The 71,080-nt window shown below is 32.6% G+C and overlaps 6 protein-coding genes across 16 annotated transcripts; 3 read left to right on the plus strand and 3 right to left on the minus strand.

Moving 5' to 3' along the window:
• Nucleotides 1-5,960: 5,960 nt before the first annotated feature.
• LOC137829874 (cyclin-T1-5) lies at nucleotides 5,961-12,735 on the plus strand. 7 transcript variants are annotated; one of them, XR_011084107.2, is made up of 9 exons: nucleotides 5,968-6,190; nucleotides 6,768-7,329; nucleotides 7,697-7,778; nucleotides 7,913-8,047; nucleotides 8,335-8,510; nucleotides 8,949-11,775; nucleotides 11,870-11,938; nucleotides 12,024-12,169; nucleotides 12,350-12,735. XR_011084107.2 is itself a non-coding variant. In XM_068636850.1 (7 exons), exons 2-7 carry the CDS (start codon nucleotides 6,773-6,775, stop codon nucleotides 12,379-12,381), a joined length of 1,128 nt encoding a protein of 375 aa, XP_068492951.1. In that variant the 5' UTR covers nucleotides 5,961-6,190; nucleotides 6,768-6,772; the 3' UTR covers nucleotides 12,382-12,735. The 7 variants fall into 7 exon arrangements, 1 of the variants encoding a protein (XP_068492951.1); XR_011084105.2 differs by having other exon boundaries at nucleotides 11,870-11,920; XR_011084104.2 differs by having other exon boundaries at nucleotides 8,949-11,938.
• Nucleotides 12,736-15,120: 2,385 nt separating this feature from the next.
• LACS6 (long-chain acyl-CoA synthetase 6) lies at nucleotides 15,121-23,830 on the plus strand. Of its 4 annotated transcripts, none has more exons than XR_011083998.2 (24): nucleotides 15,121-15,427; nucleotides 16,496-16,556; nucleotides 16,649-16,726; nucleotides 16,871-16,942; nucleotides 17,033-17,114; nucleotides 17,208-17,313; nucleotides 17,411-17,487; nucleotides 17,821-17,865; nucleotides 17,947-18,033; nucleotides 18,275-18,364; nucleotides 18,506-18,585; nucleotides 18,678-18,771; nucleotides 19,254-19,342; nucleotides 19,438-19,526; nucleotides 19,630-19,759; nucleotides 19,867-19,985; nucleotides 20,623-20,746; nucleotides 20,832-20,918; nucleotides 21,303-21,406; nucleotides 21,506-21,591; nucleotides 22,293-22,379; nucleotides 22,474-22,560; nucleotides 22,645-22,831; nucleotides 23,497-23,830. XR_011083998.2 is itself a non-coding variant. In XM_068635672.2 (23 exons), the coding sequence occupies exons 1-23, from the start codon at nucleotides 15,307-15,309 to the stop codon at nucleotides 22,738-22,740; spliced, it is 2,091 nt and encodes a 696-aa protein (XP_068491773.1). In that variant the 5' UTR covers nucleotides 15,121-15,306; the 3' UTR covers nucleotides 22,741-22,983. The 4 variants fall into 4 exon arrangements, 1 of the variants encoding a protein (XP_068491773.1); XR_011083997.2 differs by having other exon boundaries at nucleotides 23,575-23,830; XM_068635672.2 differs by lacking the exon at nucleotides 23,497-23,830 and having other exon boundaries at nucleotides 22,645-22,983.
• A 1,567-nt stretch (nucleotides 23,831-25,397) lies between these two features.
• LOC137828920 (chemocyanin) lies at nucleotides 25,398-27,121 on the minus strand. Its single transcript, XM_068635675.2, has 2 exons — nucleotides 26,803-27,121; nucleotides 25,398-25,930 (listed from the first exon to the last, which is right to left on the minus strand). Exons 1-2 carry the CDS (start codon nucleotides 27,059-27,061, stop codon nucleotides 25,551-25,553), a joined length of 639 nt encoding a protein of 212 aa, XP_068491776.1. The 5' UTR covers nucleotides 27,062-27,121; the 3' UTR covers nucleotides 25,398-25,550.
• Nucleotides 27,122-28,870: 1,749 nt separating this feature from the next.
• On the minus strand, nucleotides 28,871-35,043 carry LOC137828919 (sugar transport protein 13). Its single transcript, XM_068635674.2, has 5 exons — nucleotides 34,706-35,043; nucleotides 34,228-34,553; nucleotides 31,475-31,599; nucleotides 30,257-30,548; nucleotides 28,871-29,802 (listed from the first exon to the last, which is right to left on the minus strand). Exons 1-5 carry the CDS (start codon nucleotides 34,818-34,820, stop codon nucleotides 29,137-29,139), a joined length of 1,524 nt encoding a protein of 507 aa, XP_068491775.1. The 5' UTR covers nucleotides 34,821-35,043; the 3' UTR covers nucleotides 28,871-29,136.
• Nucleotides 35,044-45,414: 10,371 nt separating this feature from the next.
• Nucleotides 45,415-47,357, minus strand: LOC137828272 (sugar transport protein 13). The gene is made up of 5 exons (XM_068634762.2): nucleotides 47,225-47,357; nucleotides 46,806-47,128; nucleotides 46,580-46,704; nucleotides 46,181-46,472; nucleotides 45,415-46,044 (listed from the first exon to the last, which is right to left on the minus strand). The coding sequence occupies exons 1-5, from the start codon at nucleotides 47,355-47,357 to the stop codon at nucleotides 45,415-45,417; spliced, it is 1,503 nt and encodes a 500-aa protein (XP_068490863.1).
• A 14,601-nt stretch (nucleotides 47,358-61,958) lies between these two features.
• Nucleotides 61,959-68,603, plus strand: TIC (time for coffee). Of its 2 annotated transcripts, none has more exons than XM_068635125.2 (12): nucleotides 61,959-62,424; nucleotides 62,540-62,953; nucleotides 63,053-63,192; nucleotides 63,287-63,554; nucleotides 63,634-64,027; nucleotides 64,153-64,213; nucleotides 64,306-64,377; nucleotides 64,452-64,725; nucleotides 64,851-64,917; nucleotides 65,013-65,082; nucleotides 65,169-65,534; nucleotides 65,639-68,603. In XM_068635125.2, exons 1-12 carry the CDS (start codon nucleotides 62,331-62,333, stop codon nucleotides 67,964-67,966), a joined length of 4,548 nt encoding a protein of 1,515 aa, XP_068491226.2. In that variant the 5' UTR covers nucleotides 61,959-62,330; the 3' UTR covers nucleotides 67,967-68,603. The 2 variants fall into 2 exon arrangements, with proteins under 2 accessions (XP_068491226.2, XP_068491227.2); XM_068635126.2 differs by having other exon boundaries at nucleotides 65,016-65,082.
• The last annotated feature ends 2,477 nt before the right edge of the window (nucleotides 68,604-71,080 follow it).

Consider the following 71,080-nt stretch of genomic DNA (forward strand, 5'->3'; position numbering starts at 1 on the left):
CATGAAAATACCTGGAGCATTAGTCACCCCAAATGGCGTAACCAGAAATTCATAGTGAACATACCTTGATCTAAAAGTAGTCTTTTGAACATCTTCCGCTTTCACTGAAATTTGGTGATAACCTGAGCGCATATCTATCTTAGAAAAGACAACTGCCCCATGCAACTGATCCATCAAGTAATCAATTATAGGAAGAGGATATTTATTCTTTATTGTTAACTTGTTTAATTGTCTGTAATCTATGCATAGACGTGACGAACCATCTTTCTTCTTCACTAATAGCACTGGAGCTCCCCATGGAGAAACACTAGGTCGAATGAATTGCTTCTCCAATAAGTCCTCTAGTTGTTTCTTCAATTCAGCTAACTCCGCTGGTGCCATCCGATATGGAAAAATTGACACGGGGCCTGCTCCGGGAATCAAGTCTATTGCAAACTTTATCTCTCTTTTAGGTGGAAGTCCAGGAATCTCATCAGGAAATACATCCATAAACTCCTGAACTACAAACATATTTTTTTTGTACTTTATCAGTAACTATAGAACAAGCCAAGAACATAAAACATTCTGCACCTTCTCGTATCTCTCTCTCAAACTGATGAGCTGAGATAACCTGCATTCCTTATAATTTAGGGAAAATTAACTTCTTCCGACCACAATCTATAAGGATATGATTAGCAGACAACCAATCCATTCCCAATATAACCTCCAAATCTTTTAGAGGTATACAAATCATGTTGATCTTGTATCTCTGCCCATCTATAATTACTGGACACTCAGCACACATGGAAGAAGTTACTATAATACCTTCTGTTGGTGTAGATACCACCAACTCAAATTCTAATTCTCGGACTGACAACTTAAGTTTCTTAGCACAATCAAAAGATATAAGAGAATGGGTTACCCCAGAATCAAACAATACAGATAATTGTGTTCCAAGGATAGAACAAATACCTCTAACAAGGCTATCAGACTGTGAAGCTTCAGCTCCACTAATAGCAAAAACTCTGCCAGCAGCTTTGGGTTTTTTATTACTATTTTGTTGTACTTGTTGCACTCCGCCAGAATTTGGAGCTCCCAATTGGACACGACAGTCTTTTGTTGCATGACCATACCTGTGACATCTATCACATGTCACATTTGACACTGGATGAGGGCAAAATCTAACAACATGTGGCCCACCGCATCGAAAACATCTGAAACTAGGTGGTGATTGAGAATTGAGTCTTCCACTGCTATAAGATTGAGGTTTGAAATAAGGTTTCTTTCTATCTTCATATTTAGGCATGCTTTTAGAAGGTCCTCCGACTTGAGGCTTAGCAAGTCTGCTACTACTTTTCAAACTCTCCACTACTTTTGCTTTATCCACTAGAGCATGGAAATCTCTAATGGACATAGGAATCACCACTTCTTTAAGTTCTTGCTTCAACCCAAACTCAAATTTTCTACATCTCCAAGCCTCAGTCATGGTCTGGGTGTAGAATCTAGCTAGGTGTTTGAACCTAGTAGCATACTCAGTGACTGAAAGATTTCCTTGTTCCAGCTGCATGAATTCGATTTCTTTTGCATACCTGACACTATCAGGAAAATACTCCTCCAGGAATCTTACTTTGAAGTTCTCCCAAGTGGCATCTTCTCTTTTGTCTTCCATCATTTGCTTCATGCTTATCCACCAGAATTCAACTTCTTCAGTTAGTACATAAATGGCATAGGATAACTTTCTCTCTTCAGGACATTGAGTAGCTTCAAAGATTCTTTCTGTGTCTCTCACCCACTGGTCTGCTCCATCTGGATTTACCTTGCCATTAAATTTGGGTGGATTGTGCCTCAGAAAATCCTCCAGACTAAAAGTATGGGGTTGTTGATGAAACTGAGATGTTTCTGCTGCTAATCTAGTTGTTTCTAATTGATGAAGGGCGGCCTGATGTTGTTGTGCCATAGTAGCACTCTGTTGTTGCAAGGCTGTTGCCGTCATCTCTATTGCCCGAGCTAAGTTGGGCATATCTACTGATGGAGGAGGAGTAGGTGGTCTACGTGCCATCTACTAAGCACATAAAGAATTGGATTAGAAATTACTAAAAAATTCCAGCTACATCTTTAAGACAAATTAACTTCAAAGAAATAATCATACGAAATAAGTAAAACCCAATCAAAACTTATCCCTAAAATGTACTCTAGCTACTTAGAATTAAGATAGAAAACAATCTCGATCTAGTCATGAGTGTGCACCCTCACCACTCTATCAAGATTCTTTTTATTCTTAATACTTTCATCTTTATTCATAACAATTAACTTGACTCGAACACAAACAAGATTTCAAGTTTCAAGAAAAATAACTTTGTCAAACATCTTATTAGAAACTTTTAACTAAGTCTTGAGGCTAGACTTAAACAAAAATCTACACGCAAGAGAAACAAAATAAACCCACTACCCTCAGGTTATCCTAAGGATGAACCGCTCTGATACCATTAAATGTAACACCCCATAATTTACATATAACTATTACAATAAAAGTTCTACCAGTTTCTATACAAACTTGGAGTTTTTCAAAACATTCCTAATACATGATTAAGATTTATAGAAATACAAATATTTACATATCCACAACTCAAAATAGGACTCTGGAATCTCTAAAGCTCTCTTGCACTTGTATGGTCATCTGCTCGTGTACATGGTACAGTCATCGCAGTTCAAACACAGCAAGAAAAGCAAGGGTAAGCTAGTGAAAATAGAATTTTATAATATACACAATTAAATCAAAAGAGAAAACCAAATTACATTATCAATTTCTCAAATTATTCAAATTTCTTCAAATCTCAACAATAAACAATCACATAGATCTCACATGGATCTACACATCCAGAATATTCAACAAACAACGTCTTCCGGAAGACCCGTATTAAGTAAGTCCTACCAGAGACTAACATCTGATCCAAAGATTATCAGCGAATCCAACAGAAATGATCAGGGTAAGTTCAATACAACCCAAGCCGTGCATCTCATATGTCACGGTGTGCATGAACTCCCCCATCAGCTTCTCACCACCTGATATCTTAGTCTCTGTGACTTAGATCATCAGTGAAGCTCGGAGATCTCTGTTACCACATAGACATCAATACTTAATACACAACAAACATCAGTCCATACATTATCCCAAATGTATGAATTCAATTCCATACCATTCCGTCATACAATATCATTTCAAAAAGTTATCCACAATATTCAAAAAGTCTATTTGACATAAAAAAATAACACTTTAATATTAAATCATCAAAACCTAATATTTCCACAAATTTAAATAATATATAAACAAACAACCCAATATATATAATACACAACATCCCTGCAAGAAAAAATTGAATATTGGGACCACGTCCCTTCCGCATTCAGATCTTCTATCCTAGGGTGCTATTAAAAATTAAATTTAGCTTCCCTTACCTCAATTGCTTGCTTTCCAAGCAACTTTTAGAATTTTATTCCCCACCATTTGGATAAGCTTCAAGATTTAGGGGCCTAATGCAAATTATCCAAACAGAACAAAAGTTCAGTGTATAATAGAATAAGTTGAGAGGATTAAACTTCTCAACTGACCCCACCAAGATTGATGATTAAATCCTAAGGAAAAACAGAGAACAAAGGATATTTAAAGTAAAAATGAACTTACTCTGTTTAAAAATCTGATCGAGTAAAAATGTTCCTTAACTCCTTAGCTACAGCGTGGTATGATCAGATTCTAAAATAGATGAAGTTTGGGAGAAAAAATTAGGAGAGAGGGAGAGAAGAGAATATGGAGAGAGAGAAAGGAGAAAAATGGTACTGTGGTAGGAAGAATGTTTCTGTTGGTTTAAAAAAAAGGCCCGCTGTTACAAGATCTATCATTATTATTATCAATATCTTTTAGAACTAAGCTAACAAAATATATATATATATATATATATATATATTACAAATAAAATAATATTTAAAATAAACAATATAATATAAAAAGTATTTTCTGCCATGGTTAATGTCTTAGCAAAATATTGAAAATAAGAAAATCTTATCTTACATATAAAAAGTTAAAAATAACATCCAAATTGAAAATCATAAAATATTATTAACCTGACAAATAACTTACAGTAAAATCTATTCTTTTATTAAGATATTAAATATATATTTTTCTTCTAAATAAGAACTTGCAAATTATCATACATACAAATAAAATTTCCATACATAAACTGAAACACGCATTTCAAAATATTATAATGAAGTTTTTATTAAGTCACTAAACCAATTTAATTTCGACAAATTATTTGAAGGGAAAAAATTGTTTTGAGGGGGATTTTATATATATGTTGTTACGATGTAGAGATGATAAAATACTATCTATAATTAATTCATCATATGTTTCATAAGGTTAGAAGGTTTTAGGGTTAGTTAAGAATGTGAGATTGTCTATCTCAAAATCAAGCTAAATATATTATAATATCTAAGGTTTTAGGTTAAATACTTACTTATAATATTTGGTTAATTTCTTTTAATGTAATTATGATATTTGTAAACTTTTTAACTTAGTTTTTATTTTGTTAAAAACAAGTTAATTTGATCTCTTCTAATATAATTATGTTAATGTTGTAAGAGGGTAATGTTATATCATTGAAAATATCTAACATGATATAAGAAGACATTTGAAGTTGTTATTCCCATTGTGAATAACACAATGGAGGTGATGTTGCAACAAAAAGTAGGGTCGACAAAAGAATTTGGTATAAGTGATAGGTACGTTGACAAGGGACAAAACACAATTGTGAAAAATGGTAAGGCACACATGCTTGATGTATGACTTTGTTGTGCATGTTTATCGCTATCAAAGAGGACAAGTGAGTGTCCACATTGCTAACCTATGTAAATGGGACACTGATAAAGGAGACAAGGTTGAAGGATTCGACACGACGTTTCAGTGGGAACCTGCAAGTCATTTGAATAATGTCGAGAGTTATTATAGTTTGTTAGACTTCTTCCCACTCTAATGTTTTCAACACCATCTTTTTGCTTGAGCAAGATGTAACTGACGATTGAAAATACATATTTCTTGTTGTAACATGTATAATATTTTTATGTCATATTGAGGTTTTTCATGATTGTTGCATAAAAAAAGAAGAATGCACTATGCACATGTAGAGAAAAAAAATGTGTGCTTTTTATTATTTTGTATTTAGGTTTCTTATCTCTAAAGAGAGATACCCAAGTAGTGTATACATATGGAAAAAATAAGAAAATAAACACAAAACAAAGTATAATAGAAAACATATTGTTCATCATCTGATGCTCATAAGATGTTTCATGCTTATGGAATATCTAATGCACACGAAATTGCACATAAATCATCTCGTTTGATAAAAAAAATAATAAAAGATGAAGAAAAACATCGTGAAATAGTTAAATGTCATTAAATTTATACAATATTTTTTATTAGTATCTGTTATTACTAATATAATTAAAGATGAATCATTAGAATGATTAAAGTAATACACTTTATCTTATTTACTTTTTAATTCATGTCACATTCAAAATATGATATACTAATAGCACCTATTATTATATTGCTTACATAAAAATAACAATCACAAGAGAAAAGATCAAATGCATAGAAGACATAACAATAACCCAATCACGATTGTTTTACAAAAACTCAAGGGAAGATGAGAAAATAATATAACAAAGGTGATAATAACAACCAAAGTGGAGAGAAAAAAATATAAAGATTTATAAAGAAGTTAAAAAAACCACAAATATTTAAACACTTTACTACAAGTATATATAGTCTATATAGAAACTATCACTTTACATTGATTCAATTGGTAATTAGTTAATTTTGAGAGGATTGATCCCTAAATTTTTCTTAGTCATAGAAAATTAGAATTTCACAAAATTTTAATATTAATCTAATATAAATTTAAATATACCAATATTTGGCAAGAACCAAAAAGTGTGTGTATGACCAAAGAAACATGGATCGGGCTGGGTTACCAACAAACCTGACCCAACTTTTAAAGTGTAGATGATGATGCTTGCCGTTTTAGATAATTCTTCCTTGCTTTTTCAACTTCAAATACAAGCTACCTCTCCTCTCAACACCTCTTTTCAAAACCCTAATTTCTCTTTTCGTTCCACTCTCGTTTCACAAGATCGCCTTCGCTGCTTTTCCCTTCAGGTGTGCCTCTCAATTCTGTTCTTTCTGCCAGCCGATCATTTTGTTTCGCTTTCTGATTCTTCAATTTCGACATCCACGTTCCACCTGATCTGCCTGATGGATTTTTGGCTTCGAATTATGTGTTTTTCGTTTTCTGTGGCATCGGATATTTTAAATCGTAATTTGTGTTCTTTTTGCGCTTGTTCTGGGAAGATAAACTGGAATTTCATCTCTTGCTCTCCGCATGTCTTGATTGTCACAATTATCTCTATCGGGATTATAAAAATCCTTTGATGGATCGTTTATTGATTGATATCAAATAATGTTTCGTTGCAAAAAAATAATTGAGTTTCATGGCTGAAGCTTTTAAATTTAAAGGTTTTTTTTTATCTTTCCTTTTTACAATTGAGCATTAATTGTTGGCGGGTGTGTGATCAGATTGGAGTTTTATCGTAACGTGCGATCAATATCCTGATAAAATAACAAATGATCTGTTGAGGTTGTTTTCATTAACATTATTGTGATGACTGATGAGGCGAGGTTACGAGTGGATTTAATGGTATGTTTTTTTTATAGCTTATTTGATTTGATTTCGCAGGAATTATGTCTTTTGTGCGGAATTATCAAGCAGAAGATCGTAGTTTACATAGTGGTTACTGGTCCACCTATGATGAAAACAACTTTGGCCGCAACAATAGAAAAAGAAGCAGGAACAATTATCACCCCAGGAGTTTTAATATTCACAACGATAACCAGACGAAATTTGGAGACCATGGTTGTGCCTTCAATTTTTCCTTGGCCGATCATGCCAATTATCTTAGGTATGATGTTGTTCCATCATCTTTGAAAAGGAGGAAATATTCAGCCCCTATATGGCAAGAAAGCCATAAATACTATGTTCCACCCATGGTCCATGATAATATCCCTTCGTCCTGTAATTTTCAAGCTCCTCCTACAAGATCCGATGGTGATGCCTCCACATCAGCTGTCTTCAAGTACTGCTGCTCTATTTTTGAAGATGATAAGCCTGTCTTCATGTCAAGGGATGAGATTGATAGATACTCTCCATCTAGAAAAGACGGTATTGATGTGCATCATGAGACACACTTGCGTTACTCCTACTGTGCCTTCCTTCAGAATCTCGGAATGCGTCTTGAGCTGTAAGAGTCAAATTACTCGTAGCCCACACATATTTGTCATTATTGTGACGTACAAAAACATTTAATTATAACCATTAGATTGAAATGAGAAGTCAGATCGCTTGTTTAATTACAGTTATTGGTGAGGCTTTTAAAAGTTCACCTGATATCTGCAGTTATATAATCAATCTGAATAGTTAATTTTAATCTAATGGTTATAATTAAATGTCATCATCTCACAATGACTACGAGTTCTTACCTAATATGTTCTGTATATATTGAAAAAAAAAACATTGCTATGGACATTCATGTAAGATTTTAGTTTGTGGATTTAATTTAATTCATTGATATTTGACCAGCATAAAATATTGTCATGTTCATTTTGCAGGCCCCAAACCATCATTGGGACATCTATGGTTCTGTGCCACCGTTTTTTTGTTCGTCGGTCTCATGCTTGCCATGACAGATTTGTGAGTTTTTTATTTGACCTCTAGTAGCTCTAAATACATGTTTTACTTTTCTTATATGTTACTTGTAATTTGTTCCTTCAAGTTGCATCTCTGTGGCCAAGCTGATTTTCTATTAACATTAATCTGTGCTGCAGTTGATTGCTACTGCTGCTCTTTTTCTTGCTGCAAAGTCAGAGGAAGCTCCACGCCCTTTGAATAACGTATTGAGAGCGTCAAGTGAAATTCTAAATAAGCAAAATTTTGCTTTGTTTTCCTACCGGTTACCTGTTGTGAGTATAGTTCAAACTACCTGAAATATCTTATTTTTATTTTTACCTGTGGGAGACACGCAAACCAAATAATAGCCTAGCATCTATTAACTTGTATGTGGATATGCCTGATAATCATTAAAGTATCCATGTTTGCTGATTCACTATAAAGTAAATTTTTGACAGGTATCAATTCAAATGTGTCAAAATTTCTTGGATAAATCCAATTTTCCTTTTAGTTGAATATTAGTTGAAACTTTTATTGTAATTTTCATTTGTATGTTAACTTGATTTGAGTTGTTTCACAGGATTGGTTTGAACAGTATCGGGAACGGGTGTTCGAGGCTGAACAGTTGATACTTACGACTCTAAATTTTGAACTCAATGTGCAACATCCCTATGCATCTCTCACGTCTGTTCTTAACAAATTAGGTCTATCAAAGACTGTTTTGGTGAATCTGGCATTAAACTTGGTCAGCGAAGGGTGAGTTTTCACACATTTCATGCTTATATTTGATGGTTTCAGTGGTGATGTTTGTTTATACCATTTATTTTTTGAGGACAAAACGTGGTTGGCTAAAATCCAATCTGTATGAAATGTTCTGAGCTGTTGGCTGATGTCCTCTTCAGGTATCCCATTTGTTGGTTCTGACTAGGTTCTTATTATCTAACCGAGTGAACGGAATAAAAAACCTAGTGTAGGAAACAGGACATGGGGCTTTGGGTGTTAAATCTCAACTCAAGCAATAGAATGTCTTGAGGTCTGGAGATCTAGTGGCTGAGGAAGATACCTTGGTGTCTCCCCTTCTAAATTTTGGTTCCAAATAGTGTTGATTCTCTCAATATTTTGCTTTAGCCCAACTTCTGTGTGTAGATATTCTGTCATGGAATATTGATTGTTTTGGCATCCATATAATTGCAGGATATTCACAAGATTAGCGTGCTGGCCTGTATGATATTCTTAGCTGGCGGATTGATATGCTGTTCATCAAAAGTTTTGTTTTACATCTGAAGTTGAACTGCTGATGTCTAATGGATTGCTTTACCTTGAATATGTCTCATCAACTTTTATTTTGGCTACCCAAGCTAGCCACCAGAGCCCTACCCCACAACTCAGATTTTCTGTCTAAGCCTCAATACCTTGTAGCTTATGCTGATTTCCATTAGCTAAAGGGGCTCTCCATAATTTTTAGTAACTTCGGTTGAAAGAAGATAATTAAGGGACATGACAATATGAAACTAACAAAAAGGAGAAGAGAGATCGAGAGGCAGCCCATCTTATCTTAAAAAATTTGAATCTTTGTTCTGAACAAGTTTTAGTCTGTGATTATCCATTGATCATAATGAGGCTTTTCCACTAGAGTCTACGTGTTACGTGGAGGAAAATAGGGGTATTATTTTTAGTTTTACTAAAGAGGGTTAGAGTGTCTCTGGTACTGTGTTTTTGTCTATTCATTTTTTCCTAAATGAAAAAAAACCAGTCCTTCATCTATATATTGATTTGGGGGGAAACTGTTTCTAAGATAAATCCACTGATAAAATTCTCTTTAGAAGTGTTTCCTTTGTGGTTAGTTTAATATCCAAATTTTGGGTTTGTGAAAGTTTCCTAACCTCCCTCTCATTTCCCGCTTTGAGTATTCTGGTCACTCAAATGGATTGGTTTAATCACATGATTTTTCTTTTCCAGGTGTTTTAGATTTGAATTTGTTTCATTTCCCATCTAAAAGATGTATAAACTTTATCCAATAATTTGTTGGCTAAGAGTTTGACTATGACAACTACCAAATAGGTTGTACATCCAAAATGATTGGATGATATTGTTCAAATTTTTATATTGAAAACATATATAAAATATATGAAAACATTTGTTCTAATTTCTAGCTAATTTGTTTTGTCAAAAGTTCAAATATTCTTGTTCATCTATTACTGATCACTCTTTCAAAAGGTTTTTTTGTTTCCTTGTTTGTTGACATTAAGTCTGTAATGATAATGGAGAATAAAGATTTATCTGGCTTTCATTTGAAATAGATTTTTTTTTCTTCAATTTTTAAACTCAAAATTGTTTGACGACCCTACCTAGTGGTATGTGACTTTATTGTTGTTTAAGTTAAAATTGTGATCATTGTATTGTAGACTTGTAGTGATATTTTTAGTTTTAACAGTAATAGGGGTGCATTGATAGTTGTTCATGTTTTTGTTGTGTTCTTCCTGTGTGTTGCCCTTTGTTAAGAAACGGGATGGAGAGTAGAGAAATAGGTGAAAATAAAATAAAATGAGAGAAGAGAGAGAAATAAGGTGTGGGGTTTACTATTATTTTTATTCTATTTCTCACATATTTATCTCTTTCCTTTTTTTTAACTACACACCTTTATTTCACTCACTCTTTTCTGTTCACCATTAGTTGCTAGTGACTTTCTGTGATTACATGATGTTAATTCCTCCTTTGTGTTTGTTGTCTCTCTCCTAGCTATTTCTCAAATTGTTTATTGAATATGATTTTGCTTGATACCTCCCTTCAACAAAAAAAAATCACACTTAAGGTGGCTCGCATTTTGCTTTTATTCTTCATATCATTTAGCATGTAGTGATCAGCCGTAGTTCTTTTAAAATGTTATTGATTGGAGAGGTTGATCTTTTATTATACTTTAAATAGCTCAGCATCTTCATGAAGTATGTACCAGTATTATATGTTGGTATGGTCAGCCTGCCATATTTCAATTGATTATGTAAAGAGCTTTTGCTTCCAGCTGAGTTAAATTGCTCAACTGTTTTCGTGTCTTGAAAACCTTTGTTGGATGGGTGGGGTTGAAGACAATGGCTCTCACTGTATGCTTCTTGTGTCTGAAGGATGTTTTGTACTAGTATTATGGTTTGGTCCAAGCAGCCCTTCTTACCTTTCTCCTCCAATTTGATTTACAATTTAATACCTGCATTGATTAGAAAGTTATGAACAACTATGTGAAAATTATAATATACTCCATCTCCTGTGCTCAACCATGAGGACAAGGAAGATTAAGAAAAAGGAACTTTTCTTTTTCTCGTTCTCTTTTTATCCCCGCTCCACTATAAAGGGGTTAGCTGGTCTATAAAGTGGTTGTGATGTGTAGGGGTTCTATGCAGCCCAAAATCCCTTTACCCTACCCTCTCAGGTCGCAATAATGACCTCCCACTTTTTGCAGGAAATGGAAGTGCTAGAACATGAGACATTTTTGTACATAATAATCCAACTTTGTACTTCGTATTTGTGCCTTAAGTGTATGCCAACTTTGATGTGAAATTGCAATAACTTTTGTACTTATATGTCAACTAGCTGTCTGCTTCAATTCCTTTGCAAAATGTTTTTATGTTTTATATTGTGTAGTCAGTTTTAAACTTCTATTTTTACATCTGCAACATGGACAACAATGGGATCTTGTTCTATAGCCTGTTAAATTAGTTGCATTCATTGTAAACATTCCAATGAGCATGGTAGCAACAAGGCTCTGCAGGTCAAAATATTGAGAAGATATGGCATTAGCTTTGAAAGATTCAATTGTTTGCAATATGCAGCACAGCACACCATGCATACTTTTTAATTTTAGTTGCATAAAATTTCTGGAGCTTAGAACCCCACGGCAGAGTTGGGTCTGAAGTCTGATAAATTCTCTAGATGAGTATAAGATATTGCTATAGTTTGGTTATACTCTTATCAGCAATCCTGCACAGATTCTTGGAATTGTATGCTTCCTGAGTTGCTGCTTTTCTAGTTGGTAAGGAAAAGTTAATAAACTTTTGTTTTCCTCTTGGCATGAATGTTGAATATTATTTGAAATATGTAGTTCATATTACTGCTCATTCTAATAGCTGACATGATCTGTCATGGTGGGAACATATGCTAAGTTGGTGGCTCGGATGGTTAGTTTGACTATTTATGTATATTCTCTATTTGTGTTGAACAATACTGGCTGTAGTGGTGCCTATCTTGTATAGTCTATTGAGGATGGAATTTGTTTTGCAGGCTTCGGAGTTCTCTCTGGCTTCAATTTAAACCCCATCATATTGCTGCTGGAGCTGCATATCTTGCTGCCAAGTTTTTGAACATTGATCTCACTGCTTCTCAGAACATATGGCAAGAGTTTCAGACAACACCAACCATTCTTCAAGGTATCCTGCACCCACTTCACCGTTCTAATTTTCATCAAGCAACATTACTAGATTTAATGTTCTGTTCTGAAATGATCGGTTCAGGATAGCAATAGACAAGGCAGGGCAATTTATTAAGATTGGCATGTAATTTGAATATTCTTTTGTTAGTTATTAATATTGGTTTTGACATTGATGCAGATATCTCCCAGCAACTAATGGAGCTCTTCTGAAAGTATTGAAAAACTAGATTATGGCATCCTTCCTAGTAGAGTAAATTTTGAATATATAATTCAAAATGTCGTGTACTTCGGAGGGTGAGGTAGAGATCGTGTAGGAACGTCGACATATATTTTTGGCGAGTTACAAGATTGGTGGGTGTGACCTAAGGTTTTCTATGTTTTACCAACTTCCCTGAATCCTCTGCTAAAACGTTGAGCATGATTTGCGTTCATTTCTGTTGATGCCTTGTGATCAACTGTGACATGTCATAATGTCAAAGCGTGGTTAGTGAATGAAGAATCCATCCATGAAAGTACACAGAACTTTGTATGTGCAGCAAATACAAATTATTGGTTCGGAGGTTATATTTATTGTTGGTCGCTCCTTACCCTGGTTTTATGTTATGAAAGAAAGAGTCATTTGATATCTGTAGTTACGGTTAATCTTGGTGCTTACAGAAAAAAAAATAGTTTTCTAAGTTCTTGGCACATAGAGGAATATCACCAGATCTTTGCGGAATTGTTTTGTAACCCTCCGCGTGTTATGCTCAACAAATACTGTTCATTCTATTGCATCTAAAAATTAGGTACAACATCCCAGTGTTCAGAGCTTGCACGTATTTTACACTATTATATTATGTTAAGTGGGTTTGGTCACAATTGTCTTGGTTATTTAAAAATATAAGAAAAGAAAATTAAATGCTAGTTCAACGACGTATTAATTCTTTTTTATTAAATTTTTAGAAAACTAAATTGGGTTAATACAAATTTTCTCACTTGAATCCGCAGGAAAGATGAACTTAGATCAGATTATATTGTGAAGTGAGATCTCAGGCTTAAATCAAGAGAATGAATTTTGCAAACAAAATTGTGTCCTTCGGTTCGAAATATTTGAAAGAGTGAAAAAAAGTGATGGACCTAAATTTTCTCTCTTAATTTTATGTTGTCTTTAAATATTGAAAAGTTTAAAATATACTGCAACAGCAAACTATACTGCAACTGCAAATATTGATATATTTTGCTTATATTACAATAAAAAAATACAACTTAAATATTTTAATTTTATTTAAAATTCGTTGAAGCTTTTATTTATTAAAAAAGTAACATTATTTTTTCTGTAATAAATATATATAACAATTATTAAAAATCAAATAGTATTAATAGAATTTTAAAAAAGTTAATATAATTAAAGCTTTTGTATTACAGGCAAAATATATAAATAGTTGTTGTAGTGACCATTTATTTTTGTATTTCTAAACAAAAAAACGAGAATTACATTTCACTGTTTATGAGTTTTAGAGATGTGGTTAGTTATACCCCATTATTTGATGTGGTCATTTTTAAACAATTATATCCCTTTCATTTCCTAGTCATATCTTTTAAAATATTCACAAGAACTAAGAAATTTCTTATTTTATTAATTTTTCCACCTAAACATAACAAATAGATGTGTGAATGGTTTAAGATTTATTGTAAAAAGTAAGAACATAGAGAAAAAATATGTTTAGGGAAGAAAACCAGAAGTTTTTTTTCTTATGACAGATAACAGAATAACGGGAGAAACTTATTCTTAATATCAAGTCACTTCACATAATTAAAGATAAACTTTAATCTTCATGAGTTTAGTATTAAAAATTAAGGTGTATGAACTAAATAATTAATTAACTATGGCTAACTAAAATTTAGTTAATTTTAATTTAATTTTTAAACATTGTATTTTGACATTTTAATTCAGTTTCCTCTTATTTTTCTTTGTTATATATTTAAAAAGCTATGCATTTAAGCTATGTACGTGTAAGGAGTAAATTGAATAATTTTAAAGCAAAAGTATTAAAAGGATAAATTTGTATAATTTAGAAACTAAATGATTAATTAAATGAGTTGTTATAAATAACTAAAAAGGAAAATAACTGATGGTTGATTTGATCCCTATTTCTATATGCATAGAAAATGATTTTTTAACAATTTTAAGAAATAATATTAGAAAATGTATAAATAATAAACAAATCTGATACTATCATATTCCAATATATCAGTATCTTTCACTTTTGTAAAGTGATGATTAAAAGGTCTTATGTGTATACTTAAAAAAAGGTTTTAATTAACACGAAAAGGCATAAAAGGTAGATGAGGTTGACTTTATCCTCAGAACTTTTCAATCATTGCTGCCACATTCTTTAATTAACATTCTTATTATTTTAAGTAAAGCAAGATAATTCAATTTTAGCTGTCAATTAATCTTAAAAGATGGCAATTTTTTAATTAATGTTCACCAATAAAAAAAGAATAAACGTTTCTATTATTTAATCATAAAGGCATATTTATTTATTTTTTTACAAAAAGTGAGTTTCAGAACCAGAAAATGAGAGATTTTGAAAGATTCCGTTTCTTATCCTTTACTTTTCACAACTAAAAACGACGTCAGATAGATACACGGATAAACTTCATGTCTCCAATCGTTTTAAAAAATCAAGATTTCAACTAATGTAGTTTTCATTTAAAACAAATAAATAGATTACAAATATTTTTTTTATAAACTTAATAGACACTGAACAAGGTTTGCATTAATTTTATATATTGTATTTTGATTTATTTTTAAAGTTGAATATCGGTTAAAAAGTATATATTGTGAATGAGTTATATGGCTTTTATACTAATCAGCCAATCCTATAAATTTTTTTATTTATATTTTGAAATTGAAAACATGAAAAAGATTTAATATATTTTAATTAAGAAATAAAAATTGAATCTAAAAAGTGGGAAGGTTGGTCTTAACCTTTTGTGCCTGTTGTTTGTTTCGTCTAAACCGGTTCATCATCAATATCCTCGCTTATTTTTCTCATCCTTTCAGATAAACTATACAAATCAAACACGACACAAACGCTCACTCCTTTTCTTACCAAAACGCCACTTGTCTATTGTCGTTTCGTCGATCCCATGGATCACACGCCTGCAGCGCAGCGTCGTCTCCGAGCTCTTCACGACCACCTCTCCCCCACCGCTGCTGACTCTCCCTCCCACCTCCGATCTAACCCCACCGCCGGCGAGTTTTATTCCGGTACTCCCTCCCTCTCATGACTGCTCTTATTGCACTTATCTCACCTCACTTGAACGAGGCTAGGATAATATGATAGTTACGTTCGATCTCTCTCTCTTTCTCTCTCTGTGTGTGTAGGATTATGTTCTGTGTATTTCTTTTTGGTCTTTGATTAGCAGTGAGTTGTCGCTTTTGAATTTGAGATTGGTGAAAAAGGAAGAAAATGGATTGGAGGAGAGGATTCCTGTTTTGAGCTATGCGTACTTATAGCTGATTGGAGGGTTTTGAGAATGAATATAGTGAAGTGTCTATTTATTGCTATCTTCGATTCGTGTGCATTTGGACCGTTTCTTTCATGTTTATAGAAATACAAGGCATAGAGTAGTAGGCATTTCTTTTGGAATTAAAATTCAACAGAGGAAGAAATGTTTAGTATGGGGGAGGTTTTGGTTGTTATAAATGTTTTGGTGGAGAGACTGAATAGTTCATTTACTAGTTCCAAGTCTTCACTTCATCATGATCGGGTTTCTTTATTTATTTTTACTTTTATTTAGTTATTTATCAGAAGCAAGGTGAAGGTTGAACCGTGTAGCGCAAAAGTTTTAGTTCCTGATGCACCAATACTCTTCATGTATTGTTAGTGTTGACTTCCTGCCTTCAAGTTGTGTGATATGGGCCAATCAAGTCACCAATATTGGTACTTAGTTGTTAATTAAATGTGATAATCACGTATTAATTTAGTGATGTCAGTGTCGTAGTGCTCTCTGAATTTTATTTAGAATCATTTTACATTTTTTTGGAGGCAATGGTAGGTGCTACGACTCAAATCAGAATGGGATTTGTCATAACACATTCTGTTTCTGAAAGGTGATCATGTTCATAAACTGTCATTTTTTCTCTGTCAATCATATTACTCAAAGGTGATATTCATAGTGTTACATTTGTCCAAATTTTCTCACAACTTAAGGAATTTTTCTATCCCTTGACTAAAGAATATTTTCATATGCCATGCTTATTTGTATTACTGCATTACTTTCTTGCAATTTCTTTTAGTTGACATCGTTAATTTTGATCTTTACTTCTGAACAGAACAGGGGTATAGTGTTGTACTCCCAGAGAAATTACAAACTGGAAAGTGGAACGTTTACAGGTATAGCTCTTCCATTCTTCTCGATCTTGATTTTTATGCATCATTCTGGAGCTAAATCTGAGTCTGATATTATTTTCAATTCTTTATGGAAGATCTGTTCGATCTCCTCTGCAGCTAGTGAGCAAGTTTCCTAATCATCCTGAAATTGGTACCCTGCATGATAATTTCGTGTGAGCATCACTCCTTTTTCTATGTAAAATTAGCTCTGAACTTCAGAGGATTGATAGTAATCTCAATCAACTGTATTTTAATAAAAAAATATTTTACATGCCTAAGAAATTGATATGTATTCTTTCAAACTCTGCTAATAATAGGCGCTCAGTTGACACCTTTCGAGACTACAAATATCTGGGAACTCGTGTCCGGATTGATGGAACTGTTGGGGAGTAATGTTTCTTTCTGGGGCTTCTTTGCTTTTTCATTCAAATTTACTTTACATCCTTCTCATCAGTTCCTCTATCCCTTCGCTTTTTAAGGTACAAATGGATGACTTATGGAGAAGCAGGAACAGCCCGGTCAGCAATAGGTTCTGGTTTGATTTATTATGGAGTCTCAAAGGTGAATGCTAGGTTATATTTTTATATTTGATTCTTATTTTATGTTTAACGAAGTATCATATAAGTTACCATTGGTTTATGCATTCATGTTTAGGGTTCCAGTGTTGGATTGTATTTTATTAATAGACCAGAGTGGCTCATTCTTGATCATGCCTGCTCTGCCTACTCATTTGTATCAGTGCCTCTGTATGATACTCTTGGTATGTTATCTACAATTTATCAGGAATTTTTTTCTCATTTATATCTACCTTGGCTTTACCCTCAGGTTTAACGACAAAAAATTGCTTGCTCTTGTAGGTCCTGATGCTGTCAAGTATATTGTTAGTCATGCTTCCGTGCAAGTTATATTTTGTGTAGCTGAAACATTAAATATAGTAAGTATGTGTGGGCTTTTTCACAATATTGCGTATCCCTTCAGTTCCTTTATAATGAATACCGTACAATCACCAGTACCCATTTTGATAACTTGTTGTGATGATGGATTTCCACGTCGAGTATACTTTTCATGGCTTCTGGACCATGTCTGTAAATATTAAGTTAATCCAATGCACACTAGGGTGATTAAATTCTGTAGATCATTCAGATATTCTAAAACAAAGAGTTAAGGACCATGTTCATATATACTTTAGTTTTCTTGCTAGCATATTTTATATAACTTATGGTCTTCTTTTGCAAAAACTTACGTATCATATAACCTGCCCTTTCAGTTTCTGAGCTACTTGTCTGAGATTCCAACAGTGCGTCTAATTGTGGTATGTCTGAATTATGGCTTATGTTTGAAATTAAATCTTCATTTTCAAAGTAAGTCATACTGATTTTTGGTTAGTATGCAGGTAGTTGGAGGTATTGATGATCAAATTCCATCAGTTCCATCCTCAAACGGAGTTCAAATTATTACATATTCAAAGCTACTTAATCAGGTAATCTTATTGCTTTCTGTGTCAACAAATGTTGGTTTGTGGAGAATAGATAGTGTTCTTATTATATTATCTGCTTCCCTGAATTAGTAAGGAAATCCCATTTCTGTTCTGTGGTTCTCTTTCTAATTATCCATTTAGGTGTATCAGTCCTAAGATCCTTCTGTAAATGGTGTTGCTATTAATTTGGTCTGCTGCTATACATTATACTCGTTACTTCATTGTTCATGTGGTTTTGGTTTAGGGACGCAGCAATCTCCAGCCCTTTTGTCCTCCCAAACCTGATGACATTGCGACCATTTGCTATACAAGTGGTACAACTGGAACCCCAAAAGTGCGTAGGTTCCTGTAGAATTATGGTTTACTTTTTTCTTGCTGACATTATGATATACTATTCTCTTATAATGTTTTCTTTGCTTATAGTGTCTTTATAAAGCGTTTATTTTAATTTTTCTGCTCAACAAATTATGATCAGGGTGCTGTCCTGACCCATGGAAACTTTATTGCAAGTGTTGCTGGGGGTACTATGGATGAGAAGTTCGGCCCTTCTGATGTGTGAGTCATTTTTTAATGCATACAATGTTTTCCATTTTTTTTCTTTGACAGTTTATTCTACTGTCTTTACCTCAATTTCTTTTGATTTTCAGTTATATATCCTATCTCCCTTTGGCTCACATTTATGAGCGAGCAAACCAGGTCATGGCAGTACACTTTGGCATTGCTGTGGGATTCTTCCAGGGGGTGTGTCTGACAAATTAAACTCCTTTCTTTCTTTCATTTGGTTTTTGTCTACTCATTTTGAATGAGCTTATACTTTTATGAAAAATTAACGTTATATATAAGTGTTGTAGCATAGGGGGGCCCATACGATATTTTGTGAGGTCAAAATAATTTCATTTTTCATACTTGCATTCCTTGAAATGCTGCATTGATCCATAAAAGAGTTGTCAAGTAGCAGTCTTTTATTATAGTATTCTTGTGTTCCATATATACTTGTGTATGTATGCATGGATTATAAATTATAATGCAACCTAAAGTGTAGAATGTCTAAATAATAGCAACCTTTTCTGCTTGACTGTTATTGTCTTTTCCGGCCATGTAATATACTTTAGAGCACTGCCTTATGTGATGTGTTGAAGGTAGATTTTACTAAATTTTGTTTCAGTTTATTTTGCAATATTCTCAGATTAGCATAAAATTTATTTTTAACATTTTGTATGCAGGATAGTATGAAGTTAATGGATGACATAGCTGCCCTAAGACCTACTATCTTCTGCAGTGTTCCTCGACTATATAACAGAATATATGCTGGGTAGAGTAATTATACATTTATGCTGTACTTTTTAGAACTCTTTTTTTTTGCTTCTTGTGTGCTCATTGTATCATTCAATTGGATTTTTTTTACAGTATCATTAATGCTGTTAAAACATCTGGTGGTCTGAAGGAGAGACTATTTAATGCTGCCTACAATGCTAAAAGGCAGGCTTTATTACATGGTAAAATAATGGCTAAAAAGTTGTAACTTATCATTTTGGCTTAAAGTTTTAGTATCATTTAAAAAAAACTTACTCTTGACATCCATTTTTCCATTTGTTTCAGGGAAGAACCCCTCTCCAATGTGGGATAGATTAGTTTTCAACAAGATAAAGGAAAAGCTTGGAGGACGAGTTCGGTTTATTGCATCAGGTGCCTCGCCTTTATCACCTGATATCATGGAATTTTTAAAGATGTAAGTTTTGCATAATATTAATATTATTGTATACATTAATAAAGAGAACAGTCCACTTATTATTTTTAATCAATTTTCTCTTACTGAATAATATGTGCGTTCTGCAGTTGCTTTGGTGGTCGAGTGACTGAAGGATATGGAATGACAGAGAGTACTTGTGTTATAAGCTGCATAGATGAGGGTGACACACTTGGTGGTCATGTTGGCTCTCCTAATGCTGCCTGTGGTGAGTACTAAGTATGACTTCTATATCACACAGCTAATAGCTTGCAGTATATTCATATGATTTAAAACCTGTTTGATATTATATTTCAGGTAATATGTGATGCACCAATGAACTTGTTCATGAACTGGTTAAATTTTTTCTTTTTAAAAAAATAAGTAGTTGCAACATCCCAGCATTTGTAGTTATTCAAAATGTTCTTTTCCTTGGTAGTAGGTACTGAATTTTGGGGATGGGCTGCATTCTTTATTTGGGGTGTAGTTTGTAAACATCAAAGTTAAATTTCTTGATTGATTTTGATGCACCTGATCAATGAGTAGGTCTATCTACGTGTGTTATTGGGCTGCTGAGGGGGTTCTTATTATAGGATTTCACCTGGACTCTCCGTGCAATGCAACCTAACCTTTATCATTTAAAGGACCTAATAGAAAGTGTGTAACTTAATAACCTCAGTATATATCAAATCTGCTCAGAAACAGTACACGTCTTGACTTTTGAGCCAATTCCCTTCCACAAATAACGATTCTCCCAGTCTTTTTTAAATTTATCTGCAATGGTGTTTAAAAGATGAATTTATATTTAGTTTATGTCAGCTGAAGCTTTGTTATGCCTAGTGCCAAGATTTTGTTCTTTCTTTCAGAGATAAAACTTGTGGATGTTCCAGAAATGAACTATACATCTGATGATTTGCCCAATCCCCGTGGTGAAATTTGTGTCAGGGGTCCCATTGTTTTCCGAGGTTATCACAAAGACGAAATTCAGACGTAACTACTTTTCCTGCCTGGTGCCTCTGAATGAAGTTTACCTTGTCACATATAAAACTACTTGACTTTCAATCCAATTATGCAGGAGAGAAATCATTGATGAAGATGGATGGCTTCATACTGGAGATATTGGGACGTGGTTGCCTGGTGGTAGACTAAAAATTATTGATAGGTGAGATAGCATTGTTCTAGTTATAATTATAATCCATAATTGTTATGATACACACGGCTTCTTAACTTACCACCTGACAGATTGAATCCATCTCTGTTTAACCTTTAATTCATCAGGCCGCAAGTATGCTCTGTTCAATGAGTAGACTTGAATGGCACTTTATAGAGTGAACTTGCTATCTCCCATTGGTATTTTGTTCAATGAGTGCTATTGCTGTAAGACTTATAACTGCATACTGCCTCCATTTAACTTTTATAATTTATATATTTAACTTCAGTAAGACGCTTTTTGAAACTTGACACCCCTGGTTTCCTGTCTATTTTCCGAGCCCAGTTTTTACAACATTGTCAAGCATATGAATGAAAGTTTAACATTTTATTATAGGAAGAAAAATATCTTTAAGTTGGCACAAGGCGAGTACATTGCTCCTGAGAAGATTGAAAATGTATATGCCAAATGCAAGTTTGTGGCGCAGTGCTTTGTATATGGTAAGGAAATTAATCAACATAAAAATTTGGTGTGATCTTTGTATCTCTATCTTACTTTACTCTTTACTTGCTTGCTGATGCTTCTTTTTTCTTTTTTAGGTGATAGCCTAAATGCTTCTTTGGTAGCTGTTGTCTCGGTGGATCATGATATGTTGAAAGCATGGGCTGCTTCAGAAGGCATAATGGTAGTATAAACTTTTAGATTGTTTTAATATTTGTTCCCCTCTATCATATGCATGTACTAAACGTCCATCTAGACAGTGCTTAAAAGTTGGTTTTACTTTGTGCTTGATATCTTGAAATGTATTTTTGATTCAGATCACTCTAAGTCTACAATATAGTTCGGAAAATAAGTTTGATAAAGACTTGGTACTAATTTTGTGAAAACAAAATTGTAGGATATCTGACATAAATTAAGCATTTTCCGTTAAGTTGAACCGACTTTCCTTTGACTTGGTCATACAAGTGAACTAACTTTTCTTTGATTGGTGATCATACAATTGAAATAACTACATATATTAGATTAAATTTTTATCCCAGGGTTATCTTTCTCTAGAGTTACGCTTCTCGTGTTTCCATCTTTGTTTACTTTTTCGCCATATGATAGCTCTTCTATGATTAGTTTAGTATATTACATATTCATCCTTTTAAGGTTTGACAAAATCATACCGGTTAAAAAACATGGGAGGTTTTTATGTGAAATCTTGAAATTTGGACTGGCCCGAGTAATTTTGAAATCAAGAAAGTAGAATCCTGTATTTTATATCAAATTCAAGGGAGGTTCAAGAAATTTACTCTAATAATTTTATTTTGCTGCAATGAGTTGATGTTAATTTAGCGAAGCAGTCTGCAAGTTTAACTGATACTCTTGTGGTCATGGGTGCAGTATAATGATTTAGCACAACTTTGCAATGATCCAAGAGCAAAGGAAGCTGTCTTGGCTGAGTTGGATGCTGCTGGACGAGATGCTCAGGTAGGTTATTCATTTTATGTTACACTTATCTTATAATTTGGCCCCGTCTTTAATTAATAATATTGATATCTGTAACTTTATGTGATACCTGTAGCTTAGAGGATTTGAATTCGTAAAAGCTGTCACTTTGGTTGTCGAACCCTTTACGTTGGAAAACGGTCTGCTTACTCCAACATTCAAGGCAAGCTTTGAGTCCTAAGATTTTTTGTTTTTCATTTTAAACTGATGTGGCAATAAATCATGTGTATTGCGTGCATCTTTTCAGATTAAGAGGCCTCAGGCGAAGGAATATTTCGCAAAAGCAATATCTGATATGTACACTGAGCTCTCAAGAACTGATATTTCTCAGAAAACGTTGTGAAATTGAGGGTCTCCCTTCACTCCCCTCAACAGATAAATAAAGACACATGATTCATAGCATCGTAAGGCAACATAGCAGAAGCATCAAATGGGTACGATCTTGCAACTTGTTGTTTTGTAATGAAAAGAGTCGTGCTAACAATTTCGTAGCTTTATCTAGTTCTAGTTGCCTTACGTGATTTTAATATTTTTTTTTTCTGAATAAATATTACTATACTTTTTAATATATTCATTATTATTATTATTGATATTGCTGTGAATCAATCAATAGTTCACTACCAACCTATTTCAGTAGCATTTTGATATTTATTTATTTTCTTTTGGTGGGATTTCACTAACTAATATTATGCACCTGAGTATTTATGGTGATGACTGTTATTATGATTTTTGTGAATAAAATGGAGTCGAAATAATACTTTTATGACATTATATAATTTTTTAGAAAGGATCTTGATTCTTTGTGAAATTTAAAAAAATGCTAGCATTATGTCTCTTATTGTCTTAGGGCAATGATTAGGGGAACAAAGGTAAAAGGTATTCAATTAACAAGAAAATTATTCATTATATTGAAAACATATAAAATAAATTAAATTCTTTTAACCAGTATCTTGAAATATATGTTATGTTAGCAATATCATTAAAATATTAAATATATAAACATAAAATGCAGTTCTATTTTATATATATATATATATTAAATTCAGAGTTTTTTTTTTTACTTTTTAAAATGAAATACTTTTTGTGCATTTTTTGGCAGGTTATTCAGCTCTTCAATCTATTTTGTACACATGTTGAGTTTTATAGCTAGTTAAATTATTATTATTTTATTTAACAGGTTATTTGATCTAAAACGATTTTAAAGCATGAATACGAAGGTTCCAGTTGAAAGCCATTGCTCCTTTTTTTTTTCTATTATCTTTCCGATTTGTTTGTGATTTAACCAATTTGCTTAGATGCTTTTTCAGAACGGTTTCATCATGTCAATTTTGTGGGACTTAACCCGAATAAAAGTGTCATTATGCATTTGTGGATTTTTGTTTTTCAAATTATCTTGAAAATAAACATATTCACTCATTGAGTGAACACTTCAATCGGCTGTTTAATCTGCTAAGTTTAATAAATGGTATCAAGTAGGTACGGAATCTGTTTAGAGTTATTTTATCATCTTATGTTATTGGCTTGTATGTTTGATGCTTTGTGCAAAGTTACTTTTACTGTTTCAGTAAGATTGCAAGCTGACTACACATGATTTGTTTAATTCTAGATCCATTAGGATCAAATTACATACAAAACTATCCTCGGTTTCCATTTTTTGTTGTCATTTTTCTGCTGTTCAAGTCGTTGTAACATTAACAAAGCAGCTGCATATGTGTCTTTGTGGGATTCAGACGCTAACTGCAACAAATTGATTAACCCAATGGGTGTGTAAAATAAAATGAATCGAAACTATTTGTATTTAGATAAATCAAGTTTGATTTCAACGAGTATTTTTTGTAGAGTATTTCGGTTCCATTTCTTTAAAATATCAAACCATGATCTGGTATGTAAAGATAACCGAACTGAACTATTTAAGCGAACCAAACTATACTGTGAAACAAATTTTTGTCGAAATCGATCTGTTTCTAGGGAGCAGTTCAATTTGATTTAGATATTTTTAAAGAAAAATGATGAATGAAGAATATCCCTGATTAAGTAATCTCTTTTTCACGTCACAAAATTTGGCATCGCTATAAAAGTTAGTGAGGAATGTAGTCAGTTACTCTTTTGCTGATTTACAAATAGGTGATAATAGTCATATTCTGGTGTTTAAATAACTTTCTTCTGTTACAATTATTTGCTGTAAAATTCTTTAGCTATACCGTCCAATGCACGATAAAATGTTACTAAGGCGACGGTTGTGATAGCCAATTCTATATTTGATTGATGATAAAGTTATGTGTTTAAATTGTGAAAGAAAATTAAATTCTTGTATCTGACAGTTAACTATTGTTAATGATCTTTCAGAAACCAAAATCCAGAGCCAAAACCTTAAATTGAATGACATAAGTAATAGACTTTTTGTCCTCTTGGCTCTAAATGGTGTCTTCGCGTGCCTTTATACAAAATATTGGCCTAACGAACCAATTATGATGAAATCAACCATTATTTGCAGAGCACGCTTTGTTGCTCTACTTGGTACCCGTGAGGTTCTTACTGCAACAATAGATTCATACCCTCACTTTACCTTTTTCTTCTTCAACAACTAAGATAAATTTCACTACACTAATTTTTGGAATTCCTTTAAAGTCTGATCAGACCATCCATAAATAAAAATCTCATAGTATATAAGTAAATATAAATCTCATCTTTTAAATTAAATTTTATAAAGTTAAGTTAAAAGATAAACTTAAAGTTCGTGTATAAGCTTCCACCACATTTTTACAATAAAATCCATTTTCTATTTATTTCAACCCGTATCCTTACATTCACGTAATGTTACCCTTTAAAATCCTACATGCAAAATTTTATACTGAAGGTGTTCTTGTTAAAAAAATTAAAGACTAATCCATCCACGTACTGAAATTTATTTAAGGAATCGACTTTTTCAACGATTTTTTTGTTACACATAGACTTGTCATGATGTTTAATGTGTAAAATTATAGGAAAAATACCTCGTAATACATCTAATATGTGTTTTTATTGTCACTGAAAATGGTATACAGACTTGCCAATGATCTAGGCAAATGAGTTGAAAAATTTCCTTGATCAGTTTCAATACAAGAAGAAAAGCAAAAGAAGTCCATAAAGCAAACTAAGCATAACACTTTGTCATTAAACATAGCCAGAGAAAGCAAGTGATAGGATTATTGGCATGGCCAAACTCATCATAGCAAAAGCTCCCTTTAGAGCAATCAATGGGTGAGCATAGCTAGGAGAAGGTGCTGGTACATTGGAAACTTGAACTGTTGGAGAGGCCAAAGCTGATGAAGTAGGTGCATCAGCAGAAACCTTGAGCACGTTTATATCAACCTTCTGCCCTGCTTCGCAGTGGCCAGGGACGCCGCAGAAGAAGAAGTGGTGGCCATGATTGGTTATATTGATGGAGTCTTTGCCAGTGGTGAAGGTTGCAATAGGAGATGATGCATTGCATGACTTGTACATGGCATGCGTCACTCGCATTACATTGTGGAATTTCTCATTGTATTCAAATACTACAAATAGAAATCACCAACAACAATTTGAGTTATGTAGTTACGTTGGTACTAATAATCATAATTAAGTAAAAGCTGTGCTCTATAATGATTTTGAGTTGAATGTTTATGGAATATACTATGCAAATGTCCGCGGTGAGGCCAACAATCTCATTGCATGTTGTTTTGTCTTTTCATCCGAAAGAACTTGTGCAGAGCACCAGAGCACAAAAGGTTAATGCAAGTTAAAGTGGTGGGTCATGCTGGTTTTTACAACTCTCCTCATGAAACAGACGTATGATAGTCTCTTATATACGAATAAAAACCACGAAGAAACAAAAATAAAATGTGTACAAGTGTAAAAAGCAAGAGTTTTTTTATGTAGGGGCCCTCCTTGAACACATACTTTATTTTCTTAATAATACTAACGCTTGCCATGGAAGTGCAATGGTGGGCTACTTCATGAAAAACAGAAGAAAAGAAGTAACTGAAGTTTTCAACACTCAATTCCGCATTGCTAGAAAGAGAGACTATGGCAATGTATTTTCTTGCACATTATTCTATAATGGGGTGAAATCTTTAAAATCACTTTCTACTCTTATTTAACGAGTTTCATGCATAATTTTGCAATTTCAAGGTAACAATTCAAACTGTGTTTGGAGAAATGTATTAAAAGTTATGTTCTTAGCTCTCCTCTTTCTAGATAAAAGAAAGGGTATCACCTAACTTCAGTATTGTATGTATTCTTATCATTATGAGAAGAAATGCAGACATCAAAAGGACTTTTTTTCCATTTTCCAAAATGATTTGATCTCCCATCTGCTAACAAGAACAAAAGCCAACTCAATACCCCAAACAAAGCATGCAATTGGATTTGGAGTGAGGAAACTTACTGATAGTGTCAGCAATTTGGAAGTTCTTGGTAGCAGCCCACTTCTTGTAGTCTATTTTGCCAAGGGTAGTCCAACCAGAAGAGTCCCCAACCTTGTATACAGCTGCATATGAAACCTGCACAATTGCCATCACCATGAACAAAGCCACAATTCTCTTTACCAAACCCATGGTTTCAAAAGCTTGTTGTTTGTGTCTCTTATCCTTGAGGTTTGGGGTCTTTATACCCTTTTGACTACTACTAATTGGCATTGAAGGCATTAGATGTTGGAACTTGAAGAATGGCAAAGTGGATGAATAGGTCCCACTATTTTTCTTTAATTAAATGGTTTGTAATGTTTGATGAAAACTCCATCTCCATTAGTAGTACTTAGAAAAGGGAAATGTGGGTCACAGTAATAAGTGCTCCACTCACTCCTATTATGCTTTTGAAATCTCATTCTCAAGTTTTTTTTTTAAAACATAATTAAGGCAGTAAATAATTTGGAAGGAAACTTATAATAAAAAATTATGAAAACGTTCCTAAACTTCCTTATAAAAAAGTCAGGAAATAATTCTTATTTCTTTCAATGTATATTTTTTTTTCTAAATTCAATTTTATCAAAATTAAAAACAAAACTATATCAAGATATAAATTATTTTGTCATATCTTTAAATCATATTTTGTATATTCAACGATATTTATTCATAATATAATTTGCATATTCAAAAGAATTTATTTATTATCATTTTAATTATATGTAAATATTTATTCTGTTAGCTATAATACTAGTCTTTAACTAAAACATGAAAGTCAGCAGCATTAAACATAAATGTCAACATTAGTTAAAACAGAGATATGTCAATTCATGTAACTCCTTTTACAGGATATATCAATGTAACTTAAGTTTCAAAGACTATAAGTAGCTTTGTTCATGATTTTATCATCGTTTGTGTTTTCTTTAAATTTACAGAAAACAGTGTAGAATTATTTTAATTACATAAATATTTCGAATGCAAGAACATTTTTTTAATAAATTGGAGCAGGGAGAAACACCAAATTTGCATGCTGAACTCCTTAAAATGGTGACAATATAGTAGAGTTTGTTTACTTGTTTTCTTTTACTTCATTACAATATCTGACACACTTTAACACTTTCATCCTTTTTGACAGTTATATAACACTGCAGAAGAGCAAGCAACTAAATACAAATAGTGTAACAAAAAAAACACCCATTTACTAAATTGAAAGTCACATTTGATCAAATTTTGAGTAATGGTATAACATAAAATCTAATCCAACTAATAGGCCTTTGCTGCTACTGCATTTCATCTGCTACAAAAATTTGTGGGTGGCATGATTACCACTTTTGTATTTTCATTGGTAACAAATAATTTGGTGACTGTCATTATAGACAGCAACCACCATATATTCTTTCCTTTGATGATCACATTACTTTGCTGCACATCAGAGAAGCCTTAAGCAGGGCACTCACTTATACAACCTCCAACTGAAAGCTACATTATCGTTTTTTGTGTGTATCAAATGACAGTAAGTAAAAATAAGTAAAGCAGCAAAAATAGTTCTTTTTAAATGCACTTACGTGTCTTATGATGGTTATTGTATAAGAAACTCATCACAGTCACAGAATTCAAATTCTGACTCTATTCAAAATCGAGTCCTACTTTACCTAATATTCGGTACGCTGCCTACCACCAATCATTAGCACCAAATGTGTCGAATTCACAAGTAATAACGTAATTAAGGTTTCATAATGTTAGTATTATCTATTCCCCTCAATCTATATTGATTTCCTGGAGGTTGGTATCATCTAATTCAGTGTATTTTTCTAACAAATGGCTTCATGAAGAACTACCACTAATTCATAGTGCAATGTATTAAAATAACACCATGACTCCTACCACAGTTCACCAACCATGCGTCAAAGTTAATGCTTGTTGTTAATTTATTTTATACTACATTTTCCACTTCTAATCTTATTCTATTGCATCAGAGTTACTGTTGAGATATGCAGGAAAGAAAGAAAAAACAGAATAAGCAAAAACAATTTAAGCAAAAGACAAATAATGTGCTAGGAATAGGATTTTGTTTTTTTTTTTTTGAGAAAAGGCAACAAAGGAGAAAAATAATACAAACGTAGTACACACAATTAAGTGGCAATACAGTGTTACAGACACATGCCACTAACAAACTTGGTAAGCTGTAACAACCAAATCTAGCCAAACACTCCATAGAGTCTAATATGGTCATTTGAGAAACCAAACTATTGCTAGAATTTGTCTGATTTATATCTGTGAAGCAGATTAAATCCCTGAAGATTCTTACTTCTACTTGGTCAAATGTCAGTGACTACTTTCTCTTCTTTAACACAATCATCTTCAGCAAACCTCTTCCACAGCCAATGCTGCTTCCACACTCGCTCTGTCATCTCTTCAATAGGGACATTCTTTGTCTCGGGGAGCAGGAGAAGCACGAAGGTGGACATGATCAAGACACATCCAGAGAAGAACAAGAAGATACCAAACTTGAAGATGCACAGCATTGAGAGAAATGCCTGGGCAATGAAAAATGTGCAGAGCAAGTTGACACATACAGCGATACTCTGCCCCGCTGATCGAGTCTCCAGAGGGAAGATCTCACTTGGGATAAGCCAACTAAGAGGGCCCCATGACCATGCAAATGCAGACACAAAAATGCACACCATCACAACTACCAACACCGCAAAACCCTTTGATAGGTCCTCATCGTGGTCCCTCACCTTCATTCCTATTATAACTGCAATAACAAATTGAGACAAGAACATCTGAACTCCAGCTTCCAACAACAGCATTCTCCGCCCGAGTCTGTCCACTGAATAGATTGAGACAACAGTGGAGATGACATTAACGGCACCAGTAATGACAGCAGAGTAGAGTGAAGCATCGTTCTTGAATCCCAATGTGTTGAAAAGAACCGGGGCATAAAACATAATGGCATTGATGCCAGTAAACTGCTGAAAAACCTGTTTTTTCGAAAACACTCAAATGGAACAAGAATAAGATAAATTAGGAAATTCCAATTAAGAATAACATTGTTTCAATTATGTTAAGAAAAGAGTGAACGTACAATTTTGTACCCATACATAAGTTTCAACAATTTGGTCCTTGAAATCTTGTATATATAGAATTTAGTCTCTAAAATGTCATTTTTACTACAGATTCAAGAGATAAGGCTATCATTGGTTACTCGCAGAAAAAAATATTTACACACTTCTCAAAAAAGAAAATGAAAACATGATACAGATACTCTCATTTTGATTATATACTACTTAATCATATAAGAAAAAACTAAACAGACAAAGTTGATAGATTCAAAGACTAAATTATGTATATCTAAGTTTTTAGGGGCCAAATCAATGCAAGTTGGCACCAGAAAATTTTTGCTGACAAAAAGGTATTTCAGAAGACAGCACTGACCTGCAGGGCAATTGAAATGAGGAGTTGGGGTCGGTTCCTGCGCTTCAGGATATTCCTGAAAGGGTGTTTGACCTCTCTAGCCACAGTACATGCATCAACAAGCTCCAAGAACTCAGGCTCAATGTTGTCAATGCCACGAATCCTTCTCAACACAGCTTTTCCTTCTTCCAAGTGACCACGCTCAATGAGACTGTTTGGGGTGTCCACCACCAAGAAAGCCCCCAAGGTGAGAAGCAGTGCTGGCAAACCACCCAAACCCAGAGATAGCCTCCAACCCCAACCACCTTTGATTCTGTTGTTTCTCAACAATAGTCAGCATCACCAACAATGAACAACATCAAGAAGAAACGAATGATCCATGCTTTAGCAATCAATCATGCAGAACAAATTGGATATAATTTTGCATGAGAAGCAGTACCTTGCAGTTTCATCATTGAATTCTAGATTGCAGGATTTTTTCTTACAACTTGAGTTACGGAAAATGAGTTCTTATTATACTACCATTAAATAATTGAAAGCTTATTTACCCAGATTGTTCTAAATCTTGCTATAGATAAATCTTTATACTAATAGAGCATTAAATGTTCCTTGATTTTAAAAATACTTAATATCAGTTTTTTAGTATTTTCATTATAAAATATATTTAATATGTCCTTCATGATATTTGCTAAGTTTAAGGTGAGTACAAATTTTCACACTAACCAAGCATGATGCAAGTTATCATTTCTGTGCCTGGACCAAGCAGGCCTTTCCCAATCCAAGACTCATGGGAAGGAAGCAAGTGATGAAATCATGAATGAAAAAATTGTTGTTTCCATTCCCACTAGAATACTATGAAAAAGAACATCAGTTCTTGCTTTGGTGGGAAACAGGCACTTGCCACGTTAGCAGATATACTTGGTTGAAAAGCTTCTTTCTTTGAGCCATTTATGAAGGCCCAAAACCCTAAGCAGAGTGGGCAAGCATGTGCTTGACTTTTGGGTATGTGAGAGGAGTAATACAAATGGTTAATTGTGTTGGTTTTCTGTGCACCAGAATCTCTTTGGAGAACAACTCCAATTAAGCCCTCAATTTTCAAAATTTTGACCACCACCACTCACTAAAAACCATTATTTCAATTGCTGATAGTATCTTTTTTCTCTGTTTTTGACACAACTCATATGATTCATTCAACAAAAATGATGAAATTGGAAGCAAGCATGCACACAAGAAACTTACTTGTTGGTGGCATAGTTGACAAGGTTGGCAAAGAGAATGCCAAGTGTGATATTAAGCTGGAACAGTATATTCAATGCTCCTCGTATTCTTGAAGGTGCGATCTCTGAAAGAAAAACTGGCACGGCCTGCCAACAAAGATGAATGTGTTCCACTTCATACCTTTAAACATTACTCAACTTATTTATTTTTCCCATAATAATTTGAATTAGCTTTCTCGTTTATATGGATAAGATGTAAATAGATGCGTAAGCTACAAAAAAAAGTAGCAGCAGAAGTTGAATTTTTGTGGCACTTTCAATGTAAAAAGGAGAGAAAACAGGAAGTGATTTCCATGAAGGTAGTAAAGCGAAATAGAAAGAAGGATTTAAAGCCTAAAAGTTTGAAGAAAGAGGATAGAAACTCATTAAGATTAACTTTACTTTTAATATTATATTAAACTTTAATGAAATTTAAACTTACCTTATAAATAATATATTTGATACATTTTTTAAGAATATTTTTTATCATTACTTTATAAATTTTAATCCTTTAGGTTGGTCAGATATGTCGGCCACTTTCTCTATCTGTGGTTACCAAAATATACAGACATACACACACCTACTCAAAACTACAAAAACCTATTTTTGTCTTAAACTAAGGGACACAATTAATATGTCAATATCTCACGTCAGCTTTTTAAGTTTTTACTTATAAAACAACAACCATATTTTTACGTTAAAATATACTAATAATGTTTAATTTTAGTTAATGTTGACTTACATTGAAAATTTAATTTTAAAACTATTTTTTAAGAACGTCTTTAATTAATATATTCAAGCTTTTTTTATGCGTCTAATTGTAATATTCAAATACTTTTTTTGTATCATTTTCAAAATTCAAGAGAGCATGCATTGTTTTCTTTTCTCTTCACCTAATTAACTTACAAATATCTTATTAAAATGATTTTTTTTATTACATTTCGTAACGTTTTTTACAAGTTACTACTATATAAAAAAATATTGTGAATGTCAATACAAACATAAATAACAGCCACACATCCCAAGATAATTACTGTTCATTTAATTTTTAAAAAATACTTATATTGAATTAATTTTAGAAGCATACACGTATATGATGAAGACGTAGGAAAATGAAAGCATAGCTCTGTTCAATAAATTATAAACAGCAACCTGAACCAAATACCAATTATATATCATGCACATGGGATATCATGATAAATGATATTTCAGTGGGACACATCCCACAGGAACATTTTTCCTCAACCTTTTTCAAAATTATGAATAAAGATTACCCTTCGTTCCTATTTATAACAATATTTCAATTCATTCATACACTTTTTAATCAAATTAGTTAAATTATTTAAAGTTATATTAGTATTGTTATAAAATTTTCCTTATTATATTTAAAGTTTAAATAGTTGCATAAGATATTCAGTACTTATTTTTTTAAATCTTATTAAAAGTTGTATATTATTCATTATTTTTAATTGAAATATGTCAATTCATTAAGAATATTTTTTTTTAAAATAATACGTCATTCAACTGCAAATAAATCTTGTGCGAAGAGAAAATAAATTTTCTGACAATGGTCTTAATATCCTTGACTCTCTCCTTTGGTCTAGTCAATAAATGGAATACACTGTATAGCAGAGAAATTATTAAAAAAGTTATTAAATGGAATATAATATAGAGGAAAAAAAATATAGAGTGAATTAGAAATTATTTTAAAAATTAAGAATTTATATTCTTTAAATTATACTCTGTCATTATTGAATAAATTTTTGAATGAGTGATCACTTAGGGCATACATTCATATTAATGGATATGTAAATAGGTATATATATACTATACGAAAATCATCAAATTGAAACCATTTTGAATTAGAAAGTAAAATAATTAGTTGTATTAGTAACAAATTAAAAATCATTTTAAAAATTAAAAAGAAATTTGATTTTTAAATTAGTTTCTATTATTTTCTATTAATGTTAAATAGTTTTTAAATTAGTATCTAATTAGCAATCAAGGTTTTTGCTACTAAATTTAGAAACTAAATAATTGGTAGTTAAAACCTTAGTTGCTAATTAGATATCAATTTAGAAACTATTTAACAATAATAGAAAACAATATAAATTAATTTAAAAACCAATTTTTTTGTTTAGTTTCTAAAATGATCTTTATTTTAGTTCTTATTGTAACTAATTATTTTGGTCCCTAAAAATTAGTTTCTACTTCATGATTTTCTTGTAATGATAATTATAAATTATATAAATTGATAATAAATATTTATGTATATAAATATGTTTTAATTTTTTTTAAACAACATTATTAGTTCAAAAGAGATTGTTTCTTATTTTTATAATCATATTAAAAACTTATACAATAAATTTAATTTTTTAGAAAAATAATGCATTTCTCATTTTTAAAATTGTGTTAAAATCGTATTAGAATTGTTAAAAATTTAACAAATATTTTTTGAATTAGACAATTTGTCAATACATATCCTAATGCATGTCTTACTAGTGTCGATGTTGTTATCCGAATATTATAGGTCATAGTATTAGTTAATCTCTAAACTTAAGTAGCAAAATTTGTAATTACTTCAATTTGTACATAGTTTCTGAATTCCCCATCCAAACTGCAGATTAAAATTATTTAGTTTGATTTTGATATAAAATGTGGATATTGAAGGAAATCATGATTTGTGTGCATCTGGAATGAATAGTATTTGAATTATGAAGGATAAAACAAATGAACCTGGTTAGCAAAACCAACTCCACAGCCAAGTAAGAGCCTGCCAATGATGAGCATGGCGAGGTTCTGAGCTGCAGCATTGAAGGCAACTCCAGCAATGAAGATGAAACCTGCAATCAACATGGTGGCTCTTCTTCCCTGCTTACGAGTTATATGTGAGGCCAAAAATGTGGCTGTTAAACCCGCAAGGTACAGACACGATGTGAATAGTTGCAACTTTTCATTGTCGTATTTGCAGTAGTTGCTGTCCACCACTTTCTCTTCCACTGTCTTTCTGTACACCTCCGGAAAAAACTCTTTCAGGAATGCTGCCATGGATGTCACACCACCTGATTCAAATCACCAAAAATCAGATATCTTCAATCAATCACAAAGCACTATTAGAATATAAGGGTCTGTTTCTTTCTCCTTTCTTCTTTCTCCTTTTGCCTTTAAAATTTATTTTCTAAAACTTCATAGGGAAAAGAATGAAGACTATTACCGGAAACACCAACGTCGTATCCGAACATGAGACCTCCGGTAGCAGCCATTATGCACGAAAGGATGACAATTGGAGTTATCTTTGCCTCAGAATCATTGACACTTGTTGTTGTCATAGTTATTTCAGATAATTAAGAAGCTGGTTTTTCTCTTGAATGTTTTTGTCACCCTCACACACATGCACAATAGAGTGAAGAATGTTTTACTTTCACTTGCATGCCTTTACACTTTGATTTATAACCATTGAGAAAGAGTTTCACTTTGCTTTTTCTTCTTTAACTTTTTTTTATCCACATCCCATAGACAGAATAGTCATTCTGTGTTTCCATGATTTTTGTCGGAATGATATCATAGGGTTCGAAATATAGTATATAGTCTCTTTAATTCTTGAAATCGTCATTTATATTTATTATTTGTGCTGATTGAAAAAAAAAAACTTTACCTAAAAAGGTAATATGGTTATAAGTTAATGTGGGTTTATGACTCACCTTTCCGTTTTCTTGTCATAATTGGGAGGTTAATTGTCGCAATCAATTGCAATCGATAGGAGATTAATTGCCGCAATCAATTGCAATCAATGGGAGATTAATTGCCACAATCAATTGTCATCAATGGGAGGTTAATTACCATTAATTGTATTTATTATTGTTGTCTCCTAGAACCACTATATATACTGGCTTCCTTCAAGCAATGTAATAACACTACAAAACAAGCAACACACACTTTGCTTCCTCTCTCTTTTCATATACTCTCTATTTCTGTTCTTGGGTGTAAGTGTTTAACCCATATAGAGAGGATTTGTTTTAGGGCTATTTATCTATTAGTCTGAGAGGAATTCATTTTACTCCCAGTATCATTATAGTGAAAGTTTTGGTTCTCTCGCCGGTGGTTTTTTACCTCTATTTAAAGGGGTTTTCCACCTAAAAATTTTGGTATCATTCTCACTTTACTTGTTACTTTAATTTCTCATAATCTTTGGTTGAAATTATCACGCTTCCGCACACGATATCCCTACAAATTGGCATCAGAGCTTTTCGATAATTCAACCAGATCTTTTGTTCAATAATGTCAAAATTGGATATTGAGAAATTTGATGGTAAAATCAGCTTTGCTATCTGGCGAGTCCAGATGCTAGCTGTTGTTCTCACCCAGAATGGTTTAAAGAAAGTTCTGGCAGGTAAAATGATGAGACCAACCACTATGGCGGAGGAGCAGTGGGATGAGATGGATGAAAAGGCATTGTCTGCAATCCAGTTATGCTTGTCCCGTGAGGTGTTGCGTGAGGTCATCAACGAGAAAAGTACAGCAGGCATATGGAGTAAATTGGAGTCTTTATACATGACCAAAAGTCTTGCAAACAAACTCCGGTTAAAGGAGCGACTCTTTACACTCCGAATGTCTGAAGGTACTCCCATCCAATCTCACCTTGATGAATTTAATTCCATCATAATTGATTTGGAAAATTTGGATGTTAAAATTGATGATGAGGATAAAGTTGTTCTACTTATTGTTTCTCTACCACCCTCGCATCGACAATTCAAAGAAATTATGTTATACGGTAATTATCTTACCTTAAGCTTTGATGATGTTAAGACTAATTTACTAGCCAGAGAAAAATTTGATACTCAAATTCATTCTGAAAGTTCTGGTGAAGGATTAGTAGTTAGAGGGAGAAACCAAGAGAAATGTAAGAACAATAAGTATAAATCTAGGTCAAAATCTAGAGGCAAGAACTCCAAATATTGTCGTTATTGCAAGAAAAAGGGACACGAGATCTCTGACTGTTGTAAATTGAAAAATAAGCAAGATAGAGAAGATAAGGGAAATGGTAAACAACCAGAAAAATTTGCCGAAGCTAGTATTGTTGAAACTGAATCTGATGGGGATTGTTTTGTAGCTTCCAACACTGAACAAAGGTCTAAAAATGAATGGATTCTTGATTCTGGTTGTACTTTTCACATGTCTCACAATAGAGATTGGTTTACCACATATGAACCAGTTTATAATGGTCTTGTTTTAATGGGAAACGATGCTCAATGCAAAGTTGTTGGTGAAGGAACAATCAAAATCAAGACACATGATGGAATTGTTAGAACTTTAACAGGTGTCAGATATGTCCCTGAGTTGAAACGGAATCTCATTTCCTTAGGCACCCTTGAATCTCATGGGTGTAGATACTCAGCTGAAGGTGGAGTTTTAAAAGTGTCTAAAGGAGCTCTTGTGTTACTAAAGGCAATTCGATGTGATAGTTTGTATGTGCTGCAGGGTTCAACTGTTACAGGTTCTGCAGCTGTTGCCTCACCCAACAAAGATAACACCAAGTTGTGGCATATGAGATTAGGCCACATGAGTGAGAAGGGAATTCTAATCCTCAAGAAGAAGGGTCACCTTGGTAACCACTGTACTGGAAAGGTTGATTTCTGTGAACATTGCATTTTTGGTAAGCAGAAAAAGGTTAGTTTTTCTAAAGCCATACACAGAACCAAAGGTACCTTGGATTACATTCACTCGGATCTTTGGGGTCCGTCAAAAGTTCCCTCCAAAGGTAAATGTCGTTATATGATGACAATTATTGATGACTTCTCACGAAAACTGTGGGTGTATTTTCTTAAACATAAGAATGAAGCATTTTCCACTTTTAAAGAGTGGAAATTATTGATTGAGAATCAGACTGGCAAGAAGATAAAGAGGTTAAGGACAGACAATGGCCTTGAGTTCTGTTCGAATGAATTCAATGATTTCTGCAAGAAGAAAGGCATTTTCAGACACTTCACCATCCCAAGTACTCCACAATAGAACGGGGTTGCAGAAAGAATGAATAGAACTATCCTGGAGAGAGTTCGTTGCATGTTCTCTCATTCTGGTTTGAGCAAATCTTTTTGGGCTGAAGCGGCTTCAACGGCATGTTATCTGATAAACCGCTCTCCTAACAGATCAATTGATTGCAACATTCCAGAAGAAGTTTGGTCAGGTAACCTTGTTGATTATTGTAATCTTAAAATATTTGGTTGCCCTGCTTATTCTCATGTAAACAAGGGAAAATTAGAACCTCGTGCTAAGAAGTGCATTTTCTTGGGTTATGGCTCAGGGGTTAAAGGCTATCGTTTATATGACCCAGAATCTCATAAAGTAATTCATAGTCGAAATGTGACCTTTAATGAAAATGCTATGCTCTCTTCTGCAAAAGATACTGTCATTTCCTCAATTGATACAGGTGACCAGGAAGATGCTCGAGAGAAGGTGGAGTTTGAGATTAAAACACTCGCTCATGAGGAAGACGTTCCCAATTCCTCCAGTACTCAAGGTGATCAAGTCACTGTTACTGATGGTACAAATGAACATTTGAGTCCACATGAGCAATGTCCACCTAAACGACGAGGATTACCACAGCCGTGGTCTATGGCTCAAGAACTTCCACAATAGAGACCAAGAAAACCGACTCAAAGATTAATTGCAGAATCTGCCAACATTGCTTATGCTTTAACTATTGCACAAGAGATGGGTGAAGAAGGTGAACCCAAGAATTACTCTGAAGCTATCTCTGGTGACGACTCAACAAAGTGGATTGCTGTTATGCAAGAAGAAGTTGAGAGTCTTCTCAAAAACGAAACATGGGAATTGGTGAAGTTACCAGAAGGAAAACGAGTCATTAGTTGCAAGTGGATCTTTAAGAGAAAAGAAGGGATCCCTGGTGTTGAGAGTACAAGGAATAAAGCAAGATTTGTTGTAAGAGGTTTTGATCAAGAGAAAGGTATTGACTTTAATGAAGTTTTTTCTCCTGTTGTTCGTCATACTTCAATACGTATATTACTTGCTTTAGTTGCCTTGTATGATTTGGAGCTGGAACAGTTAGATGTGAAAACTGCTTTTCTTCATGGTAATCTTGAGGAAGAGATTTACATCCAGCAGCCTGAGGGCTTCGTTGTTCCTGGAAAGGAGGACCATGTATGTCGTTTGAAGAAATCTCTATACGACTTGAAGCAATCACCAAGACAATGGTATAAGAGGTTTGGTTCTTTTATGGTTGGACATGGATACTCCAGAAGTAGCTATGATAATTGTGTTTATTTTCAAAAGACATTTGATGGGTCATTTATATACTTGTTGTTATATGTTGATGACATGTTGATTGCTGCAAGAGATAAATCTTTAGTTAACAAGTTAAAGGCCCAACTTAGCAGTGAATTTGATATGAAGGACTTAGGTCCTGCCAATAAAATTTTGGGAATGGAGATCAACAGAGATCGTCAAGCTGGAAAACTTTTTTTATCACAAAAGAAGTATGTTCTTAAGATGCTTGACAAATTTGGAATGCGAGACTGCAAAGCTGTTAATACTCCAATTGCCGCCCACTACAAGTTGTCATCAGATCAGTGTCCAAAATCAGACGAGGACAAAAGACGCATGTCACATGTCCCGTATTCAAATGCAATTGGAAGTCTCATGTATGCTATGGTATGTACTAGACCTGATTTAGCTTATGCTGTTAGCATTGTTAGCAGGTTCATGCATAATCCAGGCAAGGCACACTGGGAAGCCGTTAAATGGATACTTCGTTATCTGAAAGGTTCTCCAGATCTTGGGTTGGTATTTGATCAACATAGAGCCGATCCCGGAGGAGCAGTTGGCTATGTTGATGTTGACTATGGTGGTGATTTAGATCGGAGAAGGTCACTTTCAGCTTACATCTTTACCCTATGTGGGTCTGCTATCAGTTGGTATTCTTCACTTCAAGCAATTGCGGTTTTGTCCACCACTGAAGCAGAATATATTGATGCTACAGAAGGTATGAAAGAGGCTATATGGCTTCGAGGCTTGGTAAGTGAACTTGGTCTTCAACAAGATGTTCTTGTTATATTTTGTGATAGTCAGAGTGTTGTCCACTTAACCAGGAATAGTAAGTATCACTCAAGGACCAAGCACATTGAAATTAAACACCATTTTATCTGAGACATTGTTGATACAGGAGATATAATTGTTGAAAAAATTCATACGACCGAAAATCCTGCAGACATGTTGACCAAGCCACTTCCATCGGCTAAGTTCGATCATTGCCTGAACTTAGCTGGTATTATCCATACTTAATCAAGGCTTCATGGCGAGAGAGTGTTCAAGTCAAAGGCAAGTCAAGGTGGAGATTTGTGGGTTTATGACTCACCTTTCCGTTTTCTTGTCATAATTGGGAGGTTAATTGTCGCAATCAATTGCAATCGATGGGAGATTAATTGCCGCAATCAATTGCAATCAATGGGAGATTAATTGCCACAATCAATTGTCATCAATGGGAGGTTAATTACCATTAATTGTATTTATTATTGTTGTCTCCTAGAACCACTATATATACTGGCTTCCTTCAAGCAATGTAATAACACTACAAAACAAGCAACACACACTTTGCTTCCTCTCTCTTTTCATATACTCTCTATTTCTGTTCTTGGGTGTAAGTGTTTAACCCATATAGAGAGGATTTGTTTTAGGGCTATTTATCTATTAGTCTGAGAGGAATTCATTTTACTCCCAGTATCATTATAGTGAAAGTTTTGACTCTCTCGCCGGTGGTTTTTTACCTCTATTTAAAGGGGTTTTCCACCTAAAAATTCTGGTATCATTCTCACTTTACTTGTTACTTTAATTTCTCATAATCTTTGGTTGAAATTATCACGCTTCCGCACACGATATCCCTACAGTTAATTTACACAATCAAATATAATCAAATATCATGTACTTTATTTTACATGACAAGGTAATATGATCATAAATTACTTGTTGAAGTCACTACATCGAGTAGTGATAACTTGTAACTTCATATGATTTTCACTCATATCTATTAGTGTCTTTTGTATATTAAGGTAATGGAAACTTTCACATTCAAAATTGTGTCTTAATTTAAAAGTCATTATCCTTCTTTCAACTTTCAAGTATGATTTTCTTGAATGTATTTCTAATCTTACAATTCTTTTAAGCATATTTGTACAATGTTATATAACATTGTTTTTGATCCTTGTCTTAGGCTAAACATCTTTGAAGTTATATAACTTTGAATACGATTTCTTTAATATATCTCAAATAATTTTGTTTGAAAATTTTGTTACAAAGCTTTGTTGGATTTGAAAATATTCAAAAAAAATTATACAACCTTGTGGGATATTTTTTTAGTTTAATTTAAATTCAACTTAAATATTAATCTCTTAAACTTTGTAATTTTCAAACTTTTTTTCAACAATCTGTTTTCATGTATCATTTTCACATTGTCATTGAGTTCAACAATATTCAAATTTTACTTCAAATATTATAATTGTAACAAATTTTTGAAGATATGATAATTTAAATTATTATATTAATTATTTATTAAACATTTAACATATATTTAAATATAATTATTTATTCACGTAATTATGATTCATTGATTTTTTTATATTAACCTTTAAGTTTAGGAATTGATATATTTCAAATCTTAGATCAATTAGATTCGAGCCAATGTCATATTAAATTTTAGTAACATCTCATTAAATCAGTATTAGATTCAATCCAATGTCAGGTATAAACTTTTAGTAACATTATTTTTTGTCTGAATATTACGTCATATCATGAGAGATTTTAAGCAAATAAACCATAAACAAGTAATTTAAATGCACATAGTCAATATGGACTATCAAGGATATTGAGTAAGTGGAGACAAATTATAAAAACAAAAATCCGTGAGTTCAAATATAAAGGTAAAGAAGAAAATATATTAGTAATTTAAAAAAAAGTACTTTATTTATTTTTTTAAATTTGAAGGGGTGTACACTGCACTTGCACAGCCTCACCCACCAGCATAATTTATTCAACCTAACTTCTCTACATGCTCAAGATTCATCTTCGAAATTAAAATTTCAACTTGGTGTATAAAAAATTCACAACAATGCTTTCATTTTGTAAAAAATGATTTGACATATGAATTATTATTAGAAATCCCATATCCATAAACACATTTCATAATATATAATTATACAAATTTCAATTTTTTAAAGTTAAATTATTCCTACAATTTAATTTTTAATATTTTATTATAGTCATTTAAAATATATTTAAGTAAAAAATAATTTGTTTATTTAGCTTCATTCGTTATCGAACTGCTATTAAACTATTTATTAATATAAAATAAATTGATTTTATAAAATTAAGTTAAACTTAAAATTTATTTGTTAATATTTTTTTTATAAAAGTTTTTATTTTAGGTTTTAATAATTATATTTAAAAAAAATATAAATAAGAAGTTAAAATAAGAAATATTATGTGAAAATGTTTCTTATAAGATATACATGATTTTGCATTTATATATATATTTTTTAAGAGAAATAAAAGGCATGAAAGATGCATGAATGTAAAGTGAAGATGATTCATATATTTATAAAGCTTAGATATAGGTTGGACATCTCCATTGGGCACTGCCCTCTTATTATTATTATTATTGAATTCAGAAATGTGAAGAAGAAGAAAAATTAAGATATTGGAATGAACAGTTTATAAGATAAAATAAATTGATTGAATATTCAAATAGCATGCCTTCATAGTTCACAATAAGAGAATCTTGTTCATAATTGGCAGACACCTTTCTTCCCCAATGTAGCTTACGTTTAGATAATGTTTCATACTTTTATTCGATTCCATTTTTTATTCCTTTTATAACATTTTTGTTTCTTTCTTTCATAAAAGGTCAGATCGAGTAGTTGGGGGCCTTGTCGCTGTTTACAATAAAAATTTACACAAAATCTCTACACAAATAAAATAATATAAAAATTTATGCATATAAAATTATTTCTTCACTAATAAATATATATATATATATATATATTTATATATTTATTTATTTCTTTTACTGAAGAAATAATTTTATATGCATAAATCTTCAGATAAATAAAATAATTCTAAATAACTATATATAAACATGTCATCATTACGATACTGCATTATTTATCAGTACTATTTATTCTCATATTCTTATCCTATTAAGTTACGTATCATACATAAACTTCTGCCTTCTATGTATAATTATTTTCATATATTTTTTTATAAATTTTAAGATATTGTAATTTTTTATTATAATTTAAATACACTTAAACCTTCTGAACCATCATTTGTTTCCCGAATCTATTTAAGTAGAAAATCAATAAATCAACAAAAAGAATTTATTAAAAACTATTACAACTAAATTTAAAAAAATTGTGATATAGCTTTTATTATTGAAATTTGATGGTACCATATGTAGCCTTTTAGCTTTTCTGCATGATACTGAAATTAATAACAAAATAAAAAAAAAACATAAAATAATGTAAAATGAAGAAATTGATATATATATAAATTTACAAACCCTCGTTTTTATGACAAAATATGGGAATTATTTTGAAGATAATTGAGTGGTTAGATTTTATCTTTTATATAGTTAATAATTTATTTAAATAGAATTAATTTTTAATCTCGTTATTAAACTTAAAGATTATAAGTTTTTTTTTTAGATTTAATATAAAGCACAATTTAGGTTTATTATCATAAGACACATATTAATTGTATTAAATTCTTAACCATCTCAATGTCCAAATTAAATTTTGGAGTTTAGAGATTAAAAATATTAAACGAAAATTGAAAACACAAATAAAGATGAAAAAAATCAAAAAGGAGTTAGGTAAATTAAGAGACGGAACAAATCTTCGTATCATAGTCTTTTCTAAAAATTTAGATCTAAAATTAAATAATTAATTAACTTAATTAATCAATTCAAACAGTTATATGAATCAAATTAAAGTATCATTAAACTTAACATGTATCTAACAAATTAAATTATCATTAAACCTAACATATAGTTAGTTATCATCTAAGATTCAATTTATTCCTAATTTAGTTTTTAAAATCAGACATGTAATTTACAAATATATGAGAGAGAAAAAAATGAAAAGTCAATTTTAGAAACTTAAGAGAAAAGAAAAAAAAAAGATGAGGAGATATTTTCTAAAACTATTGTATAACTAAACCTATGATTTTTGTCTACATATTTAGAGCACATTTAGGTTAATTAAAAATTACAAGTTATAAGAATATAACCTATTTTATTAAAAAATAATATTTTTAAACAAAAGATGATAACAAAAGTAGTTAAAAATTTATATTTTTATAATGACATGGATAATGAACTAAATCTATGCAGAATTTTATAAGATTAAAATAAACAATTTAGGCATGTGAATGTTCTAAATTGTTTAAGCCAATATGTTATAGGGTTTACAAGATTAAAATAAATAACTTAGATATGTGAATGCTAAATTTAAGTTTTTTAAATAAAAGAAAGTCAATATTGTTTGATATCCATTTTTAATGTATTGGTATAATTTCGTTTTAAAACAATTAGATATCCAAAATAATTAAAAGGATAAATATATTTTGATTGAAATTTTTGAATCAACTGTAATCTCTCCCCCCTCTCTCTCTCTCTATATATATATATATATATATATATATATAATATAATATAATTTTTGCTATAATTTGTTTAAATCTCACTACAAGAAAATCAATAAATAGAAACCAAATTGTATAAACCAAAATAATTAGTTACAATAGTAACTAAATTAGAGACCATTTTAGAAACTAAAAAGAAATTTGGTTTCTAAATTAGTTTCTATTATTTTCTATTATTGTTAAATAGTTTCTAAATTGGTATCAACCAAGGTTTTTGTTACCAAATTTAGAAACTAAATAATTGGTAGTTAAAACCTTAGTTGCTTAGATACCAATTTAGAAACTATTTAACAATAATAGAAAATAATATAAACTAATTTAAAAACCAATTTTTTTTGTTAGTTTTTAAAATGGTCTCTAATTTAGTTTTTATTGTAACTAATTATTGTAGTGTCCCAAAAGTCGTATTTTTTTTAGATATTTAAAAGTAAAATAAATTAATCAATCACGTTTTTGGAGTAACAAAAACAAATTTACCTAAATCATCAGTTCTATGAAATTAACGTTTGTGATCAGTGTAAGTCTTTATATTTAGAAATTGGTTTAGAGAATTATAACCCATTTTTTTTATATAATAACAATAATAAAAAAAATCGATTTAATAATAATGAATTTGTTTCTTGAAATGCTTCAAAATATATAATATTAACTTACATGGTTTTTACTCTATATATTATTCAATGATGTTCGCATTTATTTTATATCCTCTAGTTCATATTAAAACATAAAATATATCAAAAAATACTTAAAAATATGCTAAAATTTAAAACTAAACAATATCGGCAAACACATATTTTTGTTGGAGATCCCACATCGACTAGAGATTAGAGTCTTTCATTGTATATAAGTGGGTGCAGACCTCACCTTATCGAGCCGGTTTTATGGGGTTGAGTTAGGCTTAAAGTCCACTTTGTAATATGGTATCAGAGCCATTTAAAGCCTATCCTAGCGAATGTTTGTTGGGCTTATCGTGCCACCCGCTATCGGTGTGAGGGGGATTATGTAGCACTTTTTCATATAATTAATTCATAAACTCAACTAAAGTTAGAAAGTCAATTTTGTAATGAGTTTTTTCAATTATACAATTATGATAACTTCACTACTTTTCTTTTCATTTAGTTTTGATTGTCTCACTCTTGACTTAGGTTATGGCATGTTATATATTTTATATATATATATATATATATATATATATATATATATTATTGTTTAGAATTAATCTTCCATAAAACTCTTCCAGAACCAGTGATTTCTCCAAACTTTCTCTGTCATCTCTTCAATGGGTATATTCTTGGTCTCTGGAACTAGAAAGATTGTGAACAATGACATGACAAGCACCCAAGCGGAGAAGAAGAAGAAGATGCCAAACTTGAAGTGGCACATCATGGACAGAAAACCTTGTGCAATAATGAATGTGAAGAGCATATTCATAAACACTGTCACACTTTGTCCTGCTGATCTAGCCTCTAGTGGGAAGGTTTCACTAGGAATGAGCCATCCAAGTGGACCCCAAGACCATGCAAAAGATGACACAAATGTGCACACCATCACCACCACCAACACCGCAAACCCTGTGTTCAAGCTCTCTGAGTGATCTTGGACCTTCATCCCTAGCACCATGCCAATCACCACCTGAGAGACAAACATTTGGACACATGCTTCCAACAACAATATCCTCCGACCAACTTTATCCACAAAGTACACAGACACTAAGGTCGACAACACATTCACGGCTCCTGTGATCACAGCTGAGTATAGGGAAGCCTCACTTTTAAAGCCCAAGGTTCTGAACAACACTGGAGCGTAGAACATGATCGCATTGATGCCGGTGAATTGTTGGAAGATCTGTACACAAGAAATTTTTAAAATGCAAAGAAGGTCACAAAGTATTAGATAAGAAAGCAAATGAAATTATGAAAGTAGCCTAAGACTATTGTGTATAAATTATTTTCAACATATAAACATCTAAGTTTGGTAAGACCTGCAACATAACGGCCATGATCAGTGGAGGACGGTTGTGGCGCTTGATGAGGTTCTTAAAGGGATTCTTTACCATTTTAGCCGTTTTACTGGCTTTGAGGATCTCCTGAAACTCTGGCTCAACATTTTCCACACCACGAATCTTCTTCAGCACAATCTTCCCTTCATCCTCCAAACCCCTCTCAATAAGACTGTTAGGAGTGTCATGCACCAATAGGGACCCCAATGTTAGCATCAGTGCTGGAACCCCTGCCAATGCCAACGATATCCTCCAACCATACCCGCCTTTAATCCTACATTTCCCAGTTAAATACATTATAATCAATCAAAATAAACAAATAATGTTGCGTAAACTTTGTGCCTTCAAATTCATATCAGTAATAAGGATCATTGAAGTTACTGTGCTGTAAAGTAGTTGACAATATTTGCTATGAGAATCCCAATGGTGATATTAAGCTGGAACAAGATGTTCAGTGCTCCACGGATTCTTGTGGGTGCAATCTCAGAAAGAAACACGGGCACTGCCTGTTGTGAAAACCCAAAATTAGTCAAGAATCAACAACATTATTATTACTAATCCAAAACAAATGCATTTCATGGAACCGTTGAGGAATTCATATAAGGACCTGGTTGGCGAAACCAACACCACAACCGAGCAATAGTCTCCCCAATATTAGCAGCGACAAACTATTCACTACAGAGTTTAAGACAGTTCCAACAATAAAGAAAATCCCTGCAATCAACATAGTGTGTTTGCGGCCTAGCTTTCTGGTGACACTGGAAGCAAACATGGTCGCTACCAATGCTGCAAGGTAGAGAGAGGATGTGAACAATTGAAGAGTTTGATTGTCATATTTGCAGTAGTTACTGTCCACTCCATGCTCTTGTATCTTTTTGTATACATCTGGAAAAAAATGTTGTAGAAAGCTAGGCATTGATGTTACACCACCTGCATTCACATGCATTTCACAAAACATTAAGTAATAAAATAGCTTGAAATCAAAACTGCAACAATGACTAACCAACCTCCATATATCACACGTACCTGAAATTCCAATGTCATAACCAAACATAAGACCACCAGTGGCAGCCATAATGCATGATATTATGACAGTATATGTGATCTTTGCCTCAAAGTTGACATCCCCTGAAGTTGATGCAAATCCTCCCCCTGCCATGATAATTAACTATCAAAATGACCAGATAATTTACAATTGATTTTCTTTGCAATATATATAGGAATGTAGCGAACTAGGTTCTATATATGGCCTCTTTGTTTTTGCGGGCTCCACGAAAATTTTAATAACAACATTTCAAATTAAGCACTTTACAGGATTAATATTGATGGCACAACTGATACATGGATGGATACAGGTTGATCAAACACCATCATATCTTTGCAACATGTCTATTGCTAACTATATATGATATATATACACACACATTGATAGGGTAATATTTCTCCCAAATTAGTTTTCCAAACTTGTTAGAATCTAAAATAAATAAAAAATGACTAACAAATATATAACAAAATTAGGGGGAAAAACTCAAAGTGAAAATATTTTGATAAGGATCAAGTTAGCCCAAACGAGAAAAAATAGTTAAATTATGATATAGAGAGTAATTAACAAATATTTTACTCCTAACATCAAAGGAAATTGTACCAATTGTAATTTTACATAGTTATTATTAAAAATATTTTTTAAAATTATATACATAAATAAGTAATGTTTGTGTGACACGACTTTAGTATAAAGAAGTTGTAATAACTTTACATGACTTTGTTTAAAATTATATTAAATTCGTGTGATTCATGCACGATTTTAATGTTGATGAAGTTGTATGTATCAATCACAATCAATCACGACTTTGTTTAATATTTTATTTTATTATTAGTGAAGTCGTGCTAGGATTTAACGATTTTGATTGATTGTAGTGAAAGTTGAAGTCATATCAACACGACTTTGCCTTGAATATTTAATTTCGTTCGATGTGTGTTTTATTTATTTTTAACGAAATTTTGATAAAGATGTATTATTTTTTATGTATTTAATAATTTGCAAAAGTGTAAATTTTGGAAACTGTAAATAATTGTTTGTAATTATTGTATGTGTGTTAAATAGATAGCAAACGTTAATGAGTAAATAAAATAGTTATGCATGTTAAGTTATGTAATACGTTTTTTGAATTTAGTGAGGAGAAAAATGTTACAATTGTACACATGTTATTCCCTATACAATGTCTACTATTGTGACATTCATTCCAACAATAAGAACATTTTTTTGCCTTATTTAAAATTGACATATTCATTTCTTTATGAATACAATTAGTAGTTAGTCTTTCTGATTCGATTTGTCCCATGTGTAGGTCGGGTGTGGAATTTGGTTAATAATCTTCATTTTAAATTGGAAGAAAATGGAGCTTATAAGCCTTGAAAATGTTATGGAGGTTGTAGACCGAGGTAAAAAAATGTTGTAGACTGTAAATAACAATTGGAATAAACAACAACAACATATAGACAAGGCAGTTGAAAAGCTTAAAACTTCCCACAATCATACCACCATCAATTTAATTTGCTTGTGTGTGACATAGGTTGACATCGGAGTTAAGGAGTGACTATCTCCTGAACATCAAATTCTAAAATTTGTCGATTATATCTTTGCACATGAAACATAACAGATTGTTGTTCATTTATCTTAGTAAGACAATAATATCTTCAAGATAATAATGGTTTGTTCATAAATGCACTTCGTCTCGGTTCCTCGTTCAACAAACCAAAATTTTGTTCTTTCAAATGTTGTCTTAACAAGAGCATAAATAGCTAGGGATTGTGCTCCCTTTGAAATAGAGTTCATGCATTATTCTAGATTTGTTGTCATGTGAATGTACCTCTTGCCTTTGTCATATGTTTGAGTCCACTTTTCCAATGATATTTTATCTATCCAAGAGACGATTTGTTGAAATTTTGATCTCATTGTCGATAATTTTGCTTGAAAAATGGGTTATTTAATTTCATATGTTGTGGAAATGTAATAAATAAAATTACTTAGACATTTACTCATTTTTGTATTATTGCATAATGTCAGTTAAGGAATATAAATACTCATGTTTATTAGTTATCTTTAAAAAAAAATTAACTTTTTGTTAAAGTTAGATGCAATATGTCATATGTAATACATTGAGGTTGGCCTATCTCCTTCCCAACCAACTTCTGGAGATTCTAATGTTGGCAATATGGTTGTTCCTCTGTCAATTATCAAGCATACATATGGCTTAGGTGTGATGTAGGCTTGCACAGTTGGAAGAACCATATCATATCTTCCTTTATTTCACCTTCAACAATGAAAAAATTAAGAGGAAATATGCTCTGATTTCCATCTTGACCAATTGCGATCAACAAAGTCTCACGATATTTTCCAGCGAAGAATGTCTTATTAACTTGCACTATAGGCTTGCAATAGTTAAAGTCGTTAATGCAAGACTCGAAAGACCAAAATTCATGTTCTAAGATGTAGTAGAGTTGTCTTAAACATTGTCAACAACATACAAGAGTAACATATTGTACAATGGTATCTAAAACACTTTGTTGGAAAACTTTAACCATCTTGAAAGATGATTATATGATTCACCAACAACTATATTTTATTTTCGTTTTACATTTTTTTTAAATCACTTCATATGTTATTATTAATAACACATTAGTATATTTTAGTTTTCATACAAAATATTTTTAACTAAAAAAATTAAAACAAAATATGAACATAATGAACAAAACCAATATTCAATTATATATTCAAGGCAAAGTTGTGCCAAGGGTGTATGACTTCAATGCAATATAAAAATAACTAAAATTGTGTGAAACATGCACTAAGGATGGCAATGCGGGGCGAGCCATGTGGGCCGGCCCGCACCCCGCTAGTAAAAAAACGCTGGGTATGCTCAGTATTTCAGCCCGCTGACCCCCTTTAGTCTGTCCTGCATAACCCGTAGCCCGCTCGGGCCAACAGCAGGACGGAGCGGGCTGGCTCGCCATCCTGCAAATTAAAAAAAAAAGTTAAGTTTGTGTGTGTTGCGATGGTAATGTTGTGTTGCTTGCTTAATGCTCTCTGTTCTCATCATCGCACGACTTCACTATAATTTTAAACAAAGTTATATTAAATTAACACTACTTCTTTACACTAAAGTCATTCATAACTTTTAAGTATACCTAATTTTAAAAAAAATTACCAATTTGATAATAACCATGGAAAAGTACACTAAAAAAATCTTAACATCAATACTTACAAATGAGAACCAGAGAAATAAAAAAAAATCAAAATTAAAATTTTCGTTGTAAGAAACTTATCTTGCACTACAAATTATCTAATACCTAACCTTTTTTCATTCGTATTCACCATTAATTAAAAAAAGAATATTAAAGATTTAGAAAAATATTAAAATTACTTAATTTTCAATTTTATCAAAATAAATATATGATATTAATATCATGGATTGTATATTTTTTTAATGTAATATCATTATTTTGGTCCACTAAACCAAACATATTTAAAAGTGCCTTTAAGAATTTAAAAACAAAATAGTGTAAATTAAACTCTATTAACTATTTGTTAACAATTATTAATTATATTTTTTTTGAAAAAATTATTTCAAATTATTAGTTTTCAAAAAAAAAAATTATTTCCTTATAGGCACACTACAAGAAAATCAATAAATAACAATCGAGATAAAAAATAATTAGTCACTATATCAATTAAATTAAATATTAATTTAAAAATTAAAAAATTATTAGTATCTAAAGTGGTTTTTATTATTAATAAAAATTTATAAAATAGTTTCTAAATTAGTCTTTTAGAGACCAATTTAAAATTTAAAATATTAGAAACTAAAGCTTAGGTATCTAACCCTTAGAAACTTTGGTAGCTAAGGGTTAGATACCAATTCACTAGTGTAAAAAAGACTTTTTATGACGGTTATACGAGACTTTTTATGATGGTTCTAATGGCGATATAGATTCAGGCGATATAAAAACTCTGCACTTTCTATGTCAGTTGAAAAAATGACATAGTAAGTTTACTTACCATGACTGTTATATAAACTGTCATAAAATGTCCAAAATATTTGTTATAGTAAGTTCAGATAGAACTTTCTATGACTGGTATTTTTAGAACAGTCATAGAAAATATGACTTACTATGATAGTTCTTAACATAACCGTCATAGTAAGTAATTTTCTATGACAAATATTTTTACCACCCGTCATAGTAAATCAAATTTTTTATGTCGTATATTACAATAACTGTCATAATAATTTATTTTTTTTTAAAGATGTTTGCTCCAAAGATGATTCTAATTATCTCTACATTCAATCTCAGAATCAAATTAAATTTAATAAAATAAAACATAAAAATAATAATAACATTTTCCTAACCCAGAATCTACGTCACCAAACCCTCCAATACCATTACCTAGTTTTCTCTCTTTCTACTCCTAATTCATTTGTTTATTTAAAAAATAAGGAAAAAAGTAGAAAAAGAAAATTAGTGATTATTAATTAAGTTATCACATAATTACTCAAACATCATTCTAATTCAAACATAATTAGAACTGAAATACAAATCAAGCATCTATAATGTTAGTTATAATCCAAATCCAATTCAAATAAAATTAAAATTGATTTACATTTTAATATCTATAATTTTAATTTTATGGGTGGAATGTAGTGTTTCACCAACACCGCTTTTAATTCATTTATACTTTTTTATACTTGTAATTTTTTTTATAATTCAAACACATTAGTTATGATTATGATACAATTCCTATTCAAATACAAATTAAGATTGAATAATAAATTATAAAATATTCTCTATTCTTTTATATTAATTGTTTAAGGTTCTTTCACTGAAATTAAGAGAAATATATTTTTATGCGCTGCTTTCTTTATCTCTCCCTTTGTTATACCATTGCAAAGTTTCTCCAGCAAAAAATTATGGACATGAGAAAAAGATTATTATGCTAATTTGTCACAATCTCTTTCAAGATTGAAATTCCCGTTATGTGTTATAGGCATATACAGTTTGCTTGAATAGCACTGGACTTGCATGGTGATATCAACTAGAATAGCAGAACTTGAATATGAGTTAACATGTGGGTAAAATACATTATAATATGAAAATACATTAAATTTAATCTCAATAATAAAGGTGTTGAAAATAAAATTATAAAATAACATGTTAATATAATTTTAAAACTGATATATCACCCAGACAAAATATTACCACCACATTTGTCACCTTCTAATCAACCCATTCAATCTTCATCATCTCATTATAATTTCATTCAACATGTGCATCATTGGTGGGAAATAAACAAAATAACATCTAATATATAGTTCCTGCTGCATGAATAGATTAGTCATGAATTATTGAATTGTCTTTCAACTAATCAGATCCTTAAAAAATTAAATGTATAAATCTTCTATTTAATTTTCATCAGTTATGAATGCATAAATTATTACTATTAAACCTTCCCCTTCTACATCTTCATAAAACATTTTTTTGACAAAACTAATTATAAAATTTACATTAGAGTTCAACAATTCAATTCATAAAACATTTTTTTGACAAAACTAATTATAAAATTTACATTAGAGTTCAACAATTCAAGAAAAAGGCTTAGAAAAATCAAACAATTTTACTGGTACTCAAAAGTGGAATATAAATATAACAAAGCAATGACATAGCAAATTGACTGTAAAACGAATTGCATTTTCAGTTAAAAATCTAAAAAGCAATATAATTACTGAGAGATTGTGTCTGAATATAAATTAACAAAAAAGAACAATTCTGTGTGAAAAGCTTAAAAGGTACTTGCTCCTTTGCCATAGCAAACTCCAATTACAATCCTTCACTTTGCCACTTCCACATAAGCCTGCACACAAATTTCAAACTTCCACATTTTTTATTTAAATAAAAATTAAAAGAATAAAGGAAAAGAAAGAGATGGTGAGAAAGGAGGTCTTCTTCTTCACGCAATCTCATGTGTCAACGGTGGTGTCACAGTAATAACAATTGAAGAATGAAGAAGAGAAGAAGAAAATAAGAAAATAAGGAAGTCACGATGAGTTACAAAGCCATTATCTCATATTTCTCTCTTCTTCAACTTCGTGCTTCATTCCATTACCGCGCCAAACCTGCACATGCACCTCCACGATCGCCGTCATGCAATCGGTTAAAGGTGCCATCGGTAACCACGTTCTGGTAGAAAGATAGAAGAAAGCACCATGAGCATAAAATAAACCCTAAGCCCCAAAAATCTTAATCATTAAAGGAGAAAGAAAAGAAATAGAACTTACTTAAGAGTGACTTCGTTCTGTTAATAAAGGAACTTTGGGAGATAAGGAGTGAAAAACACAATCGAAGATAGGCAATATATAAGGAGCGCGAAATGCCTGTGGAAAGTGTGAGAGTGAACTGCTGGTGGGAGACTTGAAAGAAAGCGGGATTGTGAAAGAAAAAAGAAACTTATTATGTCAGGTCTAAGTTCAACCAACATAATAAGTACCTACTATGTCATTTAAAATACTAACTGACATAATATGTGTTTTCTACATCATTTATAATAAAAGCTGACATAGTAAATTTCATCTTATTTACAATTTTGCCACCGTCACATTTATTATGACATGTAGATTAGACCTGTCATAGTAAGCTGTCATTGATTCTTATTTTTGTACTAGTGATTTAAAAATTATTTTATAAATTTTTATTAATAATAAAAACTAATTTAGATACCAATAATTTTTTTAGTTTATAAAATGGTATTTAATTTACTTTATCTAACTATTTGATTTCTAAAAAAATTATTTAATAATATTTTTTTAGTGGTAGTGTTGCAGTTTTTTTTTTAAATATAGAAAATGATCTGTTAAAACATATTATACATTTAAAAATAAAGGACTAGTTTCAACGAGAAAGTATAAAATAGCGTGATTGCAATCAATTACTACAAAAGAATGAAAAAAAGGAAAAAACAAAATCTTCACTCCTATCAAAAAAAAATTCTAAAAAAAGTGATATTAAATCACAAGTAAATGAAGAGTGTAAGCAATATTGTACATTTTTTCTACTAATTTTAAATTTTTATATAGAATTTGAATAATGAAACATTTATTCTATTAATTTTACTCCAAATTTTTTATATGATGAATATTTTAAAAATAAGTAAGTTTAAATTTGTAAATTAAAAAAAAATGTATGATATTAATATGAGAACGAGTTTGTGAGTACACTTCCTTATAATGATAACTGTATATTTTGATTTAAAAATTATGAAAATAAATGTATGATATTAATATCACGATTTTGATATTTATTATTTAATTTAGCAGACTAAATCCATTTTAAAGAGATTTACTATTGATTAATAAAGTTAGATTACATAGGGTTATAATACTATTTCTTAATTATCCATTCGTTTTTTATGGCATGCACTCTATCTTTACTTTTATACTAAAACAAGATAGGTAATATTGGTACAATATTAATACAATTTATTTTATTGAATTTAGTGTTTACCTAGATAATTGATAAATGTTCTGTAATCTAAATGTTTCAGATAATTAAGAACATCTGAAACATGTAGAAATTAGATAAATATGGAGGTCGTGTTTGTAAAAACATTGATTAATTATTCTAAATTTAATTTCAATGTAACAAAATTAGTTTTGGACATTTATATGGTTTGAAGAGTTTTAATCACTAATATGTAGAATTCCAGTTCAAAGTAAACAATGGTTAATTTTTTATTTATTTTCTTACTAATTTTAATTTATTTTTAAGTATACGTGTAATCAAAAAATAAAGTTTAAATGTTTTCTATATATTCATATTTTAATTAACTATATAGAATTAATGTGCATTAGCCATCTCAATATAGAGATAATAATAAATTTAAAGTAAAACAAACGTATAAATCTAAATTTTATTCATGACATAATTGATTTTATTCGTTATAATTCAACTATGCAATTAGAAAATTAACTTTAGGAAAATTGAAAACTATATAAAAAATTAAGAAGATTATAGAGAATAAACCAGATATATATTAAAGAATTAAGAAGCTTAAGTAACCAAACAGCATGAACATGAACTGAAAAAGAAATGAAAACACAAACAATTGTGGAGTGTAAAGGCTAGGTTCAAAAAGACTTAGTAAGAATGATTCCAATTGTAAAAATACGTAAAATGTTCTTAAAGAAGTTATACAAGGTTTTATATATACCATATAAAACTAATTATTTCAGGTGTTTTAATTTGATGATGGTTGAGAGAGACACATTAATAAGATTTGATATAATGAAACAAACTCATAAATAAGATTACAATAACACCTTCAACTATTTAAGAAAAAAAATTATATTTTCTTTCTTTATATATTACTATCTTTATTAATTGAATTTAATGTATAATTATTATTAAAGATAATAAAGATACGAATTTTTCCTACTATATATAATTATTTTTCTGCAATAATCACATCACTCATAAATTTTAATAAAATTTTGTTACAACTCGACTTAATATATTTCAATCCAAACAACTTTATTTTCTTCACATTTTTTTCTCAAATCATTCAAAATTTACTTTCTCAAATCTTCTCTCCATTCCAAACATATCTCAATCCAATCACACCTTAACATATCCGAATCCAAACACATTAATTCTCTTCATACTTTCCTTTTAAATCCTGAGATATTTACTCCCTCAAATTCTCACACTTATATTTCTCAATGCAAATATAACTCAAAAGTGAACTAAAAAAAAATGGTTTAAATACTAAACAGATATTTTTCTGGTAACTACTACTAAATACTCATATTAAATACTCATATTAGTACAACAAAATAACAATATAAATATATCAATATCTGGATCAATATATAATGTGTACATTGACAATACATGATAATATTTAATAGATTTTTTATTATATAAAGTGAGACTTTAATTTTGATTTTCTCTTAATTTAGTGATTACATATTTTTTTAGACGAATTGAGTATAGACACCAATGTGGTTAAAAGTTCTATTTTTACTCATGAAATTTGAATTTGATTATCGCCGAGAAAATGATAATAATTAATAAGTTTTTAAATAAAGAATTTCCAGTGAGGAATAGACACATATTTAAGGTGTGTATCAGTGTGGTATATTTTTAAAATCATGAAATTTTCCTTGAGCTTTATGAATATTATGAGTTATTAAGATCCAATTCATTTAAAATTTGTCAATAATAATAATAAAATGTTTTTCCTATTCACCTACCCAAAAGTTGTATCGCTTTACAGTAAAATTATGAAACTGAAGAATTAATAAATAAATAAAAGATGGAAGGAAAAGTGAATATTTTCTCATAAAGTGCAAAATAGGTATTGGTAGGGTGACAGTATAAAGAAGTGAAAGATAGTGAAGGGATTGATGCTTAGTGGGATTTGGGCTGCCACATGCAGTCTTGTTATTGGTTTCATTGGATACACCTCTTTACCAAGCCCAATTTCCTCATCATACCAAATGTTTACTGTATTTGCTTACTCTTTTTTTTTTTTCAAATTTCGACAATAATTAAGCTTATCATGAAGCATATATGCATGGTCATATATGTTTTTTTTTTTCATGAGCTTATAAACAATAAAGATATTTAAAAACGGTAAAAGATGTCATGGAAAACACGAGAATAAGACTTTTGGGATATGTTTGGTTGGTGAAAATTTATGCAAAAAAATGGAAAAAATATATTAAATAACAAAATGTAATTATTATTTATATGAAAATAGTGGAGAGAAAAAAAATGTGAGATATTTATTTATATAAATGTTGTTTCCTCTTTTTCAACAATGTTCACTTTTTTTTTTCATAACCTAGGGGAGTATATGAACATATAGGCAAAGTCTCCACTCAGTATATAAATAGATACCTCTATTCTCCTCCAAAACATATCTTAGTGATTCTCTTTTCTTCTTCTATCTTAGCTTATTTCTTCTTAAGAGTTATGCTAATTTTGTGATAGTTGACATATCACTTGGGTACTTGCGCAACATATTCCGGATAAGTTTTTAAGAGCAATGTTTATCCATGTCTCAGAAAAGCACAGCATTTGTGTTTATAGTCTATTTTTGTTATAGTTGAATAATTAGTTACTATTGGATTAAATTAAAGACCATTTTAGAGACTACAAAAATTATTGGTATCAGATTATTGAATTAAACTTGAGACCAATTTAGAATCTAAAATAATAGTAGCTAAAACCTTAGTAGCTAATTTAGATACCAATTTAGAAACTATTTTATAAATTTTTATTAATAATAGAAACTACTTTTTGCATACTAATAATTTTCTAGTATCTAAAATAATATATAATTTTGGTAATATAGTAACTAATTATTTTTATTTCTAAAATTAGTTACTATTTAATTAATTTATTATAGTGTAGTTTGAAATCCAATTAGATTCCAATGATTACTTTTAGTGAAAGATGAGGTGACACCTTTTAAAAACGGAGGTAACTTTATGAAATTATGAGAATTGAGATCAATTTTAGTTTTACTTGAAGCATTAAATGTTTGAAGATATTTACTTGTTTAAACTTATCTCCTTTTAAAAAGGACAAATAATTTTTAGTGTGGATGTTTCCACTTAACTTTATTTATTGAATAAATAATTTAATACATTTTTCTACTAGATCGTCTAATGTTTTTTTTACCATCTAATACTTTATTGAGATCGCCTAACATTTTTTACCTTTTAAGATAATTTGATTGTCTAATCAAAGTTTAACGGTCTAATTCATGTTAATAGTCAACTTCAAGAGTTAATTTTTATTCTTCTATTATTTTATGATTGAAACTCATTAAACGGTATTTTATTTCTTAGAATTGTATATGTTTATGACAAAATATATTAGATGTACAGAGCGTTTAACAAGTTATTACTATTTTGTTTTAAATATTACATATGTCTGAATGTTACACAAATTATATTAATAATGGTTTTAATTTTGGATACAGTTATAATTTTATGTAATTTTTTTTTTAATTTTATACTATACACTCAAAAAAGTTATTAAATATCAAATAAATTTAGAGATAAAAAATAATTAATTACTATATTAACTAAATGAGATAATATTTTAGAGGCTAAAAAATTATTGGTATGTAAAATATTTCTATTATTAATAAATAAATTATAATATAATTTTTAAATTGATAACTAAAATCTTGGTAGCTAATTGTTAGATACCAATTTAAATGTTATTTGATAAAGTTTTATTAATAATAAAAACTATAGATATACTAGTGATAATTAATTGATTGTATACAAAATTTAATTATATGATTAATAATAGCAACTATAAGATTAAAATTAAAATATATAAAAAATTTATAATTTCACATAATCATAATATTTTAAAATGAGTTGATAAATATTAAATTTATAAGTAATTTGATCAAATATAAAATTTGTTATAAGTATCACAAAAATTATTCTAGTAGTTGTTCTATTTTGTTACGTGTGTGCACTACAAGAAAATCATGAAATAGAAACTAATTTTATATACCAAAATAATTAGTTGTTATAGTAAATAAATTATAGACTAAAAATATTTGTGATTTTTAAATTAGTTTCTATTATTGTTAAATGATTTCTAAATTGGTATCTAATTAGCAACCAAGATTTTTATTACCAAATTTAGAATTTAAATAATTAATAGTTAAATTTTGGTAACTAATTAGATATCAATTTAAAAACTATTTAATCATAATAAAAATTTATTTAAAAACTATTTCTTTTAAGTTGGTAAAATAATCTATAATTTAATCATTATAATAATTAATTATTTTTTATCTATAAAATTGGTTTATATTTTTTATATTTCATGATTTTGTTATAATGGTGTGACATCATATTCTACTATTGTCACTTTTATGGTCATCGTACTATGATTATCAGTGGTAGTAAAAAATCTTAATTATAATAATAAGGATAAAATTATTGTAATAATATCAACAATGTAACGGCTAGGAGATATCTTATTTTTTTTATTTTTGACCATTTTAATCTTTAATGACATTTATTTTTTGTTTGGTTAACTTTTAAAAAATTTAATGGTTACAGAAACAATTAATTTGAATTTGAAGTATTTTAATTTTATTAATCTTAATTTCATAGTTATCATTAAATTTTTTATAAGAATTTATAACTATAATGTTCATATATATATATGTAAACGGGAATGTGATAAAAAAAGATAATGCATGGTAAGGAGGTATATTTAAGTATTTTTTTTTTGTCTTATATAAATATATCAATGTGAAACAGCGTAGCCCTACTATTTCATAAAAAAGACACATCAGGGAAAGGCCCTAACCATAACGATTGATATCACTTATCTTAAATGCTACAAAAAGTCTCAAGTTTAACTCATAAATTTGTAATAAATATTTTAGAACCTAATTATACTACAAATGATTTTTTAATAATATAAAAAGAGCAATTTGCTTAACATACATAATGTTTTATTATTATTTTTCATTGTATCCCATACTTCATTTCATATTTTTGTTTTTATAATTTTTCCTTAAATGATAAGAATTATAGAAAAGAATCCGGCTGAAATACCGTTGCTCACTTCATATAGATAAATTGCTGAAACTGATATTTTATAATTTTTTTAACAAAACGAAAGGACCAATTCCATAAGTAAATAGATTTTTTGGGTTGAAAATCCTTTTTCATTGGCAATGAATGGGAAAGATGTAAAGAGAGACACATATAGGCATAAGTTATTGCAGGACTCAATTCCAAAGATTGAGGTGAGGGTAAATAGGAAAATTGTGAGAAGGATTTAAAAATGTAAATTAATAATAAATAATGAATGGAAAGTAAGTGAGTTATTTATTAAATTAAAGTAATAAGAAGATTAGAAAAGGGAAGTGGGAAGAGTGACGTAACGGTGTGGTGACGGCTAGGGTTTTTTTGGTTAGTGTCTACGGCATAAATGAAGCCACGTAGGCTAGCTGAGGTAGCAGTTCCGGCGCACACATGGCAGAAGTGTGGGGTTTGAGGAGAGTGAGAGTATGAAAGCACCCCATGGTGACGTGGCACACTAACTTGAAAAATATAATATTTTATAATGAAAAGGTAGGTTACCTCCACTCACTCTGGCTTATGAAATAAAATGTTTTTTTGCAACACTTTGTCCGCATTCCACGCTGATATTAGAGGTGTTTTTGAAGAGCTGAAATAAAAATTAGTTTTGCCTTTTGGAGTTAAAAGCAGAGAAGCAGAGTCTACACGGAGTGACGCTATCTTTTCCTCCATTTGTTTGTTCACAATGAAGATAGATACATAGATAGATATTTACCACATCAAAGTCGGAACCAAGTGTAACCAATACCAACATCCCACCCTACCAACCACCCTCTTCACAACCTCCACATGTTGCACTATTTCTCTGCCACGTCTTCCAACTATATTGTTTTATTCAATTTTTATTTTCCTTAAACATCATTCAAATATAGGTTTACGTTAATCTTAATCTTAAACATAAACATAATTTTTTTAACTGGGGAACGTGTGCATATGATTTTAATGGAGAAGCGCGTGCCTAAAGAAACCCGTGTTTGGTTTTGCTGTCTCCATCTCTGCTAAATTAATTACTAAAGGTTTGGTTTTTAATTAATTGTTTATTTAGTTTTTAACTGTGGTGTAATTTTCATCAACTAGATAGTACTATTAGATAAGTTTATAAATATTGTGAATTGTTTAATGGTGGGACCCATGTACATGTCATGAAGCTACCACATCTCGCGAACGTGACAATTAGGCCAAAGGAGAGAAAATAATTTCTAGATCGGCAGCTATTGGTGGGCCCACACTCCTTGGAAGTTCCGTGACCGTGACTCTGAGTTACTCTCGCTTCGGCGTTCATCTGAACCGTCCAATCACAAAGCTTCGACGGTGGAGATTGGGGTTTGACGATTGACATGCCCGAACCTCTTGGTTTAGGTGCCATGTCGGACTCGCTCGTTCGTTGGAATCTGCTTGTTTTTTCAATGAATACCCAGTGCCACGTCGGACCCATCCAACGATGAAAAAGCATGTGTTACTGATAACACCAGGATCTGGTCCGTAGAACAGAAATGTTTTTTTGGTTTTTTATTTATTTCAAGGTGGGCCCTCTAGTGTAGTCTATTCTGAAATGATAAATATAAAATATGTCTAATCGATTAAAAAATGAGAAAAACGGGAAAGGGTAAAAATGGAATCAAATTAAAGAATTTGACTGGTGGCAACGATATTTTCTGCGGTCACCTAGATTCCTTGTGATGGTGGTGTTTCATGTTTGCTTTTACCAAAGTCCTGGCAACCGGTTATATCAGGTGACCGCTGGAGGTTTTATTTTATTTTTTTCTAAAAAAATAATTTCCCTTGTAACGTAACAGCGAAATAAAATTCAAAGTATAAGACATTCATTTGTTGCATTAATTGAATAATTAAACAAAATGATATCATACCAAATTGGCAGAGAGTAAAGATTGGAAAGTTAGAGAGAGAAGTGGACAGATGGAGGTGATGCGCTGAAAAGGTTAAAAGGTGTAATGCATGAGTGGTGAGATGGACGGTTGAGGTGGTGCCATGATGTCATGAGGAAAGGGTGTCCGTTGGATTGGTGGAGTAAAGAAGGGTGGGGATTGTAACAGGTGACGCGGTGGAGAATCGTGACCGTCCAGGAGTCTTTGGAGTGGGTTTGGCAGAGAGTGAAATAGCGGAAAGAGATGAGATTGGAGCACAAAAAGGGGAGGAGAGATAGAGGAGCGAAGAGTGGTGCAGCAGCAGCAGCTAGAGGAAGAGAAGAAGGGGTAACAAAGAGATAAGCAAAGCATAGCATAGCGTAGCAGTCCCCCCTAAGATCTCTCTGATAATTTTTGATAACAGGAAAAGACGATCTTTTGTGGAGAGAATCAAATTTGAGGGGTTGAAAATATCAAATATCAAAATTTCTCTCTCCGTGCCTGCGAATTTGGGGTGCAGGTGATTATGGTTGTTGATGAGAGGGTGTAGCTGATTCGGCGGAAAGAGAGGATTTTTGTTGTGGAATGGACAGGATTAGAGAAGCAAGAAGAAACACTATGGCCGCTAATGGTTTAACCAGAAGAAGGCACAGAACTAACAGTCTCAGAGACTCACCAGGTTCGTAATTCTCTCTCAGATCTCAATAACCACCCTACCCTTCGCTCTCTCCCTCTTCCTTGATTCTCACGATGTGTGGCTGTTCTTTTTTCTTTTGTATTTTTGTTTTGTGCAGAGGAAGATGGAACGATGGAGCTGCAAGAGCCATCGAGGTTGCGAGATCGAGGAGGGACTGGGAAAAAGGATCGAGATCGCGAGAGGGAGAGGGAGAGGGAGAGGGAAAGAGATCGATTGGGTCGGAGCAAGAAGAGGAGAGGGGATAGGTTGATGCATAGCAGCAGAGAAGATGGCGTCGAAGACACTTCGGAAGAGAGTATCAACGATGAAGATGACGATGACGACGAGGATGGCGGCGGCGGCGGCAGTGGTAGCGCCTCAGTCAGAATGCTTCCGCTCAACCCCTCCTCGCTCTCCAACCACCATCGGAAGAGCTTCCCTCCGGCGAAAGTTTTTAGACCAACGCCGCCGTCGACGTGGAAGGCCGCCGATGAGATGATCGGAGTCTCCGTCCCCAGGAAAGCACGCTCCGGTAAAAACCGCAAAACCATCCAATTCAGAAACGCTCACTGAATTCGCCGCGTGTCGATGCGCTCACCTTTCTTCTTATTTTTTCTGTTTCTGTTCGCAGCGTCTACGAAGAGGTCGCACGAATGCTGGGCTTCGAGCGGCAGCGGAATCTTGGCGGAGCAAAATCACCGACAGCCGTCGACCTCCCCGGTGAGGGCGGCCTCGCCTTCGTCTTCTAACGCTTCGGCTAGAAAGAAGATAGTGAGTTTCGGAATCCGGGTGTGAGAGTCTCACTGTGGTGTGGTGTGTTGGTATTGATGTAAGTGTGCTAACAGTGTTGTTTTGATGGGTGTAGAAGCAGAATGGAGGAGCCAAGTTTCGACCACCCAAAACGACGACGTCGAAGCCATCTTCTTCGGCGCAGGAAGAGATCGAAATAGAGATCGCGGAAGTGTTGTACGGCATGATGAGACAACCTCAGGGACCGTCGAAACAAGAAATCATCGCCAATGATTCCACCAAGTTTGATTCCCGAGAACCCAATAAATCTTCCACCGATGCAAAGTCACCGATCTCCAACCCCCAAAATTCAAGCTCTTCCGCCACACCCATCTCTGCTGTTGGTGCGATTTTCTCTCGGCAATTTTTGTTTTTTTGTTTTTTGGTTTCTTATTGACTATTCTTTTGGGTTTAACTTTGCAGCTCCGAAGAGGAAACGGCCGCGACCGGTGAAGCACGAGGATGAGAATCCTTCGAGCTTGAGCGTCCGGAGCAGTCCCATTTCGTCAACGACGAAGGCTGAGAGCGATCAGCCTTCAAAGATCGAAACCTTTTCTTCTAATTTGGATAAGAACAACGTTGGGTCGGCTACCGAGGCGATCAATCTGGTGAATTCTCAAACGGTTCAGGCTTCGCTGGAGCCGGTGAAGCAAGACAGCAACGCGTCGTCGGAGTCTAAGCAGGTGTCTGAGGAAGCGGAGAAGCAGAAAGATGTGGGGTTGAGTGAGGTGGTGGTACCTCCTCAGTCGCCAAAGAAGGAATCTCCTATGCGACAAGTAGCAGATGATGACCGGGAAGATGTGAAAGCGACTAAAGCGTGAGCAGCATCGACTTTTATTACTCTTTCTTTTTCGTTTTTTCTTTAATCATTCATCCTTTTTGTGTTGAGTTCGCGCTGAATGTGAATCCTGATCTTTCTTTATTGATTTTTTGGTTCTTCAGGAATCCATCTATATCCGAGAATGAAAATCAGTGGGAGGAGAAGTTCCAGATAGATCTGATGGTGCTTATCGTTTTCTTCCTAATCTGTCTCCGATATTCCGTGCTTTTTTTTAAATAATGGATTTTCATCAGTAGGATATTTTTTATTTTCAGGCACCACCTCCTCCATTGAGGTCTTCTCCGGAAAGGAATGTGGAGAATAATTTGGTGGTTGACGCAGAAAAGGTAAGTGGGCCATGTATTAGCAATGGAATCTTTTCGTATAAGAATCAGTACTTAAGGAGTTTGGGTTTGTTCAGGAAGCGAAGCCTATGGTGAAGGAGGACGAGAAAGCACTGAGAATGAACAAGGAAGAAGCAATGGTTATTGAAATGGAAAAAGTGAAAGCAAAGGGAGAAGAAACTGATTCGCAGAGAGCGGGTATTGTGCAGAAAGAAAGAGGAATTGACTTGCAGCTTGATTTGGAGAAAGCTGATAGGGTGGATCCTATTGGCAATGTCGGTAGCATGGTTAACAAGAAGCAGCAACATCAGAACGTTCAGAGGCAGCAGCAAACAAATTCAGAGAAAAATGGTACTTTCAATTTTGAAGCTAACAATGCTTGTTCTTCTTCTGTCTTTCTTCACTTCCCTCTTTCTCCTTTTTCTTTATCTCGGTGCCTTACTTGGTTTCTCTCTTCTTCTTCACCTTCTTTCCAGTTCAATCCAATTCTTTGCCTCTACCATTGTCTGTTCCCAGCTGGCCTGGCGGGCTTCCTCCCATGGGGTACGACGAGAGATCAATTATTGTGTTCACTGTTGTTTCAGATATTTGTACTACTGTGGAAATTTGATGTGATCCTCTTCTCATCTCATTATTAGCAGATATATGACCCCTCTGCAAGGAGTTGTATCCATGGATGGGACTACCGTGACATCTGCAGCTATACCAGTACGTGCTTTTCTGTTTCCTCTCAAACTTTTGATTTTCAAACAATGTGAATTGAGCTCTAAATAATTTTTCTCTTAAATTTGTAGCCTCCCCATCTTCTTTTTAATCAGCCTCGGCCAAAAAGGTGTGCAACCCACTGCTACATTGCTCGGAATATATTGTATCACCAGCAAATTGCGAGGATGAATCCATTCTGGCCAGCAGCAGCAGGTTCTGCATCACTGTATGGTGCCAAGCCTAGCAATCTTAATGTTGTACCCTCCACAGACTTGCACGGCAATGCTCCCGTCAGGGCTGCTAACTCTTCTCAGGACAAAGGGCACGGTATTTCCGTGTTTTCAGGACATTTGGGGAAGGATAAAGCCGCTCAACCTGCCAGTGTGGATAATTCATCTAGAAAGCAAATTTTACTTCAGCAAGCTCTACCCCCAGGAGCACCTAGCAATATCTTGGTATGGTGTATCTCTCTTTGTCTAAATCTGTAAATGCTTTTGTCTACCCCCTTCTGTCTTGTATTTTTTTTTTTAAATTATTTGTGCTTTGTCACAAATTGCAGCATGGCCCTGCTTTCATATTCCCACTGAATCAGCAGCAAGCGGCTGCTGCTGCATCTGTTCGGCCTGGATCTGTGAAGTCATTGCCAGTTTCAAGCAATGGAACACCATCCAGTGTGTCGAATTCAGCCCCTCCTAATGCTTCTAGCACAGGTGCTGCGGCTGCTCCAACAATGAGTTTCAGCTATCCAAATATGCCTAGCAATGAAGCTCCGTACTTGGCGATTTTGCAGAATAATGCTTACTCATTTCCTATTCCAGCACATGTTGGTGGTCCACCTGGGTACCGTGGGACTCCCCATGCCCAGGCCTTTCCATTCTTCAACGGCTCATTCTATTCTTCTCAAATGATACATCCTTCACAGATTCAGCAGCAGCAAATTCCTGCTCAGTCACAGCAGAACCAACAGGTCCATCAAAATACCAGTATGTCTAGTGGATCCTCCTCTTCTCAGAAGCAGCATGCTCAGAATCAACAACAGAAGCCTAATAATAATACTGCTGGATCCAATGGGGTTGGAAGCTTGCAAGGCTTTCCTGTCTCCAAAAACCCACCATCACAGCCACTACAGTTGCAACAGCAACCACCGCAGAGGCCGAATCATCACACTTCTCATCCAACTCGCCAAATTGAGTATGAGATGGGCGGTGAAGACAGTCCATCCACTGCTGACAGTCGTCTAACTCGTGCTACCATGAACATTTATGGTCAAAATTTTGCAATGCCTATGCAGACGCCAAACTTTGCTTTGATGACACCTGCCTCAATAAGTGGTGCTGGTTCCAATGGCGGTCACAGTGAGAAGAAGCAATCCCAGCAGCACCCTGGTCCAAAGGCTGGAGGTGAAACAGGTCCTGCGTTTGCCATGTCATTTGCACCCATCAATGGAGTTTCTGGCGCCCCTGGACTTGACCTCTCATCTATTGCACAAAATCATTCAATCATGCAGAGTAATCATAATTATCATATAATGGCAGCTGCACAAGCTGCCAGTGCCCAGTTGAAGAAAAATTATCATGCTGCTGAGGAAGGGAAAAATGTTAATTCTTCTAATAATATGGACGAAGAGAGAAAAGCAATGCCCGGGAAAATTCCAGCAACAATGGGGCAATCCATCGCATTCGGAAGGCCAGACGTATCTGATCCTTCACTAGCGGCAATATCCGGTGGCAACAATGCCATTGATACCTCTGGTCGTAACCTCAACCTCGGTTCTGCTTCTTCCCGGGCTTCTGCTTCAGTTATGCCTGCTGCCATCAGCACTAATGCAGCCACTACTCAGCAACAAATGCAGCGAAATCAGCAGCAAATTCTTCAGCATCAGAAGCAGAACCAATTTGCAGCTGCCGCTGCAGCTACCGCCCGCAACAAGAACCCATCAACAAGCAATGGCAATGTGTACTCTGATAACCTCCCTTCTACATCTTCAATGGCAACCAAGTTTTCTAATGCTGTATCGGCGTTTCCTCAGAGCGGCAGCGCAGTGGGTCATTCCACTCAGTGGAAGAACAATGTAAGGGCAACAACCACTTCACAGTCACCTCCATCCATGGCTTCAACTACACCAGCTTCGTCAGTCAAGAATATTCCACAGCAGCAGGCTCGTTCCCAGCAACCTCATACCCAAATATCTTTTGCAACAAATCCAAAATCATCCTCAGCACAAGTGCAACCTGCAAGTTCCACCCAGTCCCCATCTCCCCCAGTCATGGTTGGTTCACCAACTACTTCTTCAATGTCCAAAAATACAGGTAGTCCAAGGACGACTTCAGCTTCAACGGCTAGCAATAAGATAAGTCAAAGTTCTTCCTTGTCCTCCCAGCAAGCCAAGAACACTGGTGTGCCTGCTCGAAAATCATCACCTGTTGGTGGCAGGAATGTGCCTTCAATACTCAATGTCCCTCAGCTAACTCCCTCTTCCAGCACTGGGAGTAAATCCCAATTGCCACAGCAGCAACAAAAGCAGCAGCAAATGTCAAAGCAAGCATTGCCACAGGCCCAGCTTTTCTTCTCAAATCCTTACGTGCATTCACAATCCAACAGCTCCACTTCCACCACCACTGTACCAAGTGGTTATTATCTTCCACGGCGTGGCCCTGAGCAGATGCAGCGATCGGGTTCTTCCGGCAATTCCCCTGCTGGAAACAATGTGAAAGGCAGCAGTGCCTTGCCTACACAGGGGCTTTTGCATCCCGCACAGTTTGCTGCAATGCAACCCTCTGGGAGCCACCCTCAGTTTGTTCCTACTGGCTTTTCTTATGCTCATGTTCATTCTGTGCCCTCTGTTCAAGTGAAGCCAGCGGAGCAGAAACAACCTGCGGGTGAGTAGAATGATATATCCTTTGGTTGCTGCACCCCTGTGCTTGCGGGGATCAAAGAAGAAAACTAGAGTGAGTGAATCATGTGAATTGGCATATGATTTTGAAGTGAAAGATGGGGGTCGTCTCGATGGTGGGGGAAAGTGTTATGCTGATGCCGCTTTGAACAGATGTGGAAAAGAGCCAGCTGGAGTAGGTGACGGCCAATGAAGATAGAATGAATTGGATTCGTCAAAATTTTGGATGGGAAATCGACCAGACCATTGATGTGCCCGAATTGTGTTTAGTAATTTGTTTGTGCCCTTGTGTTTATAATCTGACAAGGTTGATGGTGAAGTCTAATCAAAATTCGATTGGTTTTTTATAAGGATGTGGTTGATATGGTGGAAAAAAAAAAGATGGAGGAAAGGAAGGGAAAGAAGCACCTTTTCTTCTTTTGGGGATGTAATGGAGTTTACCTACATGTTCTTTCTCCTCTCTTTTCTTTTCTTTTATTTATTTTGTCTTTTAGGGCTACTAGAGCAGCAAACATCTTTTTGACAAAGTCTATGTGGGGAAGAACGAATATGTAAGTGGCTGGCTGATCATATATTACAGTAACCCTCAATTTATTTTTTTAATTTATAGATGAAAATATGATTTCCCTCATTCCTGGTATGATGGCATTGCTCTTGTGTTTCCCAGAGTTGTAGTGAAAAAGGCAGTGGGTATGTAATGAGAGAGTGTGGAAAGCAATAGCAACAGCAATAGCAATAGGAATTTGAAATAATAGGAAATGGTTTGTGAGAGATAATGGGGATTTTACATAGAAACGAGAAAGGGAAATAGAGGGATGATTGGTTGGTTGGTTGGTTTTGCGCAAGGATGGCGTGGTCCGGATCATGTGGTAAAGATAGGCACAAAGTTCCACCGAGTTAGACAATTTGGTCTGCTTTTTTAGCAGAGATATGTGGTCTTTACTGTCACTATCGCACACGTGGCTGACGGATTTATAGCAGATGTGTAACTATTCTCTCGGTGTTATCATATTGAAATTGTTATCCTACACTCCTTATGATTTATGATTATAAAATGAAATTAAATAGCGTGTGTGTTGGTGGTACTTGGTATGGTAGGGTAGGCTCTTTTTCCTTCCACGTAGTAAGAGGATTTTGCTTTCCATTTTTGCCCTCCATGGAGGTCCCCACCATTAGACAATCATAGCGCTTAGGCCCTTTATAACCAAATTTAAAGCACTAACACATTCCACCTGTCACAATGTCAAAAACTTTCCTCCTCTCTCTCTACTTAATACACGTGTATTCATTTTTATTATAAGCTAATCCAATTTTAATATTTTCTCAAACTTGTTCTTGGAGAAGTAGATGAAGAGTGAGAGTGACGTGGATTTCCATCACTAACCATAAAGGGAATGGATCTACTTCTTCCCTGTGCTGAAATGGCAGAAAAAGAAGTTTTAATTTAAAAAAGATAATAAAAAAAGGTGGAGTGCGTAAATATTAGATAATGATAATAATATTATAGGAAATTGAGATTGAAAGCTTTATTGAGTGATTCATTTATTCACTTATCTGTTTCTTTATTGAGGGGCCAAAGATAAAGCATAGAGATCTTCTTCAGTTGGTTCCCTCTTGATAAACCGAAAAAGACAATATTTTGTGTCCTTTTCCGTTTCAGAGGGACCCCTGAAAGGAATCAATTAATGGAATAGGCAAAAGTCCCCATGCCATGCCCCTCCCTCCATTACCAATTTGTGAACACTGAAAGATAAGCCTCAAACCTCACCACACCTAATATCAACTATGACTTATCGCACCTTCCTGTCCCCACTCCAAAAACTCTTTTCCTTTCTATTTTTTAATCATTATTTATGTTACTTCACCATCCTACCCAGTATATATAACTCACCCTTTCATCATTCATAAAACTCAACCTACAATTCAACTTTTTCTTTCCTCACATTTTCAAACCCATCAATCTCCCAACTCCCTCCCTCTCTCTTTCCACAACTATTTTCCCTTTTCTTTTTTCTACACATCTTTATTATTCTTTTCTATAATTTATTCACATAATAACAACTCACCCCTACACTAATTTACATACATAATCTTTTTCTTAAATTTCAATTCGCTACTCACTCATATCATAAACTCAATCCTTCTTCACACTAGTTTCATTTAACATAACATTATAACATTATCTATCTCGGTTCAAAGTTTAGATGACTTCAAATAAAAAATTGAATTCCCTAACTCGTAGTGAAATATAGTTTATAGGTCATAGTTAGTTGTTTGTTATCCTCTAAATCTTAATTAATATTATTTAATTTTTAAAGTTAGAATCTTCTAAACTGATTTCAAATACATCCCTTTATTTTTGCCTAATAATTTTGATAATTTTATTGAATTTCTCTTGTTAATAATTAATAGACCCTGACTTTAGATAAATTATATTCCTTGTTAATAAGAGATCAAACAAATTAGCAATACACAACCTCATAACCTCAAGCTGAGTACATTAGGAAAAGAATATGATTTTTCTTTGCAAGTTACATTATGAGTTTCTAAGTGTTAAGTTTAATAGAATTTGTTTTGGACTTATACTCTATCTCGAGTTATTACCATATTTTTATTCTATCATTTGAAAGTATCACAATATCTTTACTTAAAAGATGAAAATATTAAGTATGCGCTAAGATCTATGGACGTACGAAAATATTTATTTTGATAGATACAAACACTAAAAAAACGTTATGTTCTTTAAAGATGTGAAAATATTGAAATTTGACGCGTAAAAGTATCAAGTGTAGAGAAATATTAAATACCTTGATAGATCAGCCTTCAGGTATCACGTAGTTCATTCTGATCATTCAATTGTTTGACGTTCATTGTTCTTTTGCTTCCATAGTCAAATATTAACCAATTTACTTAGTTGATAAGGTTGGAATCTAGCCAAGTTAGACTCGTTCAATTGATGGTCAACCTTAGTTTATTTTAAGATTGGAATCTAGTCGAGCTAGACCCGTTTAGTCAATGGTCAACCTTAGTTTATTCTAAGGCTAAAATCTAACCAAGGCAAACTTGTTTAGTCAATAATCAATCTTAGCTTATTCTAAGGTTGGAATC

Source organism: Phaseolus vulgaris, chromosome 7, assembly GCF_051622355.1.
Source record: "Phaseolus vulgaris cultivar YP4 chromosome 7, ASM5162235v1, whole genome shotgun sequence".
Lineage (NCBI taxonomy): Eukaryota > Viridiplantae > Streptophyta > Magnoliopsida > Fabales > Fabaceae > Phaseolus > Phaseolus vulgaris.

What these genes read in the sequence shown, in the direction of transcription:
- LOC137828920 (XM_068635675.2), bottom strand. Translation starts at nt 27,061, where the DNA reads ATGCCTTCAATGCCAATTAGTAGTAGTCAAAAGGGTATAAAGACCCCA. An exon ending in CCAAATTGCTGACACTATCA is followed by an intron (nt 25,931 to 26,802) that starts GTAAGTTTCCTC and finishes TTCTATTTGTAG; the next exon opens with TATTTGAATACAATGAGAAA.
- LOC137829874 (XM_068636850.1), top strand. Translation starts at nt 6,773, where the DNA reads ATGTCTTTTGTGCGGAATTATCAAGCAGAAGATCGTAGTTTACATAGT. An exon ending in CTCGGAATGCGTCTTGAGCT is followed by an intron (nt 7,330 to 7,696) that starts GTAAGAGTCAAA and finishes TTCATTTTGCAG; the next exon opens with GCCCCAAACCATCATTGGGA. An exon ending in AACACCAACCATTCTTCAAG is followed by an intron (nt 12,170 to 12,349) that starts GTATCCTGCACC and finishes ACATTGATGCAG; the next exon opens with ATATCTCCCAGCAACTAATG.
- LACS6 (XM_068635672.2), top strand. Translation starts at nt 15,307, where the DNA reads ATGGATCACACGCCTGCAGCGCAGCGTCGTCTCCGAGCTCTTCACGAC. An exon ending in CTGCTGGACGAGATGCTCAG is followed by an intron (nt 22,380 to 22,473) that starts GTAGGTTATTCA and finishes TGATACCTGTAG; the next exon opens with CTTAGAGGATTTGAATTCGT. An exon ending in TGCTTACTCCAACATTCAAG is followed by an intron (nt 22,561 to 22,644) that starts GCAAGCTTTGAG and finishes GCATCTTTTCAG; the next exon opens with ATTAAGAGGCCTCAGGCGAA.
- TIC (XM_068635125.2), top strand. Translation starts at nt 62,331, where the DNA reads ATGGACAGGATTAGAGAAGCAAGAAGAAACACTATGGCCGCTAATGGT. An exon ending in CCCCAGGAAAGCACGCTCCG is followed by an intron (nt 62,954 to 63,052) that starts GTAAAAACCGCA and finishes TTCTGTTCGCAG; the next exon opens with CGTCTACGAAGAGGTCGCAC. An exon ending in CTTCGGCTAGAAAGAAGATA is followed by an intron (nt 63,193 to 63,286) that starts GTGAGTTTCGGA and finishes TGATGGGTGTAG; the next exon opens with AAGCAGAATGGAGGAGCCAA.
- LOC137828272 (XM_068634762.2), bottom strand. Translation starts at nt 47,357, where the DNA reads ATGGCAGGGGGAGGATTTGCATCAACTTCAGGGGATGTCAACTTTGAG. An exon ending in TTATGACATTGGAATTTCAG is followed by an intron (nt 47,129 to 47,224) that starts GTACGTGTGATA and finishes ATGTGAATGCAG; the next exon opens with GTGGTGTAACATCAATGCCT. An exon ending in TCATGGCCGTTATGTTGCAG is followed by an intron (nt 46,045 to 46,180) that starts GTCTTACCAAAC and finishes TCTTGTGTACAG; the next exon opens with ATCTTCCAACAATTCACCGG.
- LOC137828919 (XM_068635674.2), bottom strand. Translation starts at nt 34,820, where the DNA reads ATGACAACAACAAGTGTCAATGATTCTGAGGCAAAGATAACTCCAATT. An exon ending in GAGTTGGTTTTGCTAACCAG is followed by an intron (nt 31,600 to 34,227) that starts GTTCATTTGTTT and finishes CTTTGTTGGCAG; the next exon opens with GCCGTGCCAGTTTTTCTTTC. An exon ending in GTCAACTATGCCACCAACAA is followed by an intron (nt 30,549 to 31,474) that starts GTAAGTTTCTTG and finishes GAGAAACAACAG; the next exon opens with AATCAAAGGTGGTTGGGGTT.